At 37.8% G+C, this 72,089-nt stretch overlaps 2 protein-coding genes across 3 annotated transcripts; one reads left to right on the forward strand and one right to left on the reverse strand.

Moving 5' to 3' along the window:
* The first annotated feature begins 2,274 nt into the window (after window positions 1–2,274).
* On the forward strand, window positions 2,275–37,269 carry CHMP2B (charged multivesicular body protein 2B). The gene is made up of 6 exons (XM_066241423.1): window positions 2,275–2,595; window positions 19,790–19,881; window positions 27,147–27,341; window positions 30,431–30,533; window positions 35,302–35,408; window positions 35,601–37,269. Exons 1-6 carry the CDS (start codon window positions 2,562–2,564, stop codon window positions 35,709–35,711), a joined length of 642 nt encoding a protein of 213 aa, XP_066097520.1. The 5' UTR covers window positions 2,275–2,561; the 3' UTR covers window positions 35,712–37,269.
* Window positions 37,270–42,152: 4,883 nt separating this feature from the next.
* On the reverse strand, window positions 42,153–59,621 carry POU1F1 (POU class 1 homeobox 1). Of its 2 annotated transcripts, none has more exons than XM_066241351.1 (6): window positions 59,480–59,621; window positions 56,413–56,484; window positions 46,796–47,020; window positions 44,176–44,340; window positions 43,351–43,411; window positions 42,153–42,363 (listed from the first exon to the last, which is right to left on the reverse strand). In XM_066241351.1, the coding sequence occupies exons 1-6, from the start codon at window positions 59,619–59,621 to the stop codon at window positions 42,153–42,155; spliced, it is 876 nt and encodes a 291-aa protein (XP_066097448.1). The 2 variants fall into 2 exon arrangements, with proteins under 2 accessions (XP_066097448.1, XP_066097447.1); XM_066241350.1 differs by having other exon boundaries at window positions 56,413–56,562.
* Between the last annotated feature and the right edge of the window lie 12,468 nt (window positions 59,622–72,089).

Here is a 72,089-nt window from a genome sequence, read left to right on the forward strand (position 1 = left end):
AGAGGCCATGTGGCCAGGACAAGCAGCCAAGATGGCGGAGTGCTGAGTGAGATGCCAGTTTGTGCAGAGTTTCTATCTGGGATAAGGAAGGAGATGGGGAACTGAGGAGAATAAGTCTGGTGAGCTAGAAACCTTTGATTCTAGGAAACTCGGATAAGTCAGTAGCTTTGTGAGCACTGAATGTGAGTGGGTTTTGGAGCCCAGTGTATGTTTTTACTTGCCCGCCGGGTGCAAGCTAGGATTAAAGACTATGGCCCACCAGTTCTTGGCTTCATTGTTTCTTTGCCGACTGTCACAATCCAATGCGAACCTGCATGGGCCGGGCAGCTGTGATGGTGGCCCTGGCCATGGCCTCTGGCTTTACACCATATTATTTGTAGTTTATGGCTTCTTGGTGTCCTAAATCTCAACTATAATTAAGTGTACATGCCCTTCAAATAAAAAGTTATATATATATATATATATATATATATATATATATATATATATAATGAATAGGTACCACTGTAGTTTGGCCATCAACTAATCAGAATGAAGGCCCGTCTGGTGCATTACCAGCTAAATATTAGTAGCCTGTTTCAAACTATGGGAGAATCAAGCTATTAGAGTGCTGAATTTAAATACTACATATTTCTATTTGTCTTTATTGTAATGGACAAGCCCAGTCTTCAGCTCCTGCTGTGCACTTGAGAGGGTCTTCCATATGGTTGCTGCTAAGTATTTTGGCATTTTCCCAACTGTTACAATTGGGTCAGTGGGGGGGAATCTGTAGGAGTAATAAAACAAGGGTGTCTGCAGCAGGGAGGAGTAGCATTACTACACACATAACAGCTTATTGCTGCTCAAGCATTCAAGCACAACCCAATGCCATTCATTACATCAGGCAGCCAGGGCAAACCGCCTTTTGGCCAGTGTTTACTTCACGAAAAGACCAGGCCTTGAATGAAGAGCTAAGTCGCCTCATTTACAGTTATTCCTGTTTCTTTACTTCTTCACCTTCTCGTAATATCTAGAATAACCCGAGGAGCAATACAATTCCACCTTGCATTATACTGTATCATTCTGAGAAAGTTTTCATGAGCAAACTCTTAGCTAATTTTAGTACCAACAGCAGAATTGCCAGTGGCCTCGAGGGCTGTCATATTTTAGGAGGGGGTGGAATTGGGAAGGAAAGTCTGAATACCGCAAATACTTAAGACATGATTCATAAAGCCAGAGGTGACTGACAACATTGACACTATAACTGGAGTGTCTTACTTATCAGAAAATACATCCATGAAAAAAAAAATGCCATTATTATTTTTATCCTGTGGAAGGCAGTGTTGCTCAAAGCACTAATAGATAGGGAGGGAAAAGTTCAAAGCAAATTTAAGATTAGTGAAATAATACATTAAACTGAAAATGTGCACACATACACACAATGAAGTAAAACAATGAAATTAAAGTCTTGATCCAAAGATTCTATTTTCCACAGTTATGTTTATACCCACAAGGATGCTTTAAATTATTCATTATGCTTTTCCTTTAATATAATATGGTGCTTTTTTACCTCACAGTAAAACCAATATACAGTTATGTAGCATTCTAATAGGTTCACAGTATAGCCATGAATTTTTCTTGTGCAATTACAAGAAATCAAGATTAAAAAAAAAAAAAAAACAATAATAGGGCTGAAGATATACAAATCTGTATGGATTTTTTTGTTGTTGTTCCTGTTTCCAGCCAAGAATATTAAAGTGTTGTATTAAGAAAGTTGCTCCCCACTTTCTTTCTCCTCCGCCACCCCCAAGCCTGGGCACCGTGCTCTGGGCGCTCAGAACCCCGGGCCCAGGCCGCACGTGAACGGTTCGGTCCCGCAAGGGCAGTGCGGTGGGCGACAGGGAGGTCGCTGAGCAAGCTGGGCGGAAAAGAGCGCGAGCTCCCGAGACAAACCACGGCGCGGACCTCGGCGTCACCACCGGCCCCGCACTTATGACAGTATTGACACGGACAGTGACAGGATGACTGCAAATCAGCTGGTTCCGGGCCACCCACATCTGTCCTAGGACGGTGGGGACCCCTAGTCCAGCTTCCCCAGGGGCGAAGGGGAAAGGACTAAGCAAGGCTCATCAAGGTCAGCACTCAGCACGGAACCCACACGCTAGAGCGCCCCCAACACCGCCCGCACCCACTCGAACCACTGCCTGCCCAGGACTCTGCGGGATCGTGGCGCCCAGACCCCGAACGCGGAAAGGCCGGGCAGCCGCTGAGGTGAGGGCAGCGGCTACGGCTTCAGGAGCCTCAGTACGCAGGCGCAAGCTTGCAATGCGCAGGCGCCGCCTAGAAGTGACTTCTCCAAAAAGTGTCTTAGTTCTCAGTCACCTGAGCTCTGGGAGACTCGGCTGCGGTCGGCTCCACGGGTCCCGACCTCTGCGGGTCCTGGAAGGAGACCCTGCCCTGTTCTCTTGTGCTTCGGCTTCGCCACCCCGAACCCTCCAAGGGCCTGCCCTTTCCCTTCTGTCCTTTCCCTGTCGCCGAACCGGACCGGGCCGAGCCGGGCCGCCTGGGCGCGGTCCTTGACCATGGCGTCCCTCTTCAAGAAGAAAACCGTGGACGGTAAGTTCCAGGCGGGGCCGGAGGGGCCCAGCTCTGTGTTTCCCTGGACCTGGAGTGTGTCGGGGGTCTCCGGCAGCAATTCTGGCCGCTGTCCCTGGGGGCGGGGCTGGATCCGCGGCCCCACAGGTGACCGCCCTCGTGCGTCGTTTCTCAGCTGCCCCCTGTCCTGGGACTGGCCCCCCACGGGGGGCGGTCTGGCTGCTTCCCTCTGACAACGCGACCCCCAACCCCGCTTTTCCCTGGAGCGCAGCCCTGAGCGTTTCGTGGAGGCAGGATGCTCCTGGCCCTTGAGTGTCATTAGACTTGGAGATTTCAGGAATTTCTTGATACTTTCTTCTGCTTGGTTTGTTCCTTCAGTTTGTATGTGTCATACGTTTGGCGTGCAAACCGGAAACCTGTTCCTGCGGGGGCGGGGGGGGGGGCAACCACGCTGCAGGAACCAGAATGAACTTGGGTCTGGTTGGTCTCGTTCTAAGAACACCCCAGCAGTAGAGATGCGAAACGATTCTTGACTGACTCCAATAGAAAAAGAAAAGAAACGCAAGGGAAGAGCCTGGATTTAGTTTCATAATGGATTTTTCTCCCTTGTGATTGATTATCTTTAGCTATCTAAAGTAGGAGGTGTGGTGTGTATCACCAACGTAGAAGTTTACGTTTTGAGGTACTTAGGTCCTTTCATTGTTTCAGGCATTTAGCTCAATGTCATCTGAAGTGGGAAAAAAGTAATGTATAGGAACATACAAATTGGTGTTTATAAGCAATGCTTGTAATGTATGTTCATATAACACTGATTAGTCCTGATAGTCTGGATCTTTTCATTGACTGCTTCCAGGATTCAGATTCATTAAAGTTACTTAAAAATAGTGTTTCCTATTGAATATTGAGTCTAGGTCGCTGCTGGTTCAAGCAAAGAATCACTTCTTTGTAAGGATCTAACTCTGCCACAGAAGGAGCGGTGTTAGCTAGACAGTGATTGGTACAAACAGGGTGCTCAGTTCAGACCTGGGGAACTCCTTCATTCTTTGTAGTCACTATTGCAATGCCAGCAAAATTATTTGGGGAGGATAACAAAGACATCATTTTCCTCTGCCACTCTACCCTTCACTTCAGCACAATGTCATCTTACCCCTTATAATGATACATTTTTGCTTACCCTAAGTGGGTGAAAAGATTTTTTAAAAATTTATTGACTTTTACTAATTGAGACTTTTTATTAACCATTTACAATACCGGAAAAACTACCAAGTTACTGTAGGATGTGTTACGATGATGTCAAGTGGGTTTTATGTGTGTTATTCCTAAGAATACTGTTTATTTCATCTTTAACTTGGCAGTTTTTTTTTTTTTCAGTGTTGCAGTGCTAATACTGTGATTTTCAGTTATTATATAGTACTCCAGAGAGGGGGAAAAAAGGCTTATTTCTTCGTTACAGTTTTATACAGTGAGAATTTACTGAACAGAGGGAAAGAGTTGCATCTTTCTTACTGTGATATTACAAATTAAATTAAAAAAAATAATATTAAAAACAAATATTCTAGCTCTTACTGCTTAATATCTGTCAAATATATTTAAAGACATAAATCTCAGTTCTCTATTCTCATATCTGTGCTTCCAGGTTCTCTTGCCAGTCTGGTGACCGTTATGCTTTAAGTATAGAGCTCAATAAAAAAAGACAATGAGGATGTTCATTGAGGGTGTTTAATTGTATACTCATTTGCTGTTGGGTTAATTCATTCAAGAAATAATGTTTTTGCTAAGTAGATTTATTTGTGGGGGGGGGGTCTTAAAGACTTTCTGAATATAAATTTGACCATGTACTTCTACTATAGCTGTCAAACTGCATACTTGATAGTTTCTTAAATTATGTCAATTCAAGTCACTTAATGACATCTGCATGCTAGAACTGTACTTTTATTATTTTGATATGGAGCTTTAGTGATGTTTTTACTTCTTGTTTTATTAAAAAGAAGTTGTGTTTAAAAGGTGACAGCATTCTTGGCAGTAATGAGGCTATATATTATGAAATTTAATGTATTTTTATGCATTTCTCCAGGTCTTTGGACATGTTGAGTATTGATCATAAGATCTTTTACTATATGCTGTTCTTTTTTTTTTTTTAATCTTTTTCAGGAGTAATGAAATTCTGATATATAAGGGAAGTATGTAACTGTTTATAGATCTGGAGAATAATTGAATCTTTTTGTCTCTTTGGATTGGCTGGAGAGTTGCATACTATATCATTAAAGACTACTGCACATGTAAATTAAAAGGAAGACAACATTATAGCACTTTATAGCACTATTCAGAGTTATGTTTAATTCATTTTTGACACAGCAATGAACAAGTCTGCACTGTGTACTTTGTTATAGAAATTAATGAAAACTGTACCTTAATGCCATAGAAGAGAAAGATTCTTTTGAATTTGAAATTACAATTGAGTCTTTATTTTTTCTTTTACTGATTTATAAGATATATACATATATATATTAAGGTAAAGTGTTTACAGTGTTTTTTCTTTCTTTTTCTTTCCCTTACATGGATGAATGGTGACCTATTTATTGGAACTAATTATGAACCTGTAGATTAGGATGCCATGAGGACTTGTCATAAATGCACAACTGACTACACTTCTTAAAAATGAAGTTCTTTATGCGCTATGTAATTTTTGTCTCTTATCCTAAATAATGACAAATTTGATGTCCCATTCTAAGCCAGTACCAAGTTACCATTTGGTATGCAGTAGCTCATTATAATTCTCATAAAACCTATAAGTACTATTATCCTCACTTCATAGAAGAGAAGTGGAGGCAGAGAACTAAGTAACTGGCCCAAGATCACGCAACTACTAAGTGGCAGAGCCAGGGCCTAGTCTCTTTGAATACTATCTTTGTTATATATTTTTATTAGATAATCCTATGGCACAGTTTAATTTTGCTGTTCTTGCTAAGTACTTGGAATTCTCAACTTTTAGTAGGTCCATTCATTACCTTTTGTCTGTGAACCAGACTCTTCTCTCTGAATTAGTGGAGGAACTTTTATATCTAATGGTGGTAGAAATGGAAACAGCAATCCTTTTCCCAGTATTTCTTAGACAATATTGTTCATCCTTTTTTTTTTTTTTTTAATTTTTTTTTTAAATTATTTATTTATTTATTTAACAGAGACAGAGAGAGTCAGAGAGAGGAATAGACAGGGACAGACAGACAGGAATGGAGAGATGAGAAACATCAATCATTAGTTTTTTTTTGTTGCGCGTTGCAACACCTTAGTTGTTCATTGACTGCTTTCTCATATATGCCTTGACCGCGGGCCTTCAGCAGACCGAGTAACCCCTTGCTGGAGCCAGCAATCTTGGGTCCAAACTGGTGAGCTTTTGCTCAAACCAGATGAGCCCGCGCTCAAGCTGGTGACCTTGGGGTCTCGAACCTGGGTCCTTCCACGTCCCAGTCCGACGCTCCATCCGCTGCGCCACCGCCCGGTCAGGCTGTTCATCCTTTTTGTTCTTCATCTAAACCTCTTGCAGGAATAGTGATGTCTCTTAGCTCCACCATTTTCTTTCTCAGATGCCCCATTCTACAGCAGTTTGCTTTATAGCTCATGTAATGAGATTCTGCTGAGATTGTCAATGACTTCTAGATTGCCCAGTCCAATGGCCATTTGTTGGTGATCATCTCTGGGCCTGTTTTACATTTGATTCTTTTTTTTTTTTTTTTTTCTGAAGTTGGAAATGGGGAGGCAGTCAGACAGACTCCTGCATGCGCCCGACTGGGATCCACGCGGCATGCCCACCAGGGGGCGATGCTCTGCCCACCTGGGCTGTTGCTCTGTTGCATCCAGAGCCATTTTTTAGCACCTGAGGCAGAGGCTATAGAGCCATCCTCAGCGCCAGGGCCAACTTTGCTCCAATGGAGCCTTGGCTGCGGGAGGAGAAGAGAGAGACAGAGAAGAAGGAGAGGGAGAGGGGTAGAGAAGCAGATAGGCGCTTCTCCTGTATGCCCTGGTCAGGAATCGAACCCGTGACTCCTGCATACCAGGCTGATGCTCTACCTGAGCCAACTGGCCAGGGCTTACATTTGATTCTGATAATAATTTCTTCCTTAAAACTCTTTTGGCTTCCATGACATCATTTTCCTCATATTCCTCAGACAATTCTTCTTTCAGGTGTTTCTTTTCTCTTTTCCTTATTCCCTCTCTTCTTCCCTCCCCTCTAGCCCTCCTCCCTTCTTCTCCTCTTCCCTTCTCTCTTCCTCTCCTCCCTTTCTCCCTTTCTCTCTTTTATCTTTAACCTACTTCTTAAATGTTAGTGTTCTCATTGGTTCCAGCTTGGGCTAATTTTACATTATTTACATGATCTTTATTCAGAGTCTTAATATTTTAATTGTAACCTAAATCTTGATAGATCTCAAATTTATATCTCTAGGTATATTTTTCTGAGAGTCAGATCAATTCATCCAATACTTTGCTGAGTATTCCTACCGAAAGGACATCAAATTAAGGAGACCCCAAACAGAACTCATCACCGTCTTCTTCAAATCGGTTCACTTCCTGGGTTCTCCTCCAGTGTTGGGGAGTTCTTGATTTGGCCCTCTCTGTTCAATTAATGATCCAAGTCCTGCCCTCTCTGTTCAATTAATGATCAAGTCCTGCCCTCTCTGTTCAATTAATGATCAAGTACTGATCCTTTTGCTTCTCAACTATTTGACACATATGATCTTCCTCTGTATGCCTTCCAATCTTTCCCATCCTTCAGCTCCCATTTATCTTGCCCTTTACTGCATCACCTTTCTGCTTTGCTGTAGCTTCCCAGCCCTTGAATTACTCATCTACAAGTTGCTTGTGTGATTCACATAGAGTAGTCCCTCGCCATATCGTGGTTCACTTTTCGCGGTCACACTGTATCATGGATTTTTAAATTGTACGAATCTAATTTTGTATCATGGATTTTTCACTATATCACGGGATTTTACGTAGGTTCAAGAGTGTAGAAAGTGTTTAAGAGCATAGGAAGTGATTATAAGAGTGTGGGAAAGGTTAATAACAGTGTGGAGAAGGTTTATAAGAGTGTGGGGAGGGTTTATAAAGCCTTAGCATATATATAAATAATAAAATAAATGCAAGGTCGCTACTTCGTGGATTTTCACCTGTCGCAGGGGGTTCTGGAACCTAATCCCCGGGATAGACGGGGGACCACTGTACATGAAAGCCAGATCTTTCTATGCTGCAGCTCAATGTAAACCCTTTTATTGACTCTCTGGTACCAACAGGATCAAGTGGGTGCTTTTGTTAAGGGATATATGGCCCTCTTTGATCTGGCTCTTGTCTTTCTTTCTGGCCGTATCTCTGGACATTTTACTGTCCAGCAGCACTGTTCTCACTCATCTACATCTACCATACTTTTTCTCTCTCACACATATTTTGATGCCTTTATGGAAAAAAAATTATCTTTCTCTTCCTCCAGTTAATTTGAACTATCTCGGTTTTTTTCCTTCTCTAGAAATTTTTTTCTGATGTCGCCTCAATTTTATGTTAAATTCCTTTCTCTGTGTGGGGTTTTTCTTTCTTTCTTTTTTCTGACTTGCATTGAACAGAACCAAAGGAGATCCTTGTGTTTTTCCAAAATTGTATTTTGCTTATTCTAAGTTTTCCTTTGTAGCAGTTTTAATTTAGAGGCTAATTTCCAAAATAATTATATTTACTAACCCAAAGTAGTGTTTCCAGTCTCCAGAGCTTACTATAGTGCACATCCGTATTATCGCCACCTACCTTGAACTTTATGTAGGTTCAGAGATAGTCTGAGGGACACTGCTAACAAACAGGGACAGTGTCCTCGTGTTTCCACCTGGGGCATTAGAATCCAGGTGTGCTCCTTGTCCAGAGTACAGCACCTGTGGAAGTTTGACTAAGCTGGGCTAAATCTTCTATCAAGAGTTCATTCAGTTGGGAGGTCATGTTTCCCACAGCTCAAGAGGGAATAAAATCTACCAGGTATATAAACTGAATTCCCTCCAGAAACATCTCTACTTTCTTCCCAATGAAATACAGCATTCCCAGGGTACTGTCTAGAGTGCCAGGTCTCTCCTAGGATCGCGAGTGTGCCCCTAGTGCTTATTATTCTGAATATTTAATACTCAGGTTTCACTTCCTACTTGGCTCCTACATGCTTGGTACATTATTGTTATTATTGTTATTCTCATTATTACATGTGGGAGTCAAAAGCACATTACAGTCTTCTTAGCATTTTTTATTGTGAGCAAAGTACTTCGTACTTCAGAATGGATATTTCTAGGAAAATGTCTTCCCCCTGTATTTCTCTTTTCCCATCATGACACCAAAGACTGGCATTTCCTTTCCTGCTCCCGTTGCCTATCTTCAGGTCCAGGTGTCTGTGAGACTTTCGTCCAGAGGCCCTTTCCCTCATTCTCGTAATTACTTATTTAAGCTGAAAAATGGCCTTGGACAGTTTCCTGAACGTAAGCTGTTCTTGATGATAGTGCCAGAGCCTGTATCTTTGAGAACCAAATGTGACCCAAAGATCTGCTGATAGGTGGCCATCTCAGTACCTTCCTTTAGCTCTTCAAAAAACGGATATTTTAATAATTATACTGCATTCATTGAAATGAATGCATCCGGGCTTGAGTGACCTTTGAAAGTTTACTGGTAGGAAAACACATTCCTTTGTACTTCTCTCTATGCTGTCCTAGGCAGCGATCCTCTTGTTTTCTCTTTAGTATTTTGCATCTTCTTTCCAACCCAGTCCTGCTGAGCTTTTCAACTTCAGCCTAGTTTAAGTGGCTCCCTGCGTCCCTGGGCCATAGGCAGAGCAGAGCTGTTGACGTGATCCTCCACTGTCCCTTTTGTTTCCTGCAATTGTTTTTTTGTATTTGTTTTTACTTATTTTTTACTGTGTATCAAAACTGGTTGATGAGCTAATAACCATTCCTCCCTGATTTCTGATTATCATTTTCAAAGCCTGAGAAACAAATTTGCATTGCGTATCTAATCCTGATTCCTCCTCATGCATTCTCTTCATTTTCTTTCTGCTTTTGAGTAACTGGTGGCTGAGAACACGCTCCAGGTGTTAGACCAGTGGAGTCAGAACAGACTTTGGATCAGCAGTCTCAGTACTTGAGTTCTGGCTAAGAATTCACCAGCCAAAACTCAAACTATAAGAGGAAATTATTCAGAAGGCCACAGAAGTAGAAGTGAGCTGTAGAAGAAATAGAGCCCTGTCTGGTAGGCTCAGTGGTAGAGCATTGGCCCAGCGTGTGGAAGTCCCAGGTTTCATTCCTGGCCAGGGCACACAGGAGAAGCGCCCATCTGCTTCTCCACCCTTCCCCCCCACCCCTTAGCTATGGGTTATTTGGTTCTAGCACATCCTCCCGGCTCTGAAGATGGCTCTGTAAAGCCAGTAGCCACGGTTACCATCACAGCCACCTGGCCCGTGCAGGTTCGCATTAGATTCGGACAGATGGTAATGAAAAAACGGATCCAAGAACTGGTGGACCATCATCTCTAATCCTAGCTTGCACCCGGCGGGCAAGTAAAAACACACTGGGCGCCAAAACCCACTCATTCAGTGCTCACAAAGCTACTGACTTATCCGAGTTTCCTAGAATCAAAGGTTTCTAGCTCATTAGCCTTATTCACCTCTGTTCCCCATCTCCTTCTCTCTGCACAAACTGCATAAACTGCCTTCTCCTTCAGCACTCCACCATCTTGGCTGCTTCTCCTCTCCTCCATGTGGCCATTATCTGCACTCCTCTCTGCTGTCCTCCTAGAACGTAATTCCTCTTCCCCAGAACAACATGATCTCTCTTTTTAAAACCTTTTGGCGTGAAAGCCCTCCCCCAACACACATTAATATAATAATGCCCATCCCAAGCAAAAAGGGCAACTAATATTGTCACCTAGGCGATGGGCTTCCATGTGGACAGCACCATCTTTAACAAAGTGAGCATAATGTACAGTGTGTCCGTAAAGTCATGGTGCACTTTTGACCAGTCACAGGAAAGCAACAAAAAACGATAGAAATGTGAAATCTGCACCAAATAAAAGGAAAACTCTCCCAGTTTCATACCTATTCAGTGAAGTTCGATGTGGGCTCATGCACAGATTTTTTAGGGCTCCTTAGGTAGCTATCCCGTATAGCCTCTACAGACTCGTCACTGACTGATGGCCTACCAGAACAGGGTTTCTCCACCAAACTGCCAGTTTCCTTCAACTGCTTATCCCACCAAGTAATGTTATTCCTATGTGGTGGCGCTTCGTTATAAACATGCCAATATTCACCTTGCACTTTGGTCACAGATTCGAATTTAGCGAGCCACAGAACACACTGAACTTTCCTCTGTACCGTCCACATCTCGACTGGCATGGCCGTGGGCTGCTACACTGTATACACGGTGTTATGTCACCATCTGCACATGCGCACATGCTGCTACATCATCCTACAGAAACTGGGAGGGTTTTCCTTTAATTTGGTGCAGATTTCACATTTCTATAGTCTTTTGTTGCTTTCCTGTGACCGGTCAAAAGTACACCATGACTTTACAGACACACTGTGTTTTATCTGCTCAACAACCCACCCCTATGCTCACTTTACTACCCTCAATCTACAGCACCGGCATCCCTGTGCAAGGAAATTAGGCACATTACACAAATTACAAGAACATGACAAATCATACAATTTCAACAATTACAAAGGTACATTTCATCAGTCTCTGAGCACTTTGCCAAACATGCAAAATGTCCTCGGACTGCTCTAGTCATGGGAAAAGCTTCCCGGGGCAGGGGATGGGCCTACAGCAAAGCTACCCCCCTCCCCCATCAGGGTATTTCACATTGTCCAAATTCTGTAAGTCCATCCAACAAAGGAGCCAATGTCCACTCCTGTTGTAGTCCAGGAATCAGTCCACGCACATGGGGCCTCAGCCACCCCCCTCATCCCTGCCGTCCTGGCAGGTCTTACACTGTCCCAAAGAGGGGCACGTGGCAATGGCAGTCAGCATTTCCATGTCTGCTCTGGAGAGCATAATGACATCCACCCTTATGTTCCAAAATCGTAGACTTACCAGGGGTGTAGTAGGTGTTCCTTATGCTGCTGGGCTCTCACCTTCTGGAGACTGCGGATTGCAACTCCAGCCCGATTCTCCTCAGCCTCTGAAGAGGAATTGAAAATATCAGCTCCTGCTGCCGGGCTTGTAGCCCCAGGCCCGGCCTCCTGCCGCTGCTGGCTCTCCACAATGTCCAGGGCAGTCGGCAACTCACGAACCTGTGATTCCTCCTCCAGCAACTGCTCCATTTCCAAGCGAATCTCACGAACCTGGTCGGCCTCCTCCAGTGCTTCCTCCAGCTCCAGGGTCAGCATCTCTTTCTCCCACGTTTGCTCCAGCTCCTTCCACTGCTCTGTTTGCAGGTCCCGGGCAGCCTCTTCCACAGAGCTCTCAGTTTCCTCACGTATGGCTATAAAAGTCATCCACCTACGATCCCCAAAAGGACAGCCATGGGGAACCATAACAGCAGCCAGTCCTCTACTCCACCGCTCAAAGGTGGTGGTGGCTCCATACTCATCTGTATCGAATCCTACCACAGACTAAGCCAAATGTAAAGCCAGTAGCCACGGCCACCATCACAGCTGCCTGGCCCGTGCAGGTTCGCATTAGATTCGGACAGACGGTAATGAAACAACAGAGCCAAGAACTGGTGGGCCATTAGCTTTAATTCTAGCTTGCACCTGAAGGGCAAGTAAAAACACACACTGGGCTCCAAAACCTACTCATCCAATGCTCACAAAGCTACTGATTTATCTGAGTTTCCTAGAATCAAAGGTTTGTAGCTCACGAGCCTTATTCACCTCTTTTCCCCATCTCCTTCCTTCTGCCTGCACAAACTCTGCACAAACTGGCTTCTCCTTCAGCACTCCACCATCTTGGCTGCTTCTCCTCTCCTCCACTTGATCTTTCTTTATCTGCTCTCCTCCCTGCTCTCCTCCTGGAAGGTAATCCCTCTTTCCTGGAACAAAGTGATCTCTCCTTTTAAAACCTTTTGGCACAAAAGCCCTCCCCCAACACATATTAACATAATCACGCCCATGCCAAGCAAGAAGGGCAACTAATATTATCACCTGGGCGACAGACTTCCACGTGGGCAGCGCCATCTTTAACAAAGTGAGCATAATATATTTTATCTGCCCAACAGGCTCTGTGGAGCTTCCACCTCAGGTACTAAAAATAGCTTGGTTGCAAGCATGGCACCAAATGGGCAGAGCCTCGGCCTCAGATGGGGGTTGCTGGATGGATTCAGGTCAGGACACGTGCAGGAGTCTGTCTCTCTGTCTCCCCTCCTCTCACTTGGAAAAAGAAGTAAAATGTAAAAATTAAAAAATTAAATAAAGAAAGAAATGGGCTCAGGGAACAAGTTACAGAAGCCACAGAAGTACCTTCGGTGCTTTGAAGAATAAAGGCTCAAAGCAACTTGTCTGGGAGGAAGATGAAGGGACCGGAAAGGTGCTGGTGTGAGTGTGAAAGGGAGGGTGAGGGCAGGAGGAGCAGGGTCCTCTGGTCCTCTGTCCTAGGGGCTTTTAAAGGTGGAGATTTGAGGATAGATCTCAGGGATAACCTTAATAGAATATTCATCAGCTTTCTAGTGTGTTCTTTCAGGGTAGTGGTCTCCACTGATGGCTTGGACCCAGGCAGGGGGTCATTAGTCAGTGCAGCTTGTCCTGATGTCAGCCATGGCTGGCTTGTCTGGTTTTGCTGCTTCTCTGGGCCTGGAGCTGAAGCTCAGGACTAGCCTTTATTACTAAGGGACGGTGGTGTAAAAGCCTGCCTGGGAATGGGAGTCTTATGAGGCCAGTCTTTAGCCCCTTGTTCCTCCTCCAAGGGTCTACCACTGACTGCTGACATGCCAGGGGATGAAGACTTATTGTGCCCTGTGGTGGTGGGGGAGGTCCTTATTTCCTATTGACCTCTGTACCTGCCCTAGTGTCTGCTCTGATCATGTCTGTCTAACCTACCTCATAAGTATGGTTTCTGGAGCCAACATTTTCTAAGTGCGACCTTGAATGTTTCTTTCTTACCCCTTACTTACCCTTTGAGCTCATAGCATTTTTGCAGTTTCTTTTTCCCTCATCAATCCCACATAGCCAGGACCCCTTTCCACTTTATTGTTCCTTCGTGAGCTCCGCCATGTTTCCTTGTGCTGATCACATTCCTGACCCTTCTTTTCATAGTCACGACCAGGGCTTATCTGATCACCAACCAGGGTTTATCTGATCACCGTTATCCTGCTGTGCCAGTGCTCAATACCCGCTGTATTCAGTGAGACCAGCTGAAACAGCTTGTAGAGGAAATCTAAGTGGGGGAGGGGGGTCCCCTCTCCTCTGGAGATCTAGATCCCAGAAAGCAGTGAACGGAGATAGTAAAACAGGAGACGGCGGCATTTTGTGCTTCTATCTCAATGCACATGGTTTGATTCAAGATAATTGACAGGAATAAAGTTTCATAACTCAAAATGAGTTTTTCTTAAATACATTTAAAGGCAGAAAATAGCTTAGATTTAAAAGTCCACCATGACCTTACAGTAAAGCACAAAACCCAGTGTGTGGTCGGTGCACACTGTCTGTTAGACCAGCTGCAGGGGTAGAGCTGTGGGTTGTGTCTTTGGGACAATAATCCTGACGTGCCCTGCAAGGCACAGACAAGTCCCCTTCTCTCCAAGGATAGGCACTTGAAACATTACTTCTCACCTATTAATGAATGTCCGTATTTACAGTTGATAATTATTTTTTCTTTAATCAGAGGTGCAAATTTTATGTAAATGAGCAGGGTCTAGAAGGATAGCTAGCTATACTTCAAGTTAAGGCTTGGACTCAGACCTCGCTAGATAATTGGAGTGAGCTAGGCTGGACCACATGGGAGGCCCCTGTAGATTTGTTTTTAACTTTTAGCTTTTTTTTCTTTCTGTAAGCAGATAGACTTTATTGACTTAGAGCCAAAGAAGGCAGAACTATCTATATCTTCTTAAGGGCGAAATATAAGTCTGATCTTATTACTCTAGTGCATGCATCAAGATGGCACACAAGTGCCATCTTGTTCAGTACTAGGAGGCCTAAAGACTTGAGACAGATTTTTAATGCTACGAGGGGCCTCCATGGCCTTCTCTAAGCTTTGTGCTGGGTGTGGGTAGGGAGGCTGGAGGGGACAGCCCCCAGACCCTTTTGACCTCACCAAATGGTGACAGAGAGCACATCACAGGTGTCCTTCCGACATGCGCACTTTCTATTACCGCCTATTGAGAAGTGCTTCCCAACAACCCACAGGTAGATGGAGTGTTGGAGTATAGGAATTAAGGGCCTGCTCTTTGACCTGGAGGAGGAAACCCAGGATGGACAGGAGCCAAGCTCTCCATCGCTCCAGGTGTCAGGAATACTCTGCACATGTTTCTGTCATTGTGTGGACTCACAGTGAAGAGAAGGGAAGCAGAAAATTATAAAGGAAATAGCAAATTATTTCAATGCTCTTCTTTTCCATTGTAGAACAATGCCTATAGTATCATTCAGATTTTACTATGGTTAGTACCAACCATCTTTTTTAGATAGGCAATAGATTTTATTATACATTTTTAAGGAATGTGATATGCCTATAAAGTAAATTCTTTTACATTTCAGTATATATGTTTGTACTCTTAGATCACTGTTAATTAATATATTGGGGTAGTAGTTGCCATGAAGTATATTATACAAAGAGAATAATAAATACAGTATACAAACAGAATAATAAATAAAATATAGGCTTTTCTTGCTCTTAAAGAGCTTGTAATTTGGTGGAAAAATGAGACTTACTACAAAATAAACATAACGGAAAATAAACTTGGCCTTAAAAACTGTGAAAATGCCTCAGAACCTTTCTCATATTATTCCTTCTGAATTATCTATAAGACAGAATCTTAAATGTGGGTTTAGCTAGGAATTATTTTTTAAAAATTAAAGAGTAATTTGTTATATAATATAAACTTTTCTCATATGAAAAATATTTACTGCCTTTTCCTACTTAGCATAATGTTTTAAAGTATTATGACTGTGTTCAGTATATAACATTATATGCTCTCAGTTTATAGCTTAGAACTGTTTAAATATTAATAGGTCTATTAACAATAGGCTGTGGAATTTGCAGTAGTTAATTTTCTTTATTTTTCCTTCTCTAATATACAGTGACAGTTATGGCACACATAGTTACATAAAATTAAGAAAGGGGAACTCAAACTATTTGATTAAATTATTGTTTATTAAAATTTCATGTCATAATACTTGTGTTTCAACAAAGATGGCTGTATCTATTCTTCGCTCTGATTCTTTGCCATAAATGGGTGTCTCCAACAATTCACTTCAGTCCTGACACTGTCTAGAGTTAGCACGCACCCCACAGGTTAAGGGCTCAGTCCCACAAGACTGTCCTGACTTAAGATGGCAACATCAGTACCAGCTTGCCGCCATTAGGTCTGACCAAGTGGTTGTAAATTCAAGTGTCACCACAACTCCCTCCTCAGATCTGATCATTCGTTAGGAAAACTCAGAACTCAGGAAAGTGCGTTGGTTTATTATGAGGATAAAACTCAGGAACAAGCCGCCAAGTGGAAGCGGGGTGGGAGGGGCACAGAGCCTCGCTGCCGTCTCTGGGCATGCTGCCTTCACAGCAGTTTGTTCACCAGCCCAGACGTTCTACCAGCCTTTTTGTTCAGGAGTTTATAACCCAGTCTTCTTCTTCCCTCTCCTAAGGGGAGGGCTGGAAGCATTTGGTCTTCTGGTAGTCAGCCGCTTCCTGGCACTATGTAGGGGTCTCCTTTCCTGAGTCCAACACTGTTCCTATTACTCAGGAAATTCCAAGGGTTTTAGGATCTCTATACCAGGAACTCAGGACAGAAATCAAATATATGTATTTTTATTTTGCCACCCTAGTAAAGAAAAGTATATATTGATAGATCTGAGCAATCAGGGCCTCTGCAGTCACTTTGCACCCACATCAACGATTTAACTTATTAACATGGTGGCTTCTTTTACAGCTTAGTTCTCTGGTGACTTTAGAAGATCATCTTATAGTTTTTAGTACATAAAGGGGTTATACTTCAAAAGTTCATTTGTGATTTCACAGTTTTAAATGTAGGGCATACATTCCATGGATCAGACCCCTTGTACAAAAATCCAACACTTTTTTCTGCATTGGGCAGATTGTCTCACCAAATACCAATTTCCTCCTCTGAAATAAAGGTGATAATAGTATATACCTAGTTTTGGGGGCTATTGTGAAGCACTTAATATAATGCCTGCTCCTCAGTATAGTTAGTTATTTTTATTCGCAGAAAAGTTACAGTGTACACAGAACTGCATAAATCATAAGTTGTGATGCTCCATAGTTAAAAAGGATAATGTTGCTGACTTTATTTTCGTTATGGTGAAATTCATATAACATTAACCATTTAAAAGAGAACAGGTCAGTGGCATTTAGTACACTCATAGTGGTAGATAACCATTACCTCTAATTCCAAAACATTCTCATTACCTTAGAGTAAAACACTGTACCCCTCAAACAGTGACTCTCCTCCCCATCCCCCTTCTCCCCATCCCCCTTCTCCCCCCATTTCCCCCTCTCTCCTACACCTGGCAACTACTAATCCACTTGTCTGTCTTTATTTTTTTCTTTTTCTCTTTTTTTATGTGGCGGAGACAGAGAGAGTCAGAGAGAGGGACAGATAGGGACAGATAGTAAGGGAGAAAGATGAGAAACATCAACTCTTTCGTTGCAGTTCCTTAGTTGTTCATTGATTGATTTCTCATATATGCCTTTACTGGGGGTGTGGGGCTACAGCAGACCGAGTAACAACCCCTTGCTCGAGCCAGCGAGCTTGGGCTCAAACTAGTGAGTCTTGCTCAAACCAGATGAGCCTGCGCCCAAGCTGGCAACCTCGGGGTCTCGAACCTGGGTCCTCCACATCCCAGTCCGATGCTCTATCCACTGCTCCACCACCTGGTCAGTCTATTTGTCTGTCTTTATGGATTTATCTATTCTGGATATTTCATATGGGTATAATCATAAGAATGTAACCACTTGTACTGGCTTCTTCAATGTAGCATAACATTTTTGAGATTTATCTATGTTGCAGTAGTATCAGTACTTTATTTCTTTTTATAACTGAATAATATTTCATTATGCGTATATACCACAATTTGTTTATTAATTTGTCTGTTCACGGACATTTAGGTTGTTTCCACTTTTGGTCATTACGAATTAGTGTTACTATGAACATTTGTGGAATTGTAGGGTCATTTGGTAATTCTATGTTTAACTTTTAGAGGAACCATAAACTGTTATCCACAGGAGCTGAAATAATTTATATTTGTATAAGCAATGTACAGAGGTACTTATACATTTTATTTATATATATTATATATATACATATATATAATATAAATATATATGCATGCACGTCATCAACACTTGTTATTTTCTTTTTCTTTTTTTATTGTAGCCATTCTGATTAATGCAAACCAGTACCTTATTTTCCTAATGATTAATGATACTGAGCATCTTTTTTATGGGTTTTTTTGACCATTTATATATTTTCAGAGATATGCCCTTTCAAATCCTTTACCCAGTTTTAATAGTATTGGTTGTCTTTTGTTTTTGAATTTAAGAGTTTTTTTGCATATTCTGGATAATAGACTCTTACCATATATATATAATATGCATATATATTTTCCCATTCTCTAGGTTGTCTTTTCTCTTGATAATGTCTTTTAATGCACAATTTTTAATTTTTATAAATTCTCATTTATCTGTTTTTTCATTTTGTTGCTTGTGCTTTTAGTGGTGTATTTAAGAACCAAATTCCACATCATGCAGATTTACTTCTGTGTATTCTTCTAAGAGTTTATGATTTTAGCTCTTATATTTGGGCCGTTAATTTTTTTAAAAAATTGATTTTAGAGAGTAGGGACAGGAAATAGAAACATCAGTTTGTTGTTCCACGTGTATGCATTCCTTGGTTGACTCCTGTGTGTGCCCTGACTGGGGATAAAACCCACAACCGTGGCTTATCAGGGCAACGCTCTAACCAACTGAGCTACCTGGCAGGGTTCATTAATCTTTTTTAAGGTAATTTTTTTATATGGCGTGTGTCAGGGATTCACTTTTACTCTTTTTTATCCAGTTGTCTCAGCACCTTTTGATGACAAGACTCTTCTTTCTGGTTTTTTGTTTTGTTTTTTAAGCTGTCTCTTTAAAAGGCACTTAATGAAGTGATTAAGATCTCTGATTCTATAGACAGAACACTGAGGTTCAAATCTATCACTACTGCTTACTTCCTCGCGACCTTGGGCAAGTTATTTAAACTTCGTAATACTCAATTTCGTTATATGTAAATAGAAAAATCATAGTGTTATGGACATTATATCGTATAATATATGTAAACCACTTAAAAGAATCCTTTGAAGAAATCACTGTTTAGTAACAGCTAACCCTAGTTATTGTCCATCAGGCCTAAACTAATAGTTTAATTCTTCAAAGGGTAAGACTTGCGGATCCAAATGAATTGAGATAAACTAGACATTGAGTGGACACTTACAGTATTTTGGGGCATTGTGTATGTTATTCACTTCTTAACAGCAATCCTTATTTTATAAGAAACCTGAGATTTAGAGTGTTAACTAATTTTTCCACCGTAAAATGATCAAGTAGAAGATATGGGATTCATTGGAGGGTCTTCTGCTTCACTCTTCCATGATCACTTTGTGTAGAAAAACAAATTAATAAAAGCATGACTGTTTCTTTCTGGAATTTCATATAATACTGGAGTAAGGAAAAATGAGAAGGATGTATGTGTGTCTCTGACATACATATCTGCCACATAAAGCATTGTGTGCCGATCAGTTCTCTAAGGGAGTATTTTATTGTGATTTATTTGTACTTTTGGTTATACCTCAGACTTGCAGTTCTCACTTTTATAATTCTTTATATAATTGATATTTATAATTCAAGTTTGAATATTTGATTTTTTAATATATTAAATCGAAAGAAAAAATTTAACATCTATAAATCAATGTTTATTTTTTTTTACTGAGGTTTCCTAGTCCAGTATTTTGAATGATATTAGAGAAAATGTTACAACCCATACATTTAGGTTTCTTTTGTGGTTCTCTCAGATGTAATAAAGGAACAGAATCGAGAGTTACGAGGTACACAGAGGGCTATAAGCAGAGATCGAGCAGCTTTAGAGAAACAAGAAAAACAGCTGGTAAGTAGAACATTACATTTCAGTTTAACTTTCAAACAAATTTGGAAATTAGTGTTGGAGTAATTAGCTAACCGGGATAAAGACCCCTGGCAGGTGGTGAGTGATTTGCTTTACTAAGAAATGGCATTCAGCGCCTTTCCAGTTTCTGCTTACCTTTGTTTATTGTGTCATTCTGCTGACTCTTACCAGGATTCTGTGTATTCTGCTGATTATAAAGTCAAATTATTCTTCCATTTGTAAAAGTCATGAATGCCTACAAAGAAATGTGCTCAAAACAGAGCCAGATTCTCAGTTAGTAACAAAGATAATGTAGTCCTCAAAAACACGAGGGTTACCTTGTTAACTTGTAGGTGTCTTACTTGATATTTTAACTATCATTGTGTGTATGATAATGAATGTATTTTGAAAAATAGATTAGTTATCGTTAAATATTTGTTATGTTTTTAAATATCTGTTGCTTAAAATATTTTAATAATCAGTATGGTTGAGGTATAATTGCCAAGCTTACATGTTTAAAGCATACACTTTGATACATTTTGACACATGTATTAAATAGTGAAACCATACTGCAGTCAAGGTAAGGAACATATCTTTCATTCCTAAGAGTGTTCCTTTATTCCCTCTGTAACCCTTCCTACCCATCGCTCCCTGTCTACTTCCTCCTCCATCAGCCAGGCACTGATCTGTCACTGCAGATTAGTTTACATCTCCTAGAATTTTATATAAATGGAATCATATCATTAATATGAACTCTTTTTTGTTCTTAGAGCTTCTTTCACTGTTTTGAGATTAACAAATGTTGTTGCATGTATCAGGATTAGTTTCTGTTGTATGAATGTTCCACAGTTTGTTTATCCATTTACCCCAATGGACATTTGGGTTATTTCCAAATTTTGGCTGTTTTGAATAATGTTGCTATAAACATTCGATTGAAGTCTTTGCGTGAACATATGTTTTCATTGCTATTGAGTATATTTCTAGGAATGGGATTGCTGGGTCATAGATTAAATGTATATTTTACTCTATAAGAATGCTCAACAGTTTTATGAAATGGCTGTAATGTTTTCTGTTCCCACCAGCTATTTATGCAAGTAAATTTGTTTCATATCTTGGCCAGAGTTGAAGTTAAGTCTTTTTTTGTGTGTGTATGTTCTAGTGATTTGTAGCCGATTGTCAATCCTAATTGCTAATGATGTTGAGCATCTTTTCATGTGCCTGTTTGCATTTTACGTATCTTCTTTGCCAAAGGGTCTACTGAAATATTTTAACTCATTTTTTAAGTTGTTTTCTGATTCTTTAGTTGTAAAAATTCTTTATATATTCCGAATGCATATACTTTATTTATTTATTTATTTTTCTTTCTGAAATTGGAAATGGGGAGGCAGTCAGACAGACTCCCGCATGGGACCAAACCGGGACCCACCCAGCATGGCCACCAGGGGGCGATGCTCTGCCCATCTTGGGGCATCGCTCTGCCACAATCAGAGCCACTCTAGCGCCTGAGGCAGAAGCCATGGAGCCATCCTCAGTGCCCGGGCAATCGCTGTTCCAATGGAGCCTTGGCTGCGGGAGGGGAAGAGAGAGAGAGGAAGGAGAGGAGGAGGAGTGGAGAAGCAGATGGGCGCTTCTCCTGTGTGCCCTGGCTGGGAATCGAACCCAGGACTCCTGCACGCCAGGCCGACGCTCTACCACTGAGCCAACTGGCCAGGGCCCATATACTTTATTAAGTATATGTTTTGCAGATTTCTCTCCAGTGTTTGGTCTTGTCTTGCTGGTATTTTTTTTTTTTTTTTTTGTATTTTTCTGAAGCTGGAAACGGGGAGAGACAGACAGACTCCCACATGCGCCCGACTGGGATCCACCCGGCACGCCCACCAGGGGGCGACGCTCTGCCCACCAGGGGGCGATGCTCTGCCCCTCCAGGGCGTCGCTCTGCCGCGACCAGAGCCACTCTAGCGCCTGGGGCAGAGGCCAAGGAGCCATCCCCAGCGCCCGGGCCATGTCTGCTCCAATGGAGCCTTGGCTGCCGGAGGGGAAGAGAGAGACAGAGAGGAAGGAGGGGGGGGGTGGAGAAGCAAATGGGCGCCTCTCCTATGTTCCCCGGCCGGAAATCGAACCCGGGTCCCCCGCACGCCAGGCTGACACTCCACCGCTGAGCCAACCGGCCAGGGCCTGGTCTTGTCTTGTATTATCCTAATTGTGTCTTCTGAGGAACAAAGGTTTTTATGTCAAGTAAAATGTATTCTTCTTCTGTGATTAGTATTTTTAGTGTCATATTTAAGAAATATTTGCCTAACCCAAAGTTGCTAATACTTTCTCTTCTGTTTTCCTCTGGAAATAGTATAGCTTTAGTTCTTATATTTAGAAGTGTGAACTATATTGACTTAAGTCACACTGTTGTCAAGTGAAGGGAGAGGAGCACTTTTGCATTTGGAAATTCAGTTGTTCCAACGTCAGTTGTTGCTACATCTTTCCCTGTTCAAATACATTGGTCCTCTTTGTGGAAAAACATTTGTCCAAATACATGTGGGCCTTATTCTTGGCTTTGGGCTCTATGCTATTCCATTGATCTATAGGACTATTTTTAAGGCAATACCACACTTTTTATTACTGTTGTTTTATAGAATTAAGCTTCAACTTTCTACTTCTGTTTTCAAAATTGTTCTGTCTATTTTAGGTGCTTTGCATTCCCAAATGAACTTTCAAATTGTTAATTTCTACTGAAAATGATCAAATATTGATTGGGATGACGATGAATTTGTAAACTAATTTGGGAAAACTAGACAGCTTAACAATACTGAGTCCTACAATCCATAAACCTGCTGTATCTCTCCATTTATTTCAGTGTTTTTCAGCTTTTGGTCCACGGACCAGTGCTGTAGGAATTTCGTGCCAGTTTGTGGAAGAGTTAACCACCTGATGTTGTGTGACGGTTACAGAGTCTGGCCAGCCCCACGTTTCTGGCAGACCAGCGGTTGAAAAACCCTGATTTAGATATTTCACTCTTCTTAGCATGTTTGCACTTGTAATTATTCAGGCTCTACACCTGTTGTCTGGGTCATCCCTAACTACTTCATATTTTTGATTGATGCTAAATATTTTAAAAACAAATTTAATTTCTGATTTTTTTGTTGCTGCTATATAGAAAGAAATACATTAATATTTTTGTATGTTGATCTGAATCCTGTAACCTTCTTGAACTCACTTATTGTAGTGTTCTTTTTATAGATTCTATTCGATTTCTACATAGATAATTATGTCATTTATGAGTAAATTAAACTTTTCATCTTCCTTTTCAGTCATGATGTCATTTTTTTTTCATTTCTTATTAAACTGGCTAAAACTTTCAATGTTAAACAGAATTGGTGATCTTAGGAGGAAGCATTCAGTCTTTCACCAAAAATAGGATATTAATGCCTGACCTGTGGTGGCGCAGTGGATAAAGCATCGGCCTGGAACACTGAGGTCGCTGGTTTGAGACCCTGGGTTTGCCCGGTCAAGGCACATATGGGAGTTGATGCTTCCTACTCCTCCCCCTTCTGTTTCTCTCTTTCTCTCCTCTCTCTCTAAAAATGAATAAAATATTTTTAAAAATAGGATATTAAAACTGTAGGATTTTTATAGATGCCCTTTCTCAGATTGAAGTTCCTTTTTTATCTACTTTGCTGAGACTTTATATCAGAAATGAATTTTGTCAAATGCTTTTTTTATTTTTTGCATCTATTAAGATGATTATGATGTAGTTTTTTTTCTTTAATCTGTTAATGTTGATTTTTCTAAGTGAATCAAGCTTTTCCTCCTGGGATAAATGTCATTGGTAATGCTGTATTTTTTTTAAATACTTTTGTTTCAATTTGGTTAGGAATACTTGCATCTGTGCTGATAAAACACTTATTTGTGGTTGTCTTTTTCTGTAATGTGTTTATTTTTGACATCAGAGTGATGCTGGTCTTAAAGCATGATGAGTTAGCAATGTTACTTGCTCTTTATTAGATGGTTTGTGTGTTTTCCAGGTGTCTGATAGGATTCATCAGCAAAGCCATGGGAGTGCTCTTTCCTTTGTGGATAGCTTTCGGACTACAAGTTCATTCAGAAAATAGATATACTGGATGTGAGGGCGATCTGGCTACGACATCTGTCACCTCATTGATCGCCAGGGTTGATTCGGCTGATCTGGCTGGCTAGGCGGGTGTCCCCTTCCTCCCTCACCGCTCCATGTGCGTCCTTCCTGAAGCTGCGCGCTCGGTCGAAGAAGAAAATAGATCTAGATCAGGTTATCTGTCATTTTGACTGAGCTTTGGTAGTTTGTGTCTATCAAGTAATGTGTCCATTTCTACTGAATTTTAAAATATGACATACTGTTGTTTATACCATTCTCTTATTGTCCTTTCCCCTCGTTAGCGTATGAAGTGATGCTCCGCTTTGTGTCCCCAATATTTGTAGGTTGAATGTTCTTTTCTGTCTCAGTTGTTGTCTCTCATCTGTCTGGCTAATGGTATATCAATTTGATCAAATTTTTGCAAAAAAAAGAAAAACCTGCCTTTGATTTCATTAATTTTCTGTACTTTTCCTCTTTTATGGATTTCTTTGTTAATATTTTTTCCTTTCTTTTGTTTACTTTATGTTGTATTTCCTTTTGTTACTTTTTTATTTTGAAGCTTTTGACTATTTTTTTAATATAAGCCTTTCCTGTCTACTATTTTTTTTTTAGAGAGAGAGAGACAGGAAGGGAGTGAGATAAGAAGCATCAACTCAAAGTTGTATCATTTTAGTTGTTCATTGATTGCTTCTTATATGTGCCTTGATCAGGGGGTTCCAGCCAAGCCAGTGACCCCTTGCTCAAGCCAGCGACCTAGGGGTTCCAAATCTGGGACCTCAGCATCCCAGGTTGATGCTCTGTCCACTGTACCACCACTGGTCAGGCTGCTAATATTTTGTTTAATTCTTTTTACACCACTTTTATTTTTCAATACAGTTGACATTCAATATTAGTTTCACATACACAGCATAGTGATTAGATATTTCTATGTTACATAGTGATAATTCTAGTACCCAGCTGGCACCATATATAGTTATTATAATATCATTGACTATATACTTCCTGTGCTGTACTTTACATCCTCGTAACTATTAGTACTTCTTACTCCTTTCACCTTTTTCAGTATAACCTTCAATGCTATAAATTTCTCTCTAAGAACTGTTGTAACTGCAGCACAAACATTTTGATATGTGGCATTTTCATTTTATTAAAGTCAAAATATTATTTCATTTCCCCTGTGATTTTTTTTCAACTTATGACTTACTTGGAATCATGCTAAATTTCTGCTCATTTGTGGTTTTCCTTTCATATTTTCTTAATGATTTATAGTTGAACTTTATTGTGCTTAAAGAACATACTTTGTATCATTTGAACCATCTTAAATTTATTGAACCTTGTTTCTATGGTATATTTTGCTGATTTTTTTTCAGTATATGCTTGTAAATGACTATTCTGTTAATGGAATTTTCTATAAATGTCAGTTTAGTCAAGTTAGTAATAGTTTTTTGTAAATCTGTATCATTACAGATTTTCTCTCCGTTAGTTCTAACAATTACAGCAATATAGATGAGAGGAGTTGTTGGTCTCCTTCAGGCTAATTGTACATTTGCTTCCCCTTTCAGTTCTGTCAGTTGTACTACATGTATTTTCAAGCATTGCTTTTTTGTTTGTTTGTTTGTTTGCTTGCTTGCTTTTATTTTGTATTTTTCCAAAGTGAGAAGCGCGGGGTGGGGAGGCGGCAAGGAGGGACATGCGCCCACCTGGGATCAGCATGCCCACCAGGGGGCGATGCTCGGCCCCCTCTGGGGTGTTTCTTCACTGCAATCCATTCTAGCGCCTGAGGTAGAGACCATGGAGCCATTCTCAGCGCCCGGGCAAACTTTGCTCCAATGGAGCCTTGGCTGCCGGAGGGGAAGAGAGAGACAGAGAGGAAGGAGAGGGGGAGGGGTGGAGAAGCAGATGGGCGCCTCTCCTGTGTGCCCTGGCCGGAAATCGAACTCGGCACTTCCACACGCTAGGCGGACGCTGTGCTGCTGAGCCAACCGGCCAGGGCCTATTTTCAAGCATTGTTATTAGGTGCAAAGACATTTACGGTTTTTTGACATCTTTGTGTATTGATTCCCTTATCATTATGAATGCCCTTTTTTATCTCTGGTAATAGTCTTTGTTCTCCAATTTTGTTTTCTTTGCTTTATCTAATGTTTATGTGGCCATTCCACATTTCTAGATTTTTTTATTTATTTCTTTTTTACAGGGATAGAGAGTCAGAGAGAGGGATAGAGTCAGAGAGAGGGACAGACAGACAGGAACGGAGAGAGATGAGAAGCATCAATCATCAGTTTTTCATTGTGACACCTTAGTTGTTCACTAATTGCTTTTTCATATGTGCCTTGACTGTGGGGCTACAACAGACTGAGTAACCTCCTTGCTTGAGACAGCAACCTTGGGTCCAAGCTGGTGAGCTTTTTGCTCAAGCCAGATGAGCCTGCGCTCAAGCTGGCAACGTCAGGGTCTCAAACCTGGGTCCTCCGCATCCCAGTCCGACACTCTATCCACTGCACCACTGCCTGGTCAGGCAACACATTTCTAGATTTTAATAAGTATGTATATAGAATATATCTTTCTATTCTTTTACTTAGCTTTTTTTTTTAAATTAAAATTGGCTTCTTGAGGTAGCATATATTTGGGTTCTTATCTAATCTGATAACCTGCCTTTTATTGAAATGTTCGATGGACTTTTTCACTTAATATGTTTATAGTATTAGCTTTAAATCTACCTCTGTGCTCTTCTTTTGCTATGTCCCACCAACTCTTTGTTTATTTGATTTTTTTTTCCTCCCTACTTTTTGGTTGAGTTTTCTTACTTTCTTCTGGGTGCTCCATGAGTCCTGTTTTGTAGACCAGTTTTGGATTTGTGGATGAAGGTACTGGTTCCCTCTTCCCCATGAAAACGGGGGGTAGATTGCCCTCTCAGACCACGGCCTCACTGCATGATCAGGGAGGAAGGGTAGTCTATACAGCGTTGGGCAAAAGTACGTTTATAGTTGCCAGTACGCAAAACAGGGTATTCTTGTATTATTACTTATTAACTATTGTATTTTTTTTCATATGAACAGCTGTAAACCTAGTTTTGCTCACCCCCTATGTATTGGGCTATTCTTTTGAAATAAATCTTGAGGTATACCCCTCAGTGATTTTATTTTCCTCTGGTTATTTCTTCACTTAGGAGTTAGAAATTAAGAAGATGGCCAAAATTGGTAATAAAGAAGCTTGCAGAGTTTTAGCCAAACAGCTCGTACAACTACGGAAACAGAAAACAAGAACTTTTGCAGTAAGTTCAAAGGTCACTTCTATGTCCACACAAACCAAAGTGATGAATTCCCAGATGAAGATGGCTGGTGCCATGTCGACCACGGCAAAGGTAAGGGGGAGCCCTTCTATTCATCTGCTTAGACTTTGACCAACACTATTTAAATATCAACACTCAAATCAGATTTAAAAGCACTTTTGTTATATATGTTGTATGGAATCTGTGTAATTTTTAGTAAAATGGGTTATACTGTTAGGTAATCCAGATAACTACTTCTAGGTTCTTTATTGATTTGTTTTAATATAAAATTTCTGTTTTGGGACAGTTCTATTGTTCCAAGCTCACAAGTCGCTTTTAAAAATTTTTAATTGACTTAATAGTTTACTTCGTTCTCTTAAAGTGTCAGAAGTTTGTAAGCACCTTATTTCATTAAGCTCTAAGTTTTGATTACTTTAGAGTAGTAACTTTCTCTTGATTCATTTTCATGTATGTGTCAGAAGGACACACAAATGCTCTTAAAAGGATTTAACTTACAGTCTTTATATTAATAGAATTTTTACTATAGACTTTAAAGGAATCTGAGCCTTTTGATTTTTAATAAAATGCTTTCTGCATGTGAAGTACTGTGTTGTTAGGAACAAGAAGAAGGTGAAGGCAGACTCCTCTCCCAGATCTTACAGGTCACTTGGGGTGGGGAGTGTTAACGTGTCTGAAATGACCCCCTGTAACAGTCTGTGCTCAGCCTCGGTGAACTGCGCATAGGTAAACAGGATGATCTGAAAGACTTTGCAGAAGACCCAGGTCTTAAAAATACCACTAGGCATTAAACATAGGGAAGGAGAAGTATGAATACGAAGAGCAAAGGGAAAGAAGCCATAGAGGACAGAAAGAAGCCATAGAGGAGCTTCATATTAGGAAAGTGGTTCATACAGTTGATTCTTATTGTTTGCAATAGGCAGTGCTCTACAAAGTTCAGAACACCAGATAGTGAATCTCAAACCAGTGCTTCAAAGGGAAATACAGGAGTAGGTCCTGTGCACTTTTGGTTATATCATTTTTGTCAACCAGTGTGTATCCAAATTTATTTTATATGTGTTTCTCTGGAACCATATTTAATCGTTGACTCATCAACATTGAATTCATGGCAACTGCATTATAACTCACGCCTGAACAGAGCCTATCTAAGGGAGTGTATTTTTTTCCATAAGCACATCCCAGCCTTCTTGCACTTAGGAACACTAAATGACACTTCGTTACTATGCTTGGGGACCATTTTAAACAGCAAAATCACCAACAAAGGCACAAGAACGTGGCAGTAAATACACGGCAAAAAGAACACTTGTTTACAGTGTGAGAGCTGAAACGAGAAGGCCGAGTGCCACCTAGTTTGACCTCACCTGAAAACCTGCATGTTGGGGACTGAGATTTTGGTGCCCTGCGCATGTCCATGATCGAGCACAGCAGCACGGCAGGCTTGAGGGCACAAATAAGTTTTAGTGAGGGCGCAAATTCAAAATATGGAATTGAAAAATAATGAGGATCAACTGTAATGTTTTGCAGTTTTCTACAAGTGGTGGGCTAGAAAAAGATCCTAATGTGGGGACCATTTAGAGATGTCTGATTTGGAATTTTTACTTAAATTTCTTAGGAATGTGTTAATTCAGCAATTAATTGTTTAGCTCCCAAAGGTAAGAACTGTGGCAGGTGATGGGATGAAGTGGAAAACAAAGCCAGGCAGGGGTCCCCCTGTAGTAGATTAATTACAGTGTTCACAAGCAGCCCGTGTTAGAGGTGGTTCCGTGCAGGGGTTAGGAACGTAAGTTCTGGAACGTAAATTCCGGATTACTTGTGTTCCAGTCTCACTTCCACTTAGTTGCTGTGTGACCAGGTCAGATTATTTCACCTTTCTGTGCTGTCTTTCTTCATTTATAATATAAGGAAAAGGGGAGTGCTTAGCACATAAATATTTGTTAGATTTTAATGACACTTTAAATATTATATATAAAGCGCTGAGAACAGTGTCTGACACACAATAAGGTTACGTAGACATTAAGTGCTCTATTATTATAATTATCATCATTATTATTGTTATCAGTACTATTTACAACAGTAATGTAAGTTGGAGGTAAAATATTCTGTGTGTACTGAGTAAGGTTTAACTAGGGGTACACATTCTAGTCTAGGGTGTCAGAAACTACTTCGGTAAGAAAGTGCTATAGAAACTGGAATCTGAAGTGCTAACCACAAAAGTAAATGGAGAAGAGCATTCCACAAAAGGGGGAGCATGTGCAGAGGTCCTGTGACAGAGGGAGCGAGCGCAGTTAAGGGAATGAAAGGCCAGTGTGCCTGGGGGCCAGCGTGCAAAATGAGACTGGCTTATCAAGCCAAGTTCAGTTCATATCTGGTCTCACAGGCCACTTATAAAGTCTGGCTTTTAGTGCAGAGCAGTGGGAAAGCATTGCAGAATCAGGGATGTGGGCTGGCAGGGACTCAGGGCAACGCGGAGTCGTACTCAGAGATTGCGTTAGCTGCAGCACTGCATATAACTTGTCTGAGGAAAGACTGTATGGTTCATGTGTTTGAAACTGATATGTTTTATATGTCTAGTGTATTTGAATACTGAAGTAACTACATAATCCCCATGTATATCTATATTTCATATGTGTATAAAATACTTTGTCTATAGATGGCATTTTTTAATAAAATAAGTTGTGAGCATAAAATGTAAAAGATTTCTTTTCATGTGTTTCTTCAAAATTCATTGTTTTGTTTTTTTTTGTTAATGGATTAAGTATATATGCTAATATATCCTTTTTATTTTAGATATTAAACTATGAAAAATTTTGTAAAACTTAAATTATTTTTAATTTAGGCATTACCTTGTAATAGGCAAATGTAGTTTTCCTATCTGAATAGCAGTGGATTTTCTTTTATTGATAGTGGTTTTTCTTACATGTTTTTTTGCGTACTGTATAGATGAAGTTTTCCCACATCAGATTTTATTGTATAGATGTTAAGCAGGTGGGTTCCAAATGGGTTTTGTTGTTTTTTTCCTAAAATACTTAGCATTCTTATGTTTCAGTATGGCAGAATGTACATCTTTTCTAAGCCTGTGTTTATTTAATATGTTCTCTTAGGACTTATCCATAGTAAAATTTTCATAATTATATAGCTGAGTTGGATTTTTTAATATTTTAAAGACAATGCAAGCAGTTAACAAGAAGATGGATCCACAAAAGACATTACAAACCATGCAGAATTTCCAGAAGGAAAACATGAAAATGGAAATGACTGAAGAAATGAGTAAGTTTAATATCTTCTATGAAATGTCATTTTCTCATGTTTGAATAGTCTCAGTCTATTTGCCAGCAACCTCATGTTTGCATCCATGAAAGCATGAATATTGAACAAAGAAATGACAGAGCACCCTACTAAACAGGCATCCAGGTTGCAACTCTGTTGTGTTTTCAAATCGGCAGTGGCGATGGCTCCACATTCTATTAATGTTTAACTGAAGATTCGATGCCATACGGGCCCCAGCTGTCTTACTTCATTGTTTAGTGGACCAAAACCAACTGGTGAATAAAGCAACTTTCTTGTATAAATTGTGTAGTCTCAGAGTTGTGTTGATTCTGTCACACTGCAGGTATTGGAGGTAGAGATAATGGAGCTTTTCATTATTTTTCTTCCCTCCCAAAGTTACTTAATATTTAGTTTTCTTTCTTTCTTTTTCTTTTTCCTTTTATATATAAAGCAATTGCGTGTTGTGGTGGAAGTGTGGAGACTACAGAGGGTTTGAGCTATTAAAACAACTCTCTTCTTCCCACTCAGATAGAGTGACTGTTAATGTTATACATTTCTTTCCTATAATTTTCCATATCTTATGATGGTTAGATCATATTACATGTGCAATTTTGAACCTTATTCAGCTTTTATAAAAACATAATATAACATAAGCATGTGCTCATGACCTTAAATCTTCTCTGAAGCCTTTTTTGTTCTTTTTTGAAATGGCTTTAATATTGTACGACATCAGTATTAATTAACATCAACCATAATTTATTTAAACATTCTTACAGTGGTCAATAAGATTGTTTTAAAATGTTTAATGTATTTGATAATCCTTTCATAAATGTTTCTGTTTTATTGTTATGTGAATTTCTTAAATCTCCTTAATTATTAACTTTTATAAGGCTTTTGGTTCATACTACCTAATTCCTCCCAGGAAGACTATACCAGACTGTTTCACCAGTAATGAATGACAGTAACTCTTTACAGCATCCTGGACAACACTGAATTATTACTTACATGATATGTCAAAACTGGCATCGTTGTTTTGCAAAGCTATTTTCTAATTGTTTACAACTATGTAAGGATATGCCAGTATAGCTTGGCTAGCATTTTAATTTTACAGTGTTTAGTGCATAAATAGTATTTAAATAAATTACCACAATTGTTCGAATAGTCTATTTCAGCTTGTCAGTTTTGCTTTTAGAATTTCATTACACTGTGTGTGTATTCTTTTTTTTTTTTTTTTTTTTTTTTTTTTTTTGTATTTTTCTGAAGCTGGAAACGGGGAGAGACAGACAGACTCCTGCATGCGCCCGACCGGGATCCACCCGGCACGCCCACCAGGGGCGAAGCTCTGCCCACCAGGGGGCGATGCACTGCCCCTCTGGGGGGGGGGGTCTCTCTGCCACGACCAGAGCCACTCTAGCGCCTGAGGCAGAGGCCAAGGAGCCATCCGCAGCGCCCAGGCCATCTTTGCTCCAATGGAGCCTTGGCTGCAGGAGGGGAAGAGAGAGGAAGGGGGGAGGGGAGTGGAGAAGCAAATGGGCGCTTCTCCTATGTGCCCTGGCCCGGAATCGAACCTGAGTCCCCCGCATGCCAGGCCAGCACTCTACCGCTGAGCCAACCAGCCAGGGCCTGTGTGTGTATTCTTGATAGTTCAACAGACTCTTTATTTTTTACTTTGAATATTTACTTTGAAAAATATGATTTTTGAAACATCAGTGAATTTATAATGACTGTGAGAATTGTCATTTATATAATAATCACAGTATCTAGCAGGTTTATTTGGTTTCCAATGATGGCACAAGGGTAAGCAGATCTTATCAGAGGAATTCACTTTTCCATTAAGCCATAATGAAGAGAATTAATAAACTCATAATTAAAACTCATATCTATCACAGTTGTTTTTATGTGTATGTTAGTACTTTGCAAGTGAGTCTGCAATGATAGTAATTATTGGTCGCTATTTGTTTTTTCTATAACCTAATAGAGTATTAACATTAGTGTTTTCATCCAAAAATAAATTTCAAGTTTAAATAGACATCTTTTTTAAATTAGAGTTTATTATATGTAGTGCTGCTCTAAAACTTATTCACATTAAAGTTTTGGAAAAAAGATCTTTGAAAAATCTGTATTGTATTTTTGACTAGTTTTGTTAAACTTTTTCTGAAAGCATTCTTCATTATCCTGGGTTACAACTCTGGTCTTTCTTATCTCTCCCCTTCTTACGTGTTTTTCTGCTACCACTTCTTCACTGAGGCCTTTATAAACCGACCTAGACTCCCCCACCTCCATTATTCCTTCACTACCATTTTTTTAAGATTTTTATTTATTGATTTTAGAGAGAGGAGGGAGAGAGAGAAGGGGGGAAGAGCAGGAAGCATCAACTCCCATATGTGCCTTGACAGTTCAAGAAATTGAAACCTAGGCCCTCAGCATTCCAGGTCGACGCTCTACCCACTGCACCACCACAGCCCAGGCCCTCACGACCATGAGTATCACAAATGCTAAATTATTTTTATAGCTACAGGTAAGCTGAGCTTGCCAACCAGATTCCTTCAGTGGTTTCTTACTGATTACAAAATAAAATCCCCACATCATAAATCAAAAATAATTATCAGGTCAAGTCATTTTTTTTATTATTATTACAGAGTCAGACAGAGGGAAAGATAGGGACAGACAGATGGGAAGGGAGAGAGATGAGAAGCATCAGTTCTTCATTGCAACACCTTAGTTGTTCATTGATTGTTTTCTCATATGTGCCTTGACCCGTGGGGGCTACAGCAGACTGAATGACCCCTTGCTCGAGCCGGCGACCTTGGGCTCAAACTGGTGAGCTTTGCTCAAACCAGATGAGCCTGCACTCAAGCTGGTGACCTCGAGGTCTCGAACCTGGGTCTTCTGCATCCCAGTCCGATGCTCTATCCACTGTGCCACCGCCTGGTCAGGCCAGGTTAAGCCCTTTTATTTTACATGAGAATACTGAGGGCCAGAGAGGTCAAGTGACTTTCCTCACGAGTTACATAGGTATTAAATGGAAGAATTGAGTTTAACATTATTTATATTTTCAGAGGTGATGCTCAATTTTTTTTTTTTGCCTTAAGGTTCTTAGCCTTTTCAAAATTTATACTATTGAACTAACACAAAAAATCAAATTCTTAAGTCATGCTCGTATAATATCAAAATTTATTAATAATGTCAAGGGTACAAGCAGTTAAAATTCACATGCAGACATGGAGAGGGCTGGGACATCCCACATCACTGCTGAGATCTTTTCTTATCAGACACAGCTCCTTGAGCAGATGATAAATGATGGGTGTGATGAGGGTTGCTTATCACCTCACCTTGTAGGAAACATTTAAATTAAGAAACATCCTACATTGACACCTCAGGTGGCCACCTACCTTATGTGATGTTTGCTAGAGAGTCGTGGCTCGTAAACCCGTAGATTATAGAATTGTCTAGGATAGCAGTCCTACAGCAAGGGCGTCCTGCTGAGAGCATTCCATAGACAAGGACGCTTGTGAGCCAACATACGTCTGTTTAACAGAAGCACACTTAGCAGCGTGCCTACGCGGAGATTGGACTAGATTACCTGTCTCCTTTTCCTTTGGGTCATCCCTTAATAATCAGGAGAATAATCATAGGCCAGCTGTTTAATCATTTCCCTCACAACCATTTCCCTTTCTTGCATCTTAAGTAATAACCGAACAGAAGAACTTCCCCTTCCTTGTATATGTATCCCAGTTGCCTTCCACAGTGTCTTTGTTCACTGTATTCCCTCTGTCTCTGTTGGGTCAAATCCTGTGCATCCTTCATGGACCACCTGACATGTTACTCCCTCCCAGTTGGCTATATTCTCTTCCCTTTTCATAATCACTTATTTTTCTATCTACCACCATCTATTATTTTCTTTCTTTTCTCCTTAAGTGTAAACTACTTAAGATCTTCATTTTTCTCCATCTGTCTGTCATCTATCTATCTATCTATCTATCTATCTATCTATCTATCTATCATCAATGAGTTTTATTTTTACCACATGCCAGGCACTTAGTTTCATGGATAAATGAGACATTTCCCAGGCCTTCAAAAACTCCTCCCCACACCTACTGACACGATGCCTTCTGTACAGAATGCCTTCCATAAATACATATTTTGGAAAGGGAAGGGAAGAAATGGGTGCGGTATAGCAATAATTATCATTGCAGGGTTAAAGCAAACATCCTTCTTTGGACAAGTTTAATAAAATATTGAATGTTAAACTTTGTTAGAATATTCTACCTACATCTTGAATAAAAATTTAAGAACAGTGAAAATATAATTATAGGTATAAAAAGAGTACATTGTCTCCCAGATATTTACAGGATATCGGATTTTGGCGTATTCTTCCATGGTCAGGTTTAACAGCTACAACTGAACAGATTTAGTTTGTGGAATTATATTTGAAAACTTTAATCCTGTAGCTGTGACTATCATATAGTTTTTGTTTACTAAAGACATAATTTACAAAAAAAATCAGAATAGACTTGTTTTATTAAAGGATAATTTGTGTTGAAATGAATGTTATTCCTGATGAAATGCCTCAAAAATGTGTTCATCAGTGAACTTTATTGACATCTGAAAGTGAATTTTGTAATTTCTTGGTTTACCTAAGTTTGCCCTTTTGTAATAAAATGTGTGTGTGTGTGTGTTGTGTGTACATGAGGCTGCCCTTCTAAGAATGTTAGTCTAACCTTAAATTGGTTTGAAAGTAACTGCTTTTTCTCCCCACCCTTCCAAGTCAATGACACACTTGATGACATCTTTGATGGCTCTGATGATGAAGAAGAAAGCCAGGATATTGTGAATCAAGTTCTTGATGAAATTGGAATTGAAATCTCTGGAAAGGTATGACTGTCTTCTTTTCTCAGTTGGAAATAGTTTCTACCACTTTGTCACTTGTTTAAAAAGTTGTCCTTTACTGTTAGATGCATGTTTATATGTTTGAAAAGTAAATTAAATCTCTTTGCAGCACATGCTTTCTGTCCTAGTCCAAATGTTCGATGATACACATTTTTTTCCTTCCCTCTCTTTATATAGATGGCCAAAGCTCCGTCGGCCGCCCGAAGCTTACCCTCTGCCTCGACTTCCAAGGCTACGATCTCCGATGAAGAGATTGAACGACAACTCAAAGCTTTGGGAGTAGATTAGTCAAAAAAGCTGTAACATTTTGTTTATTTATAATCATTTAGTTATAAACCAGGCATATTGCCGATTTCTTTTACAAAACACATTTATTTTGCAAAAATGAAGACCATGAGTGAACATGTTTCCTAACCCATGGCTATTTTGAATCTTTTGCCAAAGAATGAAAATGATGTAAAATGGGAACAGTTTGGATTTTAATTAGAACTATTTAGGAGTGATGATCTGTAAAGAGTTGATGACTTTTCTGCATGGCATAGAGAAATTATATTCATTATTTGGTGTAGCCTATGTTCTAAGTCTTTTTTACATTCAGTATAAAAATCTTGTTAAATGTCAATAGGCAACATCTTAAAGAGTCTTGTAAAAATATTAAAAGTATATCATTAATTCCGTATCTGTTGCTTGTTCTTTGTAAGTGATTTGTGTTATGACCATAGGCAGTTTAGCTGCCAAATGGTGTTTAAATCTAAAAGAAGAATGCTGTTTAAACATCTCAAACAAAAACTGGCTTGAGCTTTCTTTGTTCTTTCCTTGAGGAGGAAATTCAGTTGATAAGTTTATTACCATTCAGAATCTGCTTGGCACCTGCCTTAAACAGCACAAACATATTGTGCACATCTTTAAATTATTTTAACCGACAGAAAAGAATTACATTTAAACTAAAGTTGAGGCCTCTTACAAAAATTACCCAGACTGTCTTGAGTAAAGCTTATAAAACTAAATCAAATTTTTAGCAAAAACAGACTCTATATTAATAACATTTTATAGTAATAAAATTACATATTTTGGTCTTTCGAGAAGTCAGAAGATTTTTTTCATGTGAATTATTTACTCTGTTTAATTTTGAACACTCTAAATTGAACCCTCTAAATTGAAGCCATCATTCTCAATTAATTAACAACACTATGACAGTACTCTAGCTAAATTTTAAAATAAGCGTTAGCATTTTTTCTTTGTAAATAAACTACAGCTTTGTCGGAAATTACTTCCTAAATGTGTGTTAATGTCTCAGTAATATTTTTAAAGGTAAAATTGCTTTGGAGTTTCATGTGTTTATAGAAAGTGAGGAGAAATGAAGAAGTAGCAGATTATAGAGATAAAATTTAGAATTAGGTTTTGAAAAATGTTATGATACATGGGTTCTAGCACATTCCACAACAGAAACCCTGGAGGAGACGCTGTAACCTGGTTAATCTGGGATGATGAACATTTCGGAGTAACATTGACAAGTAAATACATTTGAGAACTGGTATATACGGCAAATGGATTGGTGGAAAGAATGAAAAGTTAAACAATATAGTTTCTACCCTATAATCCACTTGATAATGCTGAAAGATAAGGTTCCATTATTGGTAGTATTAAAATACGCTTACCTTGAACACTGATGGGTCAAAAGAGTCTGGATTATGGAATGTTAACCAGAACTGTTTTGATTCTTGGATGTATATAGTAATTAATGCCAAGTAACTTTATTTACTTTCTTGTATACAGTGGGGACTTTTGTTTTTAAAAATTATTTTGTTAAAAATAATCCCAATAAAGATTTATTGTTATTAATGCTTTTTATAAAACTCTTTTACTCTATTTTTCGCTTCTGCTAAGTTAAAGTTGCTATGCATATATGGTAATTTATCAAAAGAATGATTTTTATTTTCCTGGAAAGAAAACTAGATAACTCAGCTACTAATATTTTAACCCCAAAAATAATTGTGTATTTATGAATTAGCAGTTGGTGTAGGACTGATGTTTGTGAGTGGAGCAGCCTAAGCATCAGGTGGTGTCACAAGCCCTCTGGTCATTTCTTTCCTAGAACTTTCAGGGGATAAACATTTTAAAATGTATATTTTAAACAGATAAGTTAGTGATTTGTTTAAGTCAAACGTGAATGCCACAGAAGACTTTGGGAACCCAAAAAAGAAAGTAGAGTCATTCTGATTGGGCTACATTTATAAAATGTTCGTGGCAGTTTTCACAGACACTATAAATTTAAGATGTTAATGGTATCCTTTTCTAACAATAAAACTTCCTCTTGGTCCCTTAAGATTAGGAAACAAGGTTATACATTGAGTTTGATGAAAATATTGACTCTTTAAACAACTTTCTCTAACTTCTCATTTTTGGCAAAATAGTTTCTTTTTTTCTTTTTTTTTTTTTTTTTTGTATTTTTCTGAAGCTGGAAATGAGAGACAGTCAGACAGACTCCCGCATGCGCCCGACCAGGATCCACCCGGCACGCCCACCAGGGGCGACGCTCTGCCCACCAGGGGGCAATGCTCTGCCCCTCCGGGGCGTCGCTCTGCCGCGACCAGAGCCACTCTAGCGCCTGGGGCAGAGGCCAAGGAGCCATCCCCAGCGCCCCGGCCATCTTTGCTCCAATGGAGCCTTGGCTGCGGGAGGGGAAGAGAGAGACAGAGAGGAAGGAGGGGGAGGGGTGGAGAAGCAAATGGGCGCTTCTCCTGTGTGCCCTGGCTGGGAATCGAACCCGGGTCCCCCGGACGCCAGGCCGACGCTCTACCGCTGAGCCAAGCGGCCAGGGCCAAAATAGTTTCTTTATAATATTTTTTATTATTATTCAGTGAGAGGAGGGGAGGCAGAGACAGACTCCCACATGCACCCCGATAGGATCCTCCCAGCAAGCCCACTAGGGGGCAGTGCTCTGCCCATCTGAGGCCCTTGCTCCGTTGTACCCGGAGCCATTTTTTAGCACCTGAGGCAGAGACTATGGAGCCATCCTCAGCGCCTGGGATCAACTCGCTCTAATCTAGTCATGGCTCTAGGAGGAGGGGAGGAGAAGAGAGAGAGAGAAGCGCTGAAGCAGATGGGTGCTTCTCCTGTGTGCCCTGACTGGGAATTGAACCTGGAACTTCCACATGCCAGGCGAATGCTCTACCACTGAACCAACCAGCCAGGGCTGCAAAATGGTTTTTTTTTTAACAATTATTCAAACAAGAGGTTACCCATAGAGACAGTGGAGAAAAGTGTAGCAGTTTCTGTTCCTGAAGAGGATGCAGTCCAGTGTCACTTTCTGTTCTTGCATGTAAAATGCACGGATGGAGACTTAAGAGCATCAAAGCAGAATGTGGTTCCAAAGTGTCAGTACTAATAATGGCGCCTCGTGTTAGGACCGTCTGTCAGATAATTGTGTGGTATAGACCCACGCCCTGCAGGCAATACCTGATCAGGGCAGGGCCAGGGGGGAAGAGGCTCAGGGTTGTAACCCTGGAGGTTAGAGGAATCTGGCAGCCAGTGAGCCTTATATTATTTGACATCACAGTGACATGTATTTCATTATTTGCATTTGAATGCCTTTAGGGGAAGCCTATACTCTCTCACTCTGGCCACATTCTTGACTAGCCCACAAGCCACACGCCTAGCCTGATCCTTGTAGGTGTAATTCAAATATGCACTCCTCTATCAGACACTCTAGTTAAAACGGTGTGTGTCCAGCTCTGAAGAGAGACCTATGATGGATTTTTCATTTGATGCTATTGCTGTGCATGCGTAGATATTTGCAGTTACAGAAAAACAGAGAAGCTTTCTCATTTCCTCTGTAGAAGCTGAGTTGCACAAACGGGCTTACCCTATTCTTCTAACCTTAATTCCTTCAAGGGTCAGTTGGATCAAATTTGCCCTAGAGGAACCCTGAGGACTCTGAAGTCGATTTCCGGCACCCATCTACTGGAACACCATACACACTGCCCCGCCTCTACCCCCCACTTTCCTTCTAAGGACTTGTAAAAACACACGTATACTCCTCCCATCCTCAAACACAGAAAATATTTCTTTAGACAAATCTTTTCACCATTAGAGATGGAAAGATAAGTTCTATGAAGGAGTTTGTCAATCACTTCTACCAGGGAAAATGGAATGTACCAATCGGTATAAGTGACAAATAGATCTTTCCATTTTAATGGCCTACTCTACTGATTTCCTGAAGATTTACTACAGAAGAGCTCACAAGAACATCAGATTGAAAGGCTGTTTGGTTCAAGTCAGCTTGTGGCATTTATTCCTGAAAGAATGATGCTACAAAGGAAGTTACATTTGTCATATAATTGCGAGTTAGGATTCTAAATAACCATTTTCTATTTTTTTAAGAAGGCCAACATCTATTTAAATTTCTCAACACTGTATAGTTAGGAAGTATAATCTCAAAACTCATTAATACAAATTAGTTAATAGTTAATACCAGTGCATTTACAACAAACCGGTGATTAGCTAAATAAATAAAGAATTGCTATTTCAATATTACATATTGATTCAAAATAATTCCTTTTAGGGAGAAAAATTGGTTCCCAATGCTAGTTGTATCTAAAATTGAAAACAACTACCTTATGGATGGATGAGTGATAATATGGTGTAAACATATACTTGTTTGTTTTTGTTATAAGAATTCAGATTAAACATTGTCAGCAGATTCATATGTATAGTGCAGAAAAGTCACTATTCTAGATATATTACATTTTGCTTCAATTTGCAAGGTCCAAAGCATGTATGTATTTGTGTGTGTGTATATGTGTATATGTGTACATCCCATCCAGCCTTCTGCAAACTGAAGAATCTCTTCCCCAATTAATTAAGTTTTAAGCAGGCGATATATCCAGAGAAGGAACTTACACATCTACAAAGCTGAATAATTTGGGGTTTACTTTTGAATAAGGAAAGCCTTTAACTGTATATTGTACTCAACACCTCCTGGGTGCTAGATGTATATGTAAGCATAAATGATCAGGCCACTGAAAACCTTTAATAGTTGTTAATATAGCAAAGTTTCTAGTATAATTGATGGTCATTATGTGTGACCAAATATATGAGCTACATTGACTGACCTGTATAATACTTGGTCTTTATTAATATCACAAAAAAAACACAACTGGACAGTATAATTTCTTTAGTAAGCATCCTAAATCAATAATAAAAGTTGGTTTAAGTGTTTCCATTTTTTATATAAAATACATTAGATAAACATTGCCAACAGATTTACACTCAAAATGCAAATAGTATCACTATTTGATATTTATATCACATTAGTTTGCTCCCACTTAAAAGTTTCAAAGGAGTACATTCTTATAAATTAAATATGTTTCTTGAGCTAGAATTTCTTGAAAGCTCAATATATCAAACTTTACTAATAGTAAGTCATTCTAATTATGCCAAAAATGGTACTATTTTTTGATAAGACCATTATCAGAAACAATTTTGTTGGGTTATGAGATTTTAAAAATTAAGTTATTAAATTTAGTCACCCTTCAAGTTTGTAGACATTATTTACAGCACACCGCTTTCTTCATTTAACAATGAACAAATCGTTAATCATTTAAATTAAATTAAAGATCGCATGCCGCCATAAGCAAACTCTTTCCGAGGCACTGGAGAAACTACAGCAGAACCCGCACTGTTACAGCTTACAGAAGAGCAGTCTGAGCCTCAGGAATCCATACAGCATATATTTTATAACTAAACACCAAAAGAGTTTGTGTCTGGGAAGAATATAAAGCTGATAAATGAATGTTTCTACAAATTTCTGTCGAAAACCTGATTTGGGCACTATGCCTTAAGTGCATTAGCATCAGAACTGTCACTTCTGGTTCAGATTTATTCCTAATTGCAATAGTAAAATTCTAAGGCACCTCTGGCTCTTAAGTGCAAAACTTGAGTTTAAACAAACTATTAGAGCTGATGGTAAGCAATACATTGGTTAAGGAATGATCTAATCCTTTCTGGTGATAGTCTTTATGGGACATTACTGATTGAAATTTTAAAAAGCTAACACACAGTCTTGGGAAAAGAACTCTTTAAAAGATCCAGGGGCACCTGTGTGTGTGTGTGTGTGTGTGTGTGTGTGTGTGTGTGTGAGTGTGTGTTTAGATAACTAATGGCTAGGTAGGTAGGTAGGTAGGTAGGTAGATGATAGACAGATACTGGGAGAGAATTATTGCTTTTATTTTTCAATTTTTTCATTTATTGATTGATTTTAGAGGAAAAGAAAGATGGAGAGAAACATTGACTTGTTGTCCTACTTATTGATTCATTCTTTGGTTGATTCTTGTTTGTGTCCTGATGGAGGGTCAAACCCACAATCTTGGCGTAAGGGGCGAGTACTCTAACCAACTGAGCAGCCCAGCCAAGGAGACTCATTGTTTTTTCCTATTAGTATCTTTAGGTTAAAATGTACAACGCGGCTTCTGAGAATAATTATTTATTATTATTTATATAAATAATAATAAAGAAAATAATTGACCAAATAATAATGAATAATAATAAAGAAAACAATTGACCAAAATAATTTAAATTGAATTTTTAGAATATAGAAAAGAAAAGCTTCTGCGAAAGTTATTGGTATAAAGTGATTTTTGAAGCCAGCTAAATAACTACTTTCTATTTTTGTTGGAGAACAGAAAGGAATGAAAAATAGAAAAACTTGCAATCACACAACAGGAAACCTTATCTGCATTCAAGATTGTCCTTGGAAATAGTAAATAAACTCTGATTCAGACTTGTTTTCACCCGTTTTTCTCTCTGCCTTCGGTTGCAAAACCAAACTCTTACTACTTCCTTCTCAAGGTTCAGTTCTTCAGCCATCCTCAGTATCTCCTGGGAGGAGGGTTTGTTCTGCTCTCCAAAGTGTCTCTCCAGAGCGCCTTTCGCAGCAATACTAGGAGACGGGGGTGGGGGCAGGCGGTGGGGGTGGAGAGACAGGGTGAGATTATGTTTGTGGCACATCAGAATTAAGTTAGGTTGAATTTCCTAAATATCAACATGAAAACAAAACCTAGAAACTCTGAAAACATTTTGTAAACTCTTCAACAAAGGTGGACGTATGATTTGTCGTACTTTTAGATGCTTGCCTTATGCAAGGTACTAACCATTCGTTACCAGTCACAAGAAGAAATAAATCGAGTAACCCAGATTTTTTTACGTTTATCCCACTTTGCACCACAAGAGGGCGCAGACTTCCTGAGAAGGACAGGAGGACTTCGGTAGGCATTTCTAAATGTCCCCCAGAAATCATTTTATTGACAAAACATGAAATGTTTAGTGAAAACTAACCAACCAAAACCAAACCTATACTTTCGCATTTCCTCTGTGAGCCTAGCGGAGATTACAAAAAGATCAAAGAACAACCTTTCTGGGGTGCAGAGACTGCTTTGCGGGGAAGAGAGCAAACGTCCGGCCCTTGGAGCAGCCCTCAGGGAATGGTCACAAAGGGACACACGAAAAACAAATCGCTAGAAGTCACCCTGTCCTTAAAGATACTAAAATACTGATTACGAGTTTTGTTATTTTTAATAACAGGTGACATATTTCCAAAGCAAGACTTATATCCAACAGTACAGCAGCAATAGTCACTATTTTTTAAAAGTGATTGCTCAGTTTCTGTTTTATACAAAACTTGTGGAGCAAACGTGTTCTTGAAGCAAACAATACATACTATTCCATCAAATGTTTAAAACTACTAGCTCTTCACTTCTCACTATTAAGTTATTAAAATATGACTTTTTCATATATGTTGTATTTTTCCATTGACAATATTCACCTTATGTTTATATGTTATGTTGCACCTATATTACGCTAAATGCTTATTCCATTAGTAAAATATCTTGTTATTCCTCCAGTAACATTTAATATCTCAAAAGCATACCTAATAGTTGTTCTCCGTTTCCTTTTCCTTTCATTTACTCCGACTTTTTCATTGTATAAAGCTGTAATGTGGAAAAGAGAGATAATTACAGAAATCAAGTAGGGTTTGAAAAATCACCCTCAGACTTGGATTTCAAATGTTAATTATAGAATAATGCAAAATAAAATCACCATAGCATTTTTGTTTTAACTTTCTGCAACCTATGTCATTTTGTATTACAAGCCCTAGATAAAACAATATTAATACAGAAATAAATATTAACTTTACAAAAATAATTGTCTACAAATCATATCCCTGCTTTGCATTGGTTGGAACTCTGCCCTAAATGCTCTCAAAACGTGCTCTCTATCCAGCCTTGACATAATAGTCTGGGTTGATAACTTGATCCCATTAGATGGCTCATTTTGCAATTGCTTATGCTATTCACTTGGAAGACTGGTGTGTGCACATGCTCGGGTTGTGCTAGTGTTAGGTTATAAAGAATGATTGCATGTACAATCACTACAGTGTAGTACAGAGGCAAAAAAAAAAAACCCTGAATGTGTTAAAAAAAATTCACATTATGCCTTACTGTCTAGAAAGCTTTCCTCAATATAGCTTATTCTCTCACTAATTCCCTTCTCAGTAAATTTACTTCCACACTTGGATTAACCTTCCTTCTCTACTATGATGATGACACAAGACAGTTCTTTTTCATCTCAAAGGAAAAGAAAAAAAAAACTAAACCTCCAACCTCTCGCTTTAGCGTTAGTCCTACCAACTGAAGCCACTGTTTCTATTAGGTCAGAAGCTCAGTCTTCAGAGATTCACCGTTAGTGTTAGTACCTCCCACTTGCTCGGCTTCCTCCAGCCATTTGGAGAGGATTGCTTTTAGTTTGCACGCATTCTTGAAGCTGAGCTGCAGGTTTTCAAATCGGCAGATAGTCGTCTGACTGAACTCAGAGCCGTGCACAGCTGCCAGGGCCTCCCCGACATTTGTTTGGGTGTACCCTGTGGAAGGACGAGAAAGACAATTAGCTCCAGCTTTCACGAAGCATTGCTTCTGGTCCAATATTGCCTAAATCTGTGTATCTTCTTTTGTCAATTGCTCAATACCACTTTTAAGCATATACTTGTGGGCAGTTTAGAATTGTTCATAAGCTTCGGTGTAAAATTGCCCGGGACTTCAAAAAAATATTCCTTCTAGTTAATTATTATTTTTCTAGAAGTCAAAATAATTCAGATAGGAACATCTGCCATTCATAATAGTTAGTCAAATTGGATAGATGTGTCATTAGATACTTAAAAATTCTTGCATTCTATGTTATTATTATGAAATATCTGGAGGTATAAAATATATGGTGCTATATCATAAATATTTTTATCTCAACTATAAGAGTGAAAAAATAAACTATATTGTTGAAGAGTACAAAATAAAACAAAAGTTATTATACCTATTTTTTCTAGAAACGTGTTCATTATGAGACTTTGATCACTCAACATTTTAAATGCATTTCCAAACACATTAATCATATCATTTGGTAACGCTTCTATCTCTTGGCAAAGATCCACGTTGATTGTCCCAAACATATTTAGAGTATAAGTTGTTATGAACCATCAATATAAAAAAAAATTCATAGAAATATAAATACCAAACTGAAAATGAATGTTATAAATTGCCTACTGCTATTTTTATTGCATACAGTAACTACATATTAATTCAGAGCCCACGGCTATATACCTGTATGCATGAAGTGGTTACATATGATACCTACTGATAAATATTATTACAAAATAACTTGTGGTTCATTTCACAAGTACAGAGCTTTGAACTATCATTTTCAATCTATTAAAAATTATTGCACTACTTCATGAATTTAAATCAAGGTTGGTTGTTACAGTTATTTTTATGTTAAAAACACTTTTCAATAGAAAGTGAGCAAAGGCTATGAATAGACAATTCACAGAAACAAAACTACAAATGACTGTCAAACACACGGAAGGACGCTTTTGAATCTTCACACCAAAGAGAAATTTAAAATGAAACTACCATGAGGTACACCTATTAGCTGTATGATTTGCAAAGATCCAAAAGATTAATTGCCTATTTTTCCTTCAACAACTGTTTAGTTATCCTATGTGTCAGCCACTGTTCTAAGTTCTAAGGATATGTTATTAAGGAGAAAACAAAAACAAACAAACCAACAACAACAAAAAAATCTGCTTTCATGGAGGGGTGGCACAGGAGACATGCACAATGGCAGTGAAATTTGGTGCAACGTCTACACAGACAAACTGGACATCTGTCAAAATTACAGGTATGCACATACTCTTTAATGAAGCAGTTTTGTTTTTAACACTTTTCCCTCACCTATATTTGTATAGGTACAAAATGACACTGATGAAATTAATTATTGTAACATTGTTTTTCACGGACTAATATTGAAGACCACATAAATTTACCATCAGTAGAGAATTGGTTAAAACAATTGTGAAATGTAGTATGACAGATACATTAAAACAAACAAGCTCTTTAAAAACTAGTATGGAAAGCTCTCCAAAATAATTAAATAATACAGAAAAATCTGGATGAAGAAATAAATATTCCTCCTGGCCTGTTGGCTTAGTGGTAGAGTGTTGGTCCGGAATGTGGATGTCTTGGGTTTGATTCCTGGTCAGGACACACAGGAGAAGCAACCATCTGCTTCTCCCTCCTGCCCCCTCTTGCTTCTCTCTCTCTCACTCTCTCCTTCTCTCTCTCTCTCTTTCTCTCCCCCTCCTGCAGCCATGGCTAGAGTTGACCCTGGGCTCAGGTTGGCTATGAGGGGACTGAGATTGGCTCCATGGCCTCTGCCTCAGGTGCTGGAATGGCTCCAGTTGCAATGGAGCAATGCCCCAGATGGGCAGAGTATCACCCCCTGGTGGATGTGCTGGGTGGATCCCAGCTGGGGCACATGTGGGAGTCTGTCTGTCTGCCTCTCCTCCTTTTACTGAATAAAAAAAAAATTCCTAGAGAAAAAAGAAATATATGTATTTGTATATATGTGCATAAGTATTTCTAAAAGGATACACAAGAAGCTAACAACGTTGGCAAATGGCAACGACAGGCAGAGGGGTGTATTTTATTTATATTCTTCTATGTCTTTGAATAATATGAATGCATATTCTCTTCAAAAGTTCAAATGAAATATATAGAGAACTGGGCACTTCTAAAGTAATCTTGAGGTGGTTGAGTTGAAAATGAGTACCATTAACCTGAAAATCTATGTATTTAAGCTATTTAAAATTTACAAGAAAGTAAGGCTTTGTATGATTTTCACAATTAGACAAACTTAAATCTACAGTAGAGGCGCAGAACAAGGACTGTCCTGGACTTCCGAGCGGAGTAGAAGAGAATGAACGGGAATACGTACAGGAAGGACCAGCAGACCAGGTGGTGTGTCCCATTGCCCTTCAAAGCACGTACCTAGCTTGATTCTTCTCACTTTAAATTCATTGGCGAACTTTTCAAGTTCTCGAATCTCTGGAGAATCCATGTCTATCGGCTCATCAACCAATTTACTTTTCCGCCTGAGTTCCTGCTTGAAGTCAGTGGCGGTGGGGTCCTCCGCCAGCAGAGGCTGGTGCATGGGGGGAAAGCCATGGCCCAAGGTGTGGTCAGGAAACTTATAGAGGCAAGGGGTCAAACTACCTACGAATAAACAAAGAAAGGAAAGGGTCACTTGGAATCACCCCCATTTCTGCACAAGGCAAGATTTTGCCTTAGAGCCATGTTCCTGCTGCAACCAGCCTTAATTCTAAAAGGTTAACTGATATTTTGTCTTCTGAAGTCAGAGTAGCTTAGTTTAAATTGGATTGTTTCTTTCCCACCTTCCCAGAGTAGCAAAAACAAAGAGAATGCCAAAGGAAATAAGCAGAGAATTGCAAATATTTAAAACGGAAATAAGCAAATTCTCTCAGACATGTAAGTTTTCCATTATATTTTTTTTCTCTTAAAAGACACCCATTCCTGCCTGACCTGTGGTGGCGCAGTGGATAAAGCGTCGACCTGGAATGCTGAGGTCGCCGGTTCAAAACCCTGGGATTACCTGGTCAAGGTACATATGGGAGTTGATGCTTCCTGCTCCTCCCCTCTTCTCTCTCTCTCTCTCCCCCCCCCCTCTCCTCTTTCTCTCCTCTCTAAAATGAATAAATAAAGTTTTTTAAAAAAAAGACACCCATTCCTGGGAATCTGAGGTTCAGCTCTAAGTAAAACATATATTTTCATCTCTATTTTCTTAATTCATTGACAAATAATGTGTGATGTTTGTTATAATCAAGTCACATGGTTAAGTGCTATGCTGGGAAGTTTTCTTAGGATAAGAAAATTGATTTATGATATACAGAAGTCTGACTGTTTCATCAGTAAATGCTTAACTTTGAAGGGAAATAATCATGCCTTTTTATTTTATTTAACAGAGGCAGATAAAAAAAAGAATGAGAATATAAACTACATTAATATGGTTTAAATATATTTAAGAAGCACCTGACCAGGTGGTGGCGCAGTGGATAGAGCATCGGATTGGAAGGCAGAAGATCCAGGTTTGAAACCCCGTGGTCTCCAGCTTAAGCACGGGATCATCTGGTTTGAGCAAGGCTCACCAGCTTGAGCCCAAGGTTGCTGGCTTGAACAAGAGGTTACTCAGTCTGCTGTAGCCCCGTCAATGTACATATGAGAAAGCAATCAATGAACAACTAAAGTGTTTCAATGAAGAACTGTTGCTTCTCATCTCTCTCCCTTCCTCTCTGTCTCTGTCTCTTTGACTCTTTCACCAAACCCCCCCCAAAAACAAACCCATATATCAATATCTCTCTCTCTCTCTCTCTCTCTCTCTCTCTCTCTCTCTATATATATATATATATATATATATATATATATATATATGAAATGAATAGACATGAACAAAAAGTAATTATTAAAGTTCTATTAAAAAGTAAGCCACAGTCCTGGCTGCGTTGTTTGGTTGTTGCTTGGAGCATCATCCTGATAATGCCAAAGTTGTGGGTTTGATTCCTGGCCAGGGCACAAACAAGAATCAACTGATGAATGCAAAAATAAGTGGAACAACAAATCAGTGTTTTTCTCTCTTGCTTGCCTGCTCTTTCCCTTTTCTCTCTAAATCAATAAACAACAAAAAAAAGTAAGCAACAAGAATTTTTGAAAAGCATTTAGCATAATGAAATCCTTTTTGATTTTTTTTTTTTTTTGTATTTTTCTGAAGTTAGAAACGGGGAGGCAGTCAGACAGACTCCCGCATGCGCCCGACCAGGATCCACACGGCATGCCCACCAGGGGGCAATGCTCTGCCCATCTGTGGCATTGCTCTGTTGTAACCAGAGCCATTTTAGTACTGAGGCAGAGGCTATAAAGTCAACCCCAGTGCTCGGGCCAACTTTGCTCCAATGGAGCCTTGGCTGAGGGAGGAGAAGAGAGAGACAGAGAGTAAGGAGAGGGGGAGAGGTGGAGAAGCAAATGGGCACTTCTCCTGTGTGCCCTGGCCGGGAATCGAACCCGGGACTCCCGCACACCAGGCCAATGCTCTACCACTGAGCCAACCCACCAGGGCCTCTTTTTGATAATTTTTAAGGAGAAATAAGTGACAAGGAAGAGGACAATTCGAAAGATGACAGGTAATCACGCATGAAGAGTAAAGCATTGCGTTGAACAACAAATCACAAAAATACTAAAATATCTAAGTTTTCAGATTGCTCCCAGATTTCATTCTTCATTAGTAGAGAACAGTCTCTCTCAGTTGGGGAGCATGGGTGAGAAAATAATATAAGCCAAATTCTCAAATATTCTATTTCTATTTTTTTCTTCAATCCATGATGTCTTAATTGGCAGAGATGTCACTTTGATTTACAGTAAGTGACACACATATAACCAAGATATTTATTGTAAATAAACTATTCAGTGATTAATCATGTTTCTTATAAATAAATATTTAAACTAAAAATAAATTACTACACAGTATGTGGAATAAGCATTTTTGAGAACACTGAAAATATACATTGAGTTTGTGCTACCTATAATTTCTTCATAAATACATTTACAAATCAAAGACATGAGTAATAATGTATTTTGCCAGAATAAATAGACCTTAAATTAATATATCAATATGTAATGAGTAAAGAATAGTGTAAGTCAGCAAATTGTCAGCTTATATTATTTATATTAGTATATGTAATTATAGTGGACCCCTATCCAGGAGACTATGTCTTTTTTCTGAATCAAAGTAAATACGGAAGTGAGAGATTCAACAAAAAGGCATGTATGAAAAATATTTGAGAGAAACTATTCCTACCTATGCTACTTTTAAAAGGAAAATTATCCAGTTTTACTTTTTAAAAAGTCAGTTATCATCCAATGATTGCCTTATGGATGTTAAACTGATCAGACCAGACAAAAAAATTTAAAAGCAATTATATCAATGTTTCATTAATTACATAGTTTATTTTTGAAAATTTTTATTACTTTTGGGGTTCATTCTTAGCTTTCTATTATTTTTAGGTTTTTGCTAGTTGAAATAAAAGAAACACTAGTATGTATAAAAAGATAACTGATCACATTTATTTTCACATCTATTTAATATTTATCTCAACTTTTCTTTTGCTTCTGCTTTCAGAGTTGGTTCTTTTTTTTGTAACATTTTTAAAAGATTTTATTTATTGATTTTAAAGAGAGGAGAAGGAGAAAGAGAGAAGGGGGAGGAGGAGAAGGAAGCATCAACTCCCACACGTGCCTTGACCAGGCACGCCCAGGGATTTCGAACCAGCGACCTCAGCGTACCAGGTCAATGCTTTATCCGCTGCGCCACCACAGGTCAGGCCAGATTTGGTTCTTATATGTAAAAGAATTTTTACTTCTTTCATCATTCATAAATATCAAATGCCAATTAGTTCACTGAATATGAAACACTCTGAAACACAGTGAAAGCAGAGATAAAAAATACTGCCGTTTGATTTTGCACTTTTAATGTATTTTAAGGTACTTTTGATACCTCATTTAACCTATATCGAGTTATGTTTATTTTACATAAGTAATATTGTGCATATCTTTTACAATGAGATGCCATAAAGTCTGAATTTGCTAGCAGTCCTGATCACTCAATTTTTGTTGTTCATCATAGTTTCACAGTGCTACACATTTTCTGTGACACTCAGTGGCTGTGTTCATTTTGCATTTGTCATCTTCTTATCCTTATATAAACAGATGCGGTAGGAAGACTACGATTTTTTTTTTTTACCCACAATTTAAAATTTAGGAAACTTAAGTAAAGAGAAGTTAAATAACTTTCCTTTGGTGCCACAACAAATTAACTATCCAGTTGAAATTAGAAGGTAAGCCCAATGGACATTGCAATAAACCACATCAAATAATCGCCTCATCTGTACTCAGGTAAATCAAATTCTGTGCTGGCCCAGTGAATAAAGCGTCAACCTGAAACTCTGAGGTCGCTGGTTCGAAACCCTGGGCTTGCCCAGTCAAGGTACATACAGGTTGCAACTACTATGAGTTGATGCTTTCCGCTTCTCTACCCGCTTTCTCTCTTTCTCCTCTGTTCCTTAGAAATCAATAAATAAAATCCTTAAAAAAAATAAAAAAGATTTCTGTAGTTTAAATACATTTGACTACATTAAAAGACTATCAGACCAAAATTATAATAATTCATTAAAATACTAGAAGCGGGCCACCTCTACTTCTGGAGAATTTATAACATGCAATGGTTGTTATACATTTTAAATGGTTTGGGAAAATAGAGATTTAGAAGATAAATTTGATCATGAACCTGAAAAGAGCACAGGAAATGCCATGTTCAGAGGCTGGGCATCCAGCATAAAAAGGAAAACATGTGTGATATGTTTTTATTTCTCATTACGTGAAAGTACCCACTATTATCCACAGGGACACTGCGTTCCTAGAAGGAAATCTCTACAGAAATTCGTAATGACTCATAAGCACAGCCAGACACACTACAGTTTCCATCGTGTGAACCTGTATTTGGGGGAGAGCGAGAAGTGATCGGTGTGGTATATTTGGGCAGATATTTTAAAAATAATTCTAAATCCTGAATTAGAAAAAAAGGGGAAACGAAGAAGAGGAAAGATGCCGTGAGCCATGTGCAGCGGGGAGTCTCGTTTTCAGCTTCCCAAACAGTAACGAAGCGAAGCTGTCTGGAAGTCTAGACAAGCCTGGAAGAGTCTGCATATTCTGTACAGCCCGAAGTGTATTTTCACATTGGCTGCACGCCTTGCTGAATTGCTCTGTCTGTCTGTCTGTCTGTCTGTCTGTGTGGCGGGGTGGGAGAACAGAGGTGACTGTCTGACGCGGCAGTGGGCTGCAGAGGTCTGGCTTGCTGCGCAGGGCACTGGCTCCCCGTGGTAGCGGGCGGGTTGCTCTGCTGCGGCACGTAGCTCTGCCAGGTGCTAACTGACAGCGTCTCTGAAGCCTAAAAGAATGAACAGGGAGGCCCTGGCCGGTTGGCTCAGCAGTAGAGCGTCGGCCTGGCGTGCAGGGGACCCGGGTTCGATTCCGGCCAGGGCACACAGGAGAAGCGCCCATTTGCTTCTCCACCCCCCTCCTCCTTCCTCTCTCTCTCTTCCCCTCCCGCAGCCAAGGCTCCATTGGAGCAAAGATGGCCCGGGTGCTAGGGATGGCTCCTTGGCCTCTGCCCCAGGCGCTAGAGTGGCTCTGGTCACGGCAGAGCGACCCTTGGGAGGGGCAGAGCATCGCCCCTTGGTGGGCAGAGTGTCGCCCCTGGTGGGTGTGCCGGGTGGATCCCGGTCGGGCGCATGCAGGAGTCTGTCTGTCTCTCCCCGTTTCCAGCTTCAGAAAAATACAAAAAAAAAAAAAAAAAAAAAAAAAAGAATGAACAGGGAAAGCAGAGAGCAAAGCAAAATGCTCTGCCTTGCTGTAGACATAGACAGGAATGCGCGTTTGAATAGCATTGGAATATTTCTATTTATTTTCTTTTTTTCTAAATGCATAATGCGAAGAAAATCATAAATTTGAATTGTGACCTTTTCTCTTTTGTGTACTGGTAAATCTCATCATGTACAACGGGGGATCCCCTTCATGGTTTTGTAAATTAAGCCTATTTGGAACACAGCCGTGCCCACTTGTTTATATATTGCCTATGGCTGCTTTTCTGCTAGGGTCAACAACCTGAGAAGTTGAGACAAAGACTAAAATAACAAGGAAAATATACCAGGTTAGGGCTACGGAGAGGCCCTTCATGACAGAGGCAAAAGATTTTCAGAAATATATCTTCCCTCAGAGTCAACAACACAACCAGAACAAGTAAGGGAGAAATAAAAACAAAGGAAGAGAGGAAGGGAGGAAGGGAGGAAGGGAGGAAGGGAGGAAGGGAGGGGGGAAGCGGAAGGGGAAGGGAGGGGGGAGGGAAAAGAGGAGGGAAGGGAGGGGAGGATGGTTGGAAGGGAGGGAGGAAGGGGAGAAGGGAAAAAAGGGGGAAAAGGGGGAGGAGGGAGGGAGAAAGGGAAGGAAGGAAGGAAGGAAGGAAGGAAGGAAGGAAGGAAGGAAGGAAGGAAAGGAGGAAGGAAAGGAGGAAGGAAAGGAGGGAGGGAGGGAGGAAGGGAGGGAGGAAGGAAGGGTGGAAGAAAAAGAAAAAGAAGAGAAAGAAAGAAAAGAAAAGAAAGAAGGAAAGAAAGAAGGAAAGAAAAAAAGGAAGGAAGGAAGGAAGGAAGGAAGGAAGGAAGGAAGGAAGGAAGGAAGGAAGATTTGAGAATGAAGAAATGAATCCCAAAGCAGGCTATTTCTCTATGTCAACTATCAAACAGATTTCTGTTGCTTTTTTATTAGTCCGTGTGAAGTGGGCACTTTCAATCATAGTAATCTTTTCTTTTATTATCTACTTTTCATTTAAAAAAAGAAAAAGTGGACATTCATCTTCTTGGTTGATTCCCAAACCTGGTCCTCAGCTATTTTGCTTTCCTTTAAGATTAGTTTGTAAACAAGAACTCTCACACCAAGTCTTGGTTTGACCATTCTGTAATACGACTTTGCCGGGTTAGACGTTCATTTCCATCTAGCTGAGCTGCTCAGTTTCCACAGGTGGGTGGATGGGGTGGACAGCCCACAGAGCTTGTTTCTGAACTTTCACCCAGCTTAAGAAACGAGAACAGAAACAATCTCAGATACCCAGGAATCAAAATCTTGAGGGTGTTTGCTGTTTTTGTTTTGTGATGAGCTAGAAGAAATTTTTACTAACATTTATAATTCCCTGGTTGCTATTATCTATACTTGAATTATCTAAATTCCCAGAGGTGAAGAGACAGAAGAAGGAATTTAGCTGTTAGTGTATCTAAAGACAAAATCAAAGGAGAAAGACACGTTGAGTTCATAAAAATGTAATAGAGTTGCAGTACCCACACAATGTTTTAAAAAAGAGAGAGAGACAGTAGGAACTCAGAGATGTTAAATGTCTTGAACAAGGTTTCACAAGTAGTTCATGGAATGTCTAATTCACTGCTCCTGACTAGTCAATCTCTTTGGTATGCCCACACCTGGACCATAAGGCACAGTGAATTAATTTTATAATTAAAGTCATCCCCAGTAACTTTAACAAAAATATTAGCTGTAGCCTTTCCTTTTCAGTGGGTTATTAATTTAATAAAATGTTCAAACTAAATGTAAGAATCAGAGTATGAGTAATAAGATAACCACATTAAAATAAAGCAATTCCACGTCCGTTGAAATACAGTGCTGTCTTCTGTAGTTCTACTTCTGTATGGGGTATGTGCCAGTGAACCTGCTTTTGTGCTTGATGATAAGACATTTCAGTGGAGTGTGTGGAGGTGGTTGATCTGATGAACGCCATGATGACGACTCAGCAAATTCAAACGACATAACCAGGTTTCTCTTGTGTATTTTATTTCTGAATTCCTGTGTTTTATAACTCAATTTGTGTAGCTTCTCTCGGGATGAGGGCAGGAGAGTTCAGATTCTCTGAGCTTAGTCTGCCATGATAAAAATTCTTATGCTTGAATATATGTTAAAATAGTGATATTCTAACAAATTAGGAAGGATATCACATTTTAATGATACCACTGTCAAAAAAATATTTGAACATAATCTAAATGCTGGCTGTGGTGAGTTATTTTTTCAGTAACATACATATTTAAAGACTACAGTGATACCTTCAAATCTTAGATGAACATTTTGCTTTTGATGTTGTTAACCCAGGCTTTGAATTGTTTTAAAGGGCTTTCCCAAGGGCCTCTCTGAGTTTGCTGGGTGCCTGCCAGGAAACTTGTACCAGCCCACCCTGAGCTGCCTAAGCCTGGTTGCCTCAATCCAAAAACTGGAAGGATGTTCTCCTTCTCAGGGCAGCTGGGAACTCACTAGGCCCGAAGGCACGGGCCTTGATCTGATGGAAAGGAAGGTGGTAGCGAAAACTATCTGAAAGTATTTGGTCTGTGGCTGATTTGACCTTTGCGCTAACTTCAGCCCATTGCCACACGTTCCTGGGTTTTGAGGGCCCATGAACTTGTACCTGGCTTCAGGGGAATCACTGAATGAAAAGCAAGGCTATTCTCCAAAAGAGCAGCATGAGACCATGAATACGAAGACATGTCATTTTCTGTCTTCATAATCAAAATATGGTGGAGGCCACAGAAAGTATTCTGCCTGCACCTCTAATGGCTAAACGCATGTCACTTGACTATTTTATAATGAAAGTTCATCATTAATGAGGGCTCTTCTCATTAACCATGAATATTGATTAACTATTAAGTGAATCATAAATGATCAGTTTTCAAAGGGGAAGAAAAAATGTGGCTCTCCTTATTTCCTAATTACTAAAAAGAGACATTAAGATTTACATGTAATTGTTAAGAACAAGAGTCTTCATTTCACCATAAAGATGGTGATACTAGTTTATTCAGAATGCTGCTTAATTGAATGGAAGAGAATATTGGTTTGGAAATATTTTTTTTAATTTATTTACTTTTTACAGAGACAGTGAGTCAGAGAGAGGGATAGACAGGGACAGACAGACAGGAACGGAGAGAGATGAGAAGCATCAATCATTAGTTTTTCATCGCACGTTGCAACACCTTAGTTGTTCATTGATTGCTTTCTCATATGTGCCTTGACCGCGGGCCTTCAGCAGACCGAGTAACCCCTTGCTGGAGCCAGCGACCTTGGGTTCAACCTGGTGGGCTTTTGCTCAAACCAGATGAGCCTGCACTCAAGCTGGCGATCTAGGGGTCTTGAACCTGGGTCTTCTGCATCCCAGTCCAATGCTCTATCCACTGCGCCACTGCCTGATCAGGCGGAAATATTTTATTTTTAAGTTTTAATGTTTCATTTAGTTTTTAACTGAGGAATTTTAAATTAAAAATTAATTAAATTTTTGGTTCAACATTTTTTCAAATTTATAGGCATAAATCCATGTTTCATTTTTTTATTACGTACTCTGGATGATAACAAAATGCAAGAAAAACTTTTTCTATTGTATGATTTCTGTATCCAAAGTTTCTCACAGTATTACATATGTGCACATACACACAGACATATGCACATGCATTCTCACATAGAACCTTAGTAGTTTATTGTTACACATATTTCTCTGCCTGATGCAATAATAAATAAATAAAATATCAAAGAACATCTTTAAAAAAGTTGATGCACAACCAAATGTAAACCATTAAAATATTAAACCATTAAAATGACTTCTCTTGTCATATCCTAAAATTAAGTCATGAGTTTTCTGATGAGTACATCCCTTTGGTCAGAATTTTCTCCATTAAAATATTAAACCATTAAAATGACTTCTCTTGTCATATCCTAAAATTAAATCATGAGTTTTCTGATGAGTACAACCCTTTGGTCAGAATTTTCTCTTTAACATATATGCTATCAGTGCCTCATACAAGTATCACTAAGTAGTCTTGATCTAGTGATGTTTGACTTATCCAGAAAGGAAACATGTAATTTTTTGGCCAAGATTCCCTTAGACCCAGAAACTTCATCTAAGTTTCCCCAAACTCAATCACATATGTGAAGATAATTTCTCTTACCTGCCATCACTCCATAGGTTGATGGCTGGTTTCCATAATGACAGGAAGGAACAGAATAATGAAGTCCAGTTGCTGTGTTTCCCAACGTTGTCAACGAGAAATACGTACGCAAACATTTAGAAGTTTGGATCAAAGACAAAATAGACGGGACTGGTAAGAAAATGTATGAGGATTCAAGACACATTCGTTTCATTTCAAAAATACACATATATACAACTTTTAAATTTACATGCCTACTGTTTGTTTTTGTGCGGGGGAAGTTCTCTGAGTAGGTTCAAACTAGGGATTCAATTGTATCTCAAGTAATAAGCTCATATATCATCAAAGTGGACAGGAGCCTTCACTGATTAGCCTATGCTTTGGGAGGGGATGACTGACCAGTTCGGACCTTAGCTAATTGAGAGTTGCAGAATTCTTTTAGGCTCCATCCAATATAGACATTGCAACAAACTGACTAGACTAGGCTCTTAACATGGTATTATAAAGTGGTCTTTCTCTGGAAGAATAAATATAGCAATTGACCCTTGAACCGTCTTTACCTTTGCTTATTTTCCTTACAGATTTCTCCCATCAAAGAGTAAATGGCAGAGCAACTAGGCTCCTATTGGATACAATGATAAAATCCACTCAATGTAGAGATTTATAAAAATCCTGTGGCAATGTATGAGGTGTTTATATTGATGTTGAGACCTTGAGTTGGTCGGTTTCTGCATTCACACAAACAATTTAACAGTTCTAATTATACAGCTAGTCAAAAAATGAGTTGATTGTTGAATGGCAATGTCTATAAAGGTTGTGCCTAGTCTACAAGTATAAACTTGTTCATAAATAATTACATGCCTCTTGGAATCAATGTGTATTTTAAAAGTAAATTTAAATTATTAAATTTTCCTAATCAAGCTTCAAACACGGATCACCGAGATGACTTGAAAGCAAAAACTATTGACAGTGAAATTACTGGACAGTGTTTCTTCATGCTTTTCATTTTCTTCTTCTCCTTTATCTCCTGAACATTGTGTTCATTTTTCATAAATGTAATCATATCTTCTTAAAGAAATATAACATCTTGAAAATAGAATTTGAATCACTTGAAAATCTTAAGATAGAGCTAGTGATTAAAGCCCTGAGGTCTCTTCAGAGAGTAGAGGGGGGCTAGGTGGTGTTGGAGGGAGACTTGCCCTGGGGTGTTGAATGCACAAGGTAATATAGAGATGATGAACTGTAGAACTGTGACCTGAAACCTATATAATTTTATTAACTAATGCCACTCTAGTCAATTTAATAAAGAATTTTAAAATAAGTAAAGTGTCTGCACAGATTGACATGTAAAGTCATTTTATATTATCATTAGACATAAAAGCCTTCCTATACATTCCCAAATTAAAAACAAATATAAAATAAAATTAAAGACCCATGTTCTCTTCTTATTATAACCCTTATTTATAATTCCTTATTTGGACAAATAATTATGATTTCATGGAAAAATATCAATTCAATGCTATTATCATTTAAAATACATTTAGGTCATTTTTAGTCAGGATAAATTTTTTCACTTCATAAAGTTTAAAATACATTTTGTTTTTCTGATTTTGAGAAGCTGGGTAAAATTGCTTTTTGACCTTTTGGCTGAGATCAAGTAGAGCAGTTGGGTAAAGAATAATCGGAATGACTAAATATGCTACTTATTTATTTAAAAAATACATTTTAAATTAAATAAATGGGGTTTTGAGCCTAAACTTGCTAAATCATTACCTCAATTCTAAATTTTATTTTAATTCTAAAATAATATTTATATATGTTAGACTAAACCAACAATCCCCAGATCATAGAAAGATCTATTTTTAAAAATATACAATTAGCTATGTGATAGTTTAAATATTTATAGCACATATTTTTGGTTAAAATATTTTATTATATTTTCAAAAATATGTTTAAATATATTCCATTATTACTTTTTAAATTAAATTATGAGAATCTTAGGTAGGTGGAAAAAATCTCAGATTAATGATTTTACCAAAGTCTACCTCCATAATCTCTATATTTTTAAAAATCTAACTAAAGATTAATGCTGATCTTATGTATTTGAAAACAGTTTAATTATAATAAAAGATAAACCCTAAATCATTTAAATAACAATATGAATTTACTCAAATTTTGATTTCTAACATATAAAATTTATTTCCTCTTTAGATTCCTTTCAAGGTAAGTGGAAGATGAATACAGTACATTTCTATCTAATGGAAAAAATTTACTCGACTTAGTCTAATTATAATTGTACTTTAAAACACTTTATTTGTTGCTACATGGTTAAGAAATGAATTATGCATTAGCAGAACATACTTATTTGATTGATGTCTTAAAACAATATATTTGAATTCTCAAGCTTAATTTTCATTTAAGAAAGTTATATAAGAAAATATTAAAAGTTGTTTAGAGGTTGAAGTCTCTTCAGAACTCAGTTCTTGAAAACAATTAACTCAGTTCCTGGGCTCTAAATGTTATATATTATTTCTAGTTTATATTTTTGAGTTTTGAATTATGTAAAAGTAAGTTTATTAAAATTATTTAATTAGTTTATTCTTTGAAATCCATTATTATTGGTATTGGAAACCATTTAGTTGTGTTTACTATGAAGTATCAATATTTACTTGGTTTTAGAATAATAGCAAATGTAATCTAAAAACCAAATAAACTTTTAAGTAAAGAACTTACACCTTTAAAACACTAAATTATTTTAGACTATTTCTTTAGTTTTGCTCTTTACCCATAGACTTTTCATTAAAATAATTTTTTTTATAAAAAGAGCCAAATTCACTGTTTACCTATGTGAAAAACAGATTTTTATAGTAAAACCAAAAGTAACTTAAGTTAGTACATTTACTAATAATATCGTTTGAAAAATTTCTTAGATATTTTGACTTCTTTAATATCCTTGAAAATTAACTTAAAACTTATTAAACTAAAAGGAAAACAAGAAAAGAAGCAAAGAGATTCTAAATAAGAGTCAAAGCACCCATTCTAAAATCTTTAGGCCCAGCCACCTGTAGACTGTTATTAGAGTCAGTACCTGTAGACATCACATTGGTGGTATGGTTGGATACTGGTAGGCACTCGGCAGCACTGTGATGCATTATCAGAGGCAGAGTTGCAGAAGTCTCAGAATTCAGAGGTATAAAGGTATCAGCCGAAGTGAAAGGTTGGCAACTCATTCCCACAAGTGAGTAGAAAAATGAGGAAAATTGTTGCTCCCCAAATCAGAGTTTTATTATATTACTGTCTCAAAGGGCTGTTTCAAATCTCACTACCTGCATATATACATCAGGAAAGCTCTGCAGCACCCAGAGGGCCCGTGCTGGTATTTATACTGCAGGGAAATCCCTTTATACATGTTAATCATCTTTTCCCAGGGGTATTGCTTTATCAATCTCAACTGCCTTCCTTCTAACTCAGACGTAATCCATGCCCAAGAAGGCGGCTGGTTCTGGGTATATGCTGAGGGGAAGTGAAAAATAGGAAACTGTTTTTTGACAGCTTCAGTAATTTCAACCTTTTAGAAAGAAATAAAAAAAAATTTAAGTCTTCCTCAAAGAAATAATGCTATAATAAATTGAAAAATAGGTGTCTTTTTGTTACTAACACATATACAAATGACAAACTTATATATGAGATTTTTTTCTTTTTTGATAACTTTCCATTAAGCTTGCAAAATAATAAGAGAATAAATTGTATAATTTCAAAGAAATTATGAATATATGTTTAAATGGAAAGCAGAGAAGGCTATAAAAATGAATATATAACTACTGATTCATATTCAACAATGAAATTTTAAAAACTATGAAAACCAATTTAATTTTTATATTATAAATAGAAGAATATTGGATAAAATTATAGTAATCTGTGGAGAAGATGAACAGGAGTGATAATATATTTCCCTTGATTTTAATTTACTCATTAAAAATGAATATTTAGTCAGTTTTTCCTAGATGCCAATGAGATTCTAGGCACTTTCTACAGTTAGGTTGTGCAAATCTCACGGCACCTGTGTGAGTTACGTGCTGTACCATCCTCATCGCCCTTGACTGTGCTGGAGTCTCTGATCTGCCCCATTCTGCTCCGGAGCCTGTAGTAACCACGGTAGCACTGGGTCCATACTTTATACACAGAATACATTGACATTAGATGAGACTAGAAAAAACAATATGCTACAATTGATTCGAAGGTAAATATCAGCATCAGGATTTTACAATGATCAGAATTTCAATAAATAAATGAATAAATGTGATACTTAAAAAATGTATTCTAGGAGTAATCCAGCAAATACAAGTAACGTGACAGGCATAGATATTACTAACGTAAGCAAGGGCCATGCTTCGTGAGACTTTTTTGAAATTTTATATTATGGAATGTTTCAAGATAACTCGGAATATGTCCCTTTGTGAAAAGTTACTGTTAATATTGAGAAGAATGCATTTTCAGAAAACTTGAAACTTAAATTTGTTGTTAATAACCAGTTGGTATGTTATAGAAAAAAAAGAGAAAGTGCCCAAATTACTAGCTATTGCTTCAAAACATTAATAATTTTTAAAGTGACATGGCTTTCCATTTTTGAAGCTTTATTAGTCATCTCTAATGAGAGAGGATTATAAGTAATCAAAATGATTATTTGCCTGACATGTGGTGGCATAGTGGATAAGGCATTGACCTAGAATGCTGAGGTTGCCAGTTCAGAGCCGTGTCTTGCCCAGTCAACGCACAGATGAGAAGAAGCTGAGAGTTGGCGCTTCTCGTTCCTTTTTCTCCCTGCCTTTCTCCCTCTCTCTCTCTCCCCCTCCCCTCTCTAAAATCAATAAGTAAAATCTTTAAAATATATATAAATAATTATCTTACTCTTGCAAAATTCTTATTTTCAGACTTCACACATGCAAGAAAAAGTACTTTTTTTAGTGTGTTTATAAAAAGAATTTGCTGGTAAAACTAAATACAGAAAAAGAGTTGGGGCATTGAATATTCTTTTTTTTAATATTTTATTTATTGATTTTTTTAGAGAGAGAGGAGTGAGAGAGAGAGACAGAGAGAGAGAGAAGGGGGAGGAGCAGGAAGCATCAACTCCCATATGTGCCTTGACCAGGCAAGCCCAAGGTTTCGAACCAGCGACCTCAGTGTTCCAGGTCGACGCTTTATCCCACTGCGCCACCACAGGTCAGGCCTGAATATTCTTTAAATTAAGTAAATGATATATAGAAAGTAGAGCACTTAAAAATTGCCCTTAATAATTTTGCTATTATTATTAGAGTCGTTGGAATGTCTTGGTAAAATGTATCAACCAAATGATAGATAATGAAGAGTATTGTAAAGCCAGCCTGAAATGAAATGACATACTCTCCCAGTGGATTGCCATGCTGACTGAAATGCTAAAATTGTAATCATAAACATATTTTCTTAATAACTGTTTAAAATTTTTAACTTTGTACTACCTAATGCAAACCAGAATGCTACAGTTTAAATTGTGTTATGCCTGGAAATAGATGTTCTCGTTTTGTTTTTTTTCACTTAATACTATAATCTATTAACTTATCAATTTTTAAATCAGGTTTTTATAAGCAGTCTTAATTTTACCTAATATTGAATTGTATGGATCTATTACTTTTTAAAAACTTATTTATTATTGGTTGTTTTATTTATTATTGGTTGTTTTATGCTTTCATTTTTATAAATAACAACGTAATTAACTTTTTTTTGTTTTTGTCCAAAATGGTTTTTTGCACAGTGTATTTTTACCATGTAGCTATTTCAGGTTGTTTTGAATATCTCCCCTTAGAATATATTTTAGAACTAAGATTATTATATTTTTAGGAGGTTTTTAAAGTTCTTGATACCATTACCAAATTTATTTTTTATTTAAAAAAAAGACATTTCCAGAGTAGTTCTAGGCTCACAATAAAATTGAGCAGAAAGTACAGAGTTCCCATGTCCTCACTGACCCCGCGCATGCAGAGTCCTCCCCTCTGTCACCGTCCCCCACTAGAGTGGCACACACCATTATCACCCAAAGTTCCATTAGAATTTGTTTTTCTGCCTGACCAGGCGGTGGTGCAGTGGATAGAGAGTCGGACTGGGATGCAGAAGGACCCAGGTTCAAGATCCCAAGGTCACCAGCTTGAGCAAAAAAAAAAAGCTCACCAGCTTGGACCCAAGGTCACTGGCTCGAGCAAGGGGTTACTGGGTCTGCTGAAGGCCCGTGGTCAAGGCACATATGAGAAAGCAATCAATGAACAACTAAGGTCTCACAACGAAAAAAACTGATGATTGATGCTTCTCATCTCTCTCTGTTCCTGTCTGTCTGTCCCTATCTATCACTCTCTCGCTGTAAAAATTTTAAAAAAAATTGTTCTTCTATGTTCTATAGGTTTTAAAAAATGTATAATGAGTGTATCCACCATTTTTACTATCATACAGCATAGTTTCACTGTTCTACAAATTCTCAGTGTTCCATCTATTCATCTTTATCCTCCTATTACCTGGCACTGATGACCTTTTTAACTGTCTTCATAGTTTCCCCTTTTTCAGACTGTTGTTTATACTTAGAAACTTACAGTATGTCGCCTTCTCAGATTTGGTTGTTTTTTTTGTTTTGTTTTTTTCGTGTTCTAATATGCATTGAAGCTTCTCCTGTGTTACTTTACGGCTTGGTAGCTCATCTCTTTGCAGTGCTGAATAATATTCCACTGTCTGATGTACCACAGTTTATTTATCCGTCCACTTCCCGAAAGACATTTTGTTGCTTTCATGTTTTGGCAATCATAAATATGGGCTGCTAGAAACACTTTGTGTAGGCATAAGTTCTTAAGTTATTTGGGTAAATACCAAGGTATTTAGTTGCTTGATCATGTGGCAAGAATATGTTTAGTTTTGTAAGAAACTGCCACACTATCTTCCAAAGTGGCTCTACCATTTTGTAGTCCCATCAGCAGCAATGAATGAGCGTTCCTATTGCTCCACATCCTCATTAGCACTTGTTGTCAGTATTTGGGTTTTAGCCATTCTAGTAGGTATGCAGTGGTACCTCATTATTGCTTTCATTTGCAACTCCCTGGTGGCACATGATACCGAGCATCTTTTATTATACGTTTATTTGCCATCTGTACTTTCTTTTCTCTACTGAAGTATCTGTTAAGATTGTTTGCCCATTATTAACTTGGGTGGCTAGTTTTCTTTTTTTTCTTTTTTTTCTTTTTTTCTTTTTCATTTTTCTGAAGCTGGAAACAGGGAGAGACAGTCAGACAGACTCCCGCATGCGCCCGACCGGGATCCACCCGGCACGCCCACCATGGGGCGACGCTCTGCCCACCAGGGGGTGATGCTCTGCCCATCCTGGGTGTCGCCATGTTGCGACCAGAGCCACTCTAGCGCCTGAGGCAGAGGCCACAGAGCCATCCCCAGCGCCCGGGCCATCTTTGCTCCAATGGAGCCTTGGCTGCGGGAGGGGAAGAGAGAGACAGAGAGGAAAGGGCGGCGGAGGGGTGGAGAAGCAAATGGGCGCTTCTCCTGTGTGCCCTGGCCGGGAATCGAACCCGGGTCCTCCGCACGCTAGGCCGATGCTCTACCGCTGAGCCAACCGGCCAGGGCTCTTAGTTTTCTTATTATTGAGTTTGAAGGGTCATTTGTATGATATATTTTGGATAACAATCCATTATCTGTTACATTTTCTTCAAATATTTTTTCTCCATCTGTGGTTTGTCTTCCAAGTTGCTTTTTCAAATAATTTGTTCTATTATAATTTGGTTTCAAATATCTGAAACTGTTGAGCAAAAAAACAGTTGTTTATTTGTAAGAGATAAAGGAGTTTCTTGGAACTCAAAAAAAGAAGGGTCAGACCATAAGCGGAGATTGAACATGCCTCTGACTCTCCTACTCTTTTTTCCTCTCTCCTTCACTTTGCACACTTCCTGCAAAACAGTCTGACTGATTCTCCATTAATGGCACCTCACAGATCTCCAGATCGCACCTTAAGCTTTCAGCCAGGCAAAAAGATTACTTTGCGGCTTCTCAATTTACAATTATGAGAGGAGCATTCTGATTGGCTCTGGCTATTCACTGGCTAAGGTTTTTGGTGTGTTCAAACATGGTTCCTGCATCCACACTTGTTGATGAGTTGGTTTGCACTGGGAACATTCAGACAGTTAGAGATTATGGGAGATTGTTGTTATCTGAGAAGACATTCTTAAAATGCAATTGAGACTGTTCTATCATTTTAAAATAGCACCAGTAGAGTAAAATTGACATTTCTTTTTTACATTCTCAATGTCAGTAAAAAAGTCTAACTACTAAGGCTGTATTAGTCTGCTAAGACAATAGCATTTATTAATTTAATTTCTATTTTTCATTGGTAATATGTTATAATTCATATCTATATTAACTATTTGTACTTATTGTTCTATTAATTCATAGATAATGCATTTTGTCCTTTTATTTAACACCTTCCAGTTTTATTGTCAATTTTGGTCTTTTAAAATACATTAAGTATATTAATTTTCATGGTTTTTATAATCTTATGATTAAAATTATTCTAATTTCTTGCTTGCATTTTAAATATATGGAATATTGACATAACATTTTATGTATGAGCTAAATATGTTGATGTTTTGTTTTGTGCATTTCTTAATGATTTTAAGCTTTAAAATTCTCATTTGTTTTGCCTTTTGTTATTTTGGAGCCTTATAAAATTTCTGTTGAAAATTTAAGCTGCCACATTTATTATGTTTCCAGAGTTTATTTTTAATTGCTTAGATGCTAATGAAAATGGTAGCAACATCTAAAAAACTATCAGATAAATAAAAAGAAAAATCTACTTCAATTTAAGATCATAAGAGAAAATCTAGCAGAAGTCTTGGTCAAGAATATTTATTAGTCTGCTTTATCCACTCTACCTTTTATTCAATTAAGCAAAGTATTATGTTTTTAAAAACACACTGTTTGAGTTTTAACGATAACTACATTTTAAGAAAATATATAAACTGAGAAAAGTGCTATTATGCTATTAAAAATAATATTCAAGTCTATTTATCTCCAAATAGAATTGATAGGGTGTTTTTTGTTTTTTTTTACATTTACACTTTTTAATTTTTCTACATTTTTGCTTGTGTTGAAAATGACAACATACTGCTTCAGTATCTGGATTGCTGAAGCCAAATTGTTTGTGCTTGGTCCCAAGTTTTACACCTTAATAGTTATGTACTGATTGACAAAAATACTTCACCTTTCAGTGTCTCAGTTAATTTTATTTATAAAATGTAGGTAATATTGATACTTGTTTCACTTAGAAAATGCTTGACATGTAATAAATTCTTAATAAATGTTAGCAATTATTAAGTGAATATATATAATAATGAATATTTATGATTATTAAGTCAATGTACTTTATAGGTATTATTTTTTTTAATCCTTCCATTAATCCAGTGAGGTAGGTACCATTTTACAGACTAGGAAACTGAGTCATAGAGAGGTTAAAGACTTACCCAAGCCCCAAAGTAAGTAGTGGAGCTGCTACAGGAATACAAGTCCTTTAAAGCCTGAGCAAGCTAAATAATACTGCTTTATATTGTGTAGGGAAAAACTATATTGATACTGCAATTTGTATAACTTTAATTCCATATCTATGTACCTCTCTATATAGACTTTTTTGTTTGTCATATGGTTTCAGGGAGAAAACATGGGAGAAAAAACTATTTCTCTAAAACACATAGTGTTCTCTTGATTTCAGCATCTGGAGCTCTGTATAAACCTGTATTAGTACCCAGGTATGTTACATAAATAATATCAGCATTATTTCTTGTATGGCCATAAACTAGCACTGCTGAATAATTTAACTCTATTTCAATATTGTCTTCAGTTGCTGTTAATAATTTATTTTTCACCAACTTCCAATTCAAATCATGTCAGACGGATTAAAATGTGTGGTTATTTTATTCTGGAGAGAGGGAGAGAGAGGAACTAAGATGGGGAAATTCCCATTAGGATATGAAAATGAACCTAAATTAATTTATTCAGTTAGTCTAAGTGGCAATAAAATAGTATTCCCACAACTCATAACTTTTGAAAAGATGATAAATTTTACTCAAAGCAGTTTTTTAGGAAAAAGATTATACAGCCATATGGACTAAAAAGGAACTCAGTTACGTCGGAAGCAGACATCATTTAAAACGCACGTCAGTCCTGAGTGTCATGTTTGGCTCTTTATTGACAGTGAAAGCAGCGACGCTATGCAGATTCTTCAGTTTATTCTTGCTTAAATTTTTTTCATATACAGAATTCACTGTTCTTTATTACCCAAGGAAGAGATAATGACAATGGTTGCAATTTTGCTGAAGATGAATACTTTCATAATGCTGTCGAAAGGGTAAGCTTGTTACTTATGGAAAATAATCGTCAAGGCGAGACACTGACTTACAAACGATGCTTGTCCATAATGGTCGTATCCCTGTTGTACTAGAGTTCATAGGTAGATTTATCACTTGCCTCACTCACTTAAATAGCATAAGTCTTGTCTAAGCAATGAACTACTGTATCTGAATTAATTTAGTCAGAAAAATCCCTTTGTTCCAAGTTTTATTAGATAGCATTAATACATGATGCACACGGGTACATTCTGGAGTTTATAAATCTTTCACAAAAGATGTTCATGATTGGAACTTGAATTAGAAAACATATATTTTTATTCCTTATACTCATGGTGAAAAAAAAAAGTGATTAGCTCCTTAGTAGTCTTACTGGATGACACAAGGATATCATATGGTGTAACAAGAAATGAATACAGAACACAGCAACTTAATTGATATTGTGCAAAAGAGCCTGACTCCTTTTTCATTTAAGCATCTCTGAAGATGAAAGAAACAGAATGCTTTCCTTAGTGACTGCAGTGAGATTATTTAATTATAATCATCTGGCTACGGTTTAGTTCATGACCCAAGATAATCTAACGTAGGGGCTGTAGAAAGGAGACAGGGGTGCAGAGCAGGAGAAAGGAAGGTGTTTCATTTCCTCTGATAGAGATCAAAGGCTATGTTTGATTATTTGGGATTGCCTCAGTGTTTTGTGTTGTTTTCGAGGAGAGCCAGAATATGTCACCTAAAATATTTAGTCATTTATTTGTAATCACAATGTTTGATAAAATAAAAAAAATAAAAGTAAATGTAAGCAAGACTGACTACAGATTACAATGAAGAATTTTAAGTCTTTTAGAAGACTGATGCATACCACATTCTGCTTTAAGACTACCTATTATAAAATGTTATTGATATCATTTATATCCTCTTCTGCTTATCTTTTGTTTTACTACCATGTGAAAGGTATAATTTATGCTGTTTTCATCACTTCTGCTTATCATGAAGAAATGTCACAAGCAGATAAAGTAGTTTTAAATTTCCGTGGGATCATGTGAGGAACAGAAAGAAGATCTAGTAACCTAAACTTTCATCAATCTATACTATTCTTAATTATATGTGGCTAACTCTTTTTCGATTAATAAATTAAATGGGAAAAAAATAGATGGCTTGATGAATATGGGAAAACTAAGTGACAGCATAACTGAATGTATTTAAATGCCTCTGTGACTGGAGAATATTATTAAAAACAGTCCTGAAGGATGTTCTTGGCATGTAGGCACAGAACTCTATTTTAGTACCTAATTACTAGAAAAGGACATTTTAAAAAATAAGACATTGCCTGACCTGTGGTGGCACAGTGGATACAGCGTTAACTTGGAACACTGAGGTCGCCAATTCAAAAGGCTGGGCTTGCCTGGTCAAGGCACATATCACATATGGGAGCTGATGCTTCTTGTTCTCTCTCTCTCTTTCCTCTCTAAAAAATGAATAAGTGTAAAAAATAAATAGAAATTAAAAAATAATATATTTCTTTCTAAATTAAATTTACATTCTGTTATTGTTTATTGAACATCTATCTATTCTGTGGCTTATCTGTGCTTAGAGCTATGTAAATTTAATGATCTTCAAGTGATATTATGCTAATCTCTGGTAATTCTTCTAACGTTGTTGGACATATGTATTATTAAATATAAATTTATTTACATTTCTTTGAAAATATTTCTTTTATATTTCTTGTATTGTTACTATCACAGAAAAATCTGAATATTCTTACTTGTACTTTAAAAAATCTTAATCTCTCCATATGCATTTTCATAAAGTACTAGAATTCTTCAGTGTAGGAATTGAATAAGTCTGTGGAGGTAAACTCAAGTTTCTCAAGTGTCTGTTTCTCTTGCTCTCTCCTTCTCACTAAAAAAAAAAAAAAAAAAAGACAATTTATAAAATACTTCCTCTGAACTATACATGTTATATGTATATGTGCTTGTGTGTGTGTATATATATATATATATACAATATATATATGTTTATAAATAAGTAGTTGGTAGTTGTCTAAATCTTAGTTCTGTTAATAAAAACAGTTGTAATTACATTAATTTCAACAGTAGCCAAGAAGTTTAATTAAGAAAAATGTCCATCAGTGGACAAGTGGATTAAAAAAGCTGTGGTACATATACACAATGGAATATTATGTGGCTGTGAAAAAGAAGGAAATCTTACCTTTTGCGACAACATGGATGGACCTGGAAACTATTATGCTAAGTGAAATAAGCCAGGCAGAGAAAGAAAAATATCATATAACCTCACTCATTTGAGTAATCCAATGAACACTGTGAACTGAGGAACAGAATAGAGACAGAGGCAGGATCAAAGGGACCAGAGGGAAAGGGGATGATAGGATGGGATCAGAGAAGGGAAACAGATTGGTGAAATTATATACACATAATACACATTATAGAGAGCAGGAAAGCAAATCCTGGAGGGAAGGGGGGAGGGCGTGGGAGAGAGAGGCACAAGGGGGATGTTGAGGGGAACTCTGGGGTGGGGGATGTATTTGTGGGACACTTGAATCTATGTAAACACAATAAATTAAAATCAATAAAAAATTTTTAAAAAGAAAAATTAAAGAATTCATTAAAGTGTACATAAAATTAAAATTTCTCTTCCATTGAGAAAAATTTTGCCTTATACCAAATTGATTCTGCAAATAAAAACCACTCTGTTGGACTCTGACAAAAAGAACTATCTCTAAGGATAAAGCTGTTCTTCCCACATTATCAAAAAACATGTAGGGTGTAAACAAAGTGTTCTGAAAAAAGTTTTATAACTATATTAGTTAAATTCTAAATTTTAAAGGGACATAAATAATCAATAGGAATAAAACAATGAACTGACCTGGAAATGTTTATGACAATAAAGTTGAACACATAAATAAATAAAACCAGTGACACTAATATTCTTAGGATATTATGAATAAATGAAATTTAAAAAGTTAGTCTTTATTGAGTCATTTAATGAAACAAAATTTGAATCTAACTAAAATTACTTAATTACTTTATGAAATAAAAATAGATTATATTAGACTGTGATTATTATATTTCTAACAAAAAAATGAATCAGTGACTCAGAAGTCATGAATGATGAATAATTAAAATATAAGCAATATTTACTAAATATAAAAATATAATTATTTTGTAAAAACATTTCCCTTCAATAAACACACATATTGACTAATTAATGCATAGTGACAAACATTTTTCTTACTTTAACTCTATTCAAAGAGGTCAAATAGATTGGAGGGGAGAAATGGGGTGTGAAAGAAGAGGGAGTTGGCAGAAGAGAGATGGAATGACTGGGGAAGATTAACCCTATAGCATGTGCTTAGAAGACCGATGAAGAGTCTAGTATAATGGTAGGTAGAAACAGACACTTAGGACGTGTATGACAGGAAATGCTGGTCAGTTTCATAAGTTTTATATATCTCACATAATATGAATCAGGTCATTATGATAGATAGTAAGCACAATGTATTAATAAAATATAACAAAGAATTCTGTCTTCTTAAATTATTTTCTTAGTATTTCCTCTACTTTCATTTGCTATCCATAATCTGGAGAAAAAAGTTAGGGAGATCAGAAGGATGAAAATAGGAGTGGAACAAGTTCCTGGAATTAGTCAATTACGCAAGCTTGTACAGCTAACTACAGAATTCCAGTTTAAAAATGATTAGTAATGAGAACAAAAGTTCTTCTGAGTTCATGGGGGCTTTATAATATTTTAATTGCTTCTTTTATATTGAAGAACAAAGTACAAATCATAATGGTATTGAGAAATGATGACCTAATCAAGATTAACATGTAAGCACCCGGAAAATCCATTTTATTTTTATTCATAACTGAACTTTGGACATATACTTCTGTTTAATGAATATTGGTGCATTAGGCAGAAAAACATCATCTGTTCAAACACCAGTTGGTAGTTTAAGGTTTCATTTTTCTATCAAACATCTTGCAAACCAAGTGATTTCATCAGCATATTCAAATCAATTTCCATCACCTGTAAAAGGTCATTTGTAACATTTTGAGACAAGACAGAAAGGAAAGATTTTAACCTAAAAATACAATAATAAAATTGTTTTCTAACAAAATAATTTTTAGTATTTCATATTTAAATAACTTTTCAAATTCTATTAATAATTTCAAAATCATTTACATAAGTATCAATGTGAGAATTTTATTTTTGATGAAAGTATCTTTAAGAACTGTAGAAAAAGAAAGTGTTTCTTTAATAATAGTTCTTTGATGTTTGGCTTACTTTTGAAAAAAGAATTGGAATAAGATCTTCACTTCCAAACATATATCAAATAAGTACACATGGATCAAAGTATTTGTTAAAAAAATGCAACTTTGCAAGTAGGATTTATAGGTGATTATATAATCTAATGATGAAAATGAATTTTAAAAGAAAAATAAAAGGATTTTTAAAAGAAAAAGACATACATATTTGGCTATATTGTGCACATGTAAAAGTTCTATATATCAGGATAACTGTAAATGCACTAATTTTAATACTGTTGGTTCTGGAAAAATTGCATTTATGTAACCAAGAAACTTCCTGCCACAAATAGAAATGCTGCATAAATATAATGTGTGTGTGTCTGTGTGTCTGTGTGTGTGTATACACTCACAAAAAGGAAAGAAAATAGAAAGAAAGAAAGAAAGAAAGAGAGAGAGAAAAAGAGAGAGACAGAAATAAAAGTCTGCAGATAATAAAAACAAAAAGATAAATAAATATGTTGGTGAATTTATACCAGATCAGGGGTTTTGTATAGAAAAGGGAATGTTGGGCTTAGTAGTAGTCAGGATCTTGAGTTTAGTGGCCACACATTTTATATATATTATATTCAACAGAAGGTATAGCTCCTCAAAGAAATATTGAGGTTTAATTAAAGAAGAAATTACATGAGCTAAAAAAATTCAAGAACTATCATATACAAAACCAGACTACTCAATAATTAAGTGAAAAGGAGATCAAGAATTGAAGACTGGAATTCAGACTATTTTTTTCTTTTCGTCATGGTTGTTTTTATTTTTTATTCTGTTAATTTTTTTCAATTACAGTTTACATTTAATATTCTTCTGTATTATTTTAAGATGTATAGCATAGTGGTGAGATAATCATGTACTTTATGGAGTGGTCCCCCTGGTATTTCTAGTACCCACCAGATTCCACCCAGTTATCAAAATGTAGACAGAAAGAATATGACATCTGATTATTGATTTTCAATTTGATTCT

This window comes from Saccopteryx bilineata, chromosome 8 (assembly GCF_036850765.1).
Source record: "Saccopteryx bilineata isolate mSacBil1 chromosome 8, mSacBil1_pri_phased_curated, whole genome shotgun sequence".
NCBI classification, from domain to species: Eukaryota; Metazoa; Chordata; class Mammalia; order Chiroptera; family Emballonuridae; genus Saccopteryx; species Saccopteryx bilineata.

What these genes read in the sequence shown, in the direction of transcription:
- POU1F1 (XM_066241350.1), bottom strand. Translation starts at nt 59,621, where the DNA reads ATGAGTTGCCAACCTTTCACTTCGGCTGATACCTTTATACCTCTGAAT. An exon ending in AGTGAGAAGAATCAAGCTAG is followed by an intron (nt 44,341 to 46,795) that starts GTACGTGCTTTG and finishes GTCCTTCCACAG; the next exon opens with GGTACACCCAAACAAATGTC. An exon ending in GGAAGCCGAGCAAGTGGGAG is followed by an intron (nt 43,412 to 44,175) that starts GTACTAACACTA and finishes TCCACATTACAG; the next exon opens with CTTTATACAATGAAAAAGTC.
- CHMP2B (XM_066241423.1), top strand. Translation starts at nt 2,562, where the DNA reads ATGGCGTCCCTCTTCAAGAAGAAAACCGTGGACG. An exon ending in AGAAACAAGAAAAACAGCTG is followed by an intron (nt 19,882 to 27,146) that starts GTAAGTAGAACA and finishes TTCTTCACTTAG; the next exon opens with GAGTTAGAAATTAAGAAGAT. An exon ending in CCATGTCGACCACGGCAAAG is followed by an intron (nt 27,342 to 30,430) that starts GTAAGGGGGAGC and finishes AATATTTTAAAG; the next exon opens with ACAATGCAAGCAGTTAACAA.